The sequence below is a fragment of the Acyrthosiphon pisum genome, chromosome A1 (genome assembly GCF_005508785.2).
Source record: "Acyrthosiphon pisum isolate AL4f chromosome A1, pea_aphid_22Mar2018_4r6ur, whole genome shotgun sequence".
Taxonomy (NCBI): domain Eukaryota; kingdom Metazoa; phylum Arthropoda; class Insecta; order Hemiptera; family Aphididae; genus Acyrthosiphon; species Acyrthosiphon pisum.
Window position 1 is genome coordinate 64336815 of NC_042494.1, and position 69920 is coordinate 64406734.

Consider the following 69920-nt stretch of genomic DNA (forward strand, 5'->3'; position numbering starts at 1 on the left):
ATTTTGATCCAATGCGAACATTTCTAATCGTTTTATTTCATGGAGGGCGTTCTTATACGTTTTAATATCATTGCCGTGCAATGGTACATTATCTGTTTCGTCTTCGGAACTGGATTGTTCAACGTCTATTGAAGTGCAACGTTTCACTGTAGTATCAGTAATAATATCAGTATATTATACGTATAGTATACGTCTATACGCACCTTACGTCAGAACACTACTACGACACTAATCGATAAAATAAACTTATTGCAACGAAATAATCTATATAATTGATATAGATTATATTCATTGACTGATAATTTTAAAATAGTACATGTACATATTTCCATGATATACAGGTTCATGACAAAATATTGTTTCCATTTCCACGTTAAACAGGTTCCATATTATTCAGGGAACGATGTATTTAAAACTACATTAGGTTCGCCGGGACCGTAACATTTTTCCATAAAAGTCAGGTTTCCATGTTATTCGGGTTCCATATTACACAGGTTTTACTGTATATGTAATCAAGTAAACATTACATTTTAATGCTGTATTATACACATTAGCCATAACTCATAATTACCAACTACCAGTAGTTCATTATATTATTATATATTGTTATGAACATTAAAAAAAAAGTAATAATAGTGCTTTCCGAAGTCGTAAGGTTCGTATGTTTTCCTTCGTGCTTCTACCTCCATGCAAACCAAGTTCCAAATTAATTTTCATAATATATTAGGTATAATATCACGTTTATTGTAAAACGATCTTCGATAATGTAATAATTACATAATAACGCTGATAATGAAAAAGGACTTATTTCTTAATTTTTAAAAAATAATTTATGTGCACTTACTAAGTAATACGTTTTCTGAGAAAAAGTATAATATTTTACTTTTTGTAGTATAAAAAATGTGGTTGTAAGTATATTTTATATAATTTTTGTCGTCGTTTGACACGCACCAAGCACGTATTAATCTTTACTCGTTAATATTATTGTTTATTATCTTATATTTTTTGATATGAATTAAAACTAAACAGTCCAGATTAATTCATTTTACAATATTTCCAAAACAAATTTCGTTAATTTAATAGTGTTTTATTATTTTTCAAACTTAACATCAAATACCACGTACCATTTTTCCGCCTTGCTTGGGATTTTTAAATTAGAAAGAGTATTTTTAATATATTATTTTCATTAAATCTTTGAATTATAATTCATTTGTAAACTTATTTTCTTATTTAAAAACTTTTGATTCATATTATCTTATACTTTTTGTAGCTTATTATTTTTCATTATATTTGAAATTGTCTAGTTATTATTTAGCACTTTCTTTAATTAGCAGTTATGAACAACCGTACATGGTTGTCGGAAAAGATATTTTTGGAAAATTTCAAAAATAAATCTCACTTTTTGCTTGGTAATTTATGTTTAATCTTCAATTTACCTTACATAATATACTTTTATTAATTTTCAACAATTTCATATTCACAAATTTCAAAAATAAAACAAATATTAAACCATTACAAAAACATAAAATTTGTTGAAGTATTAGAAATACACTAATACCTATACTATGAACTCTCTATAATTATTCATACGTTTCGGCAATAGTTACTGCTGGGGAATGATAAAAATCCATATCAAACATTAGTAAACATTAAAAAATGAAAACTCACGTTATAAGATAAAATAATATTATTAGCGATTGATTAATATTTAAGATTATAAACCAGTATTCAACTGAGAATAATTACAATAAAATATTATGAATGTACAACAACATAATACCTAGTTATAAATGAGAAATAACATAAGCTTTTTGAAGTAGGTAAGTACTTAAGACTTGCAGGGGCTGGGCTTACTCAGGCAGGTTCGGAATTGGTCCGGCCCGGACGGGTTTTGGGCTTGGCCGGATTCAATACAATTCTAGCAAGACCTACCTTTTTATACTAAATTATAGGTCACTACGCTGGACCAGAAGAGTATTTCTATAAAAATTTATATTATTAAAAACAAAATTATAAACAAAAAAAACATATTATATTATTGACTATAAATCTTAGACACGTACAAGTGAGGTTTGACGAAATTTACTTACTATCTTTTCTTGAATCCGACCTTTGGAAGTTATGTAAATTAAAACAGTTAGGTACCTACATTATTTTACCATTTTTTTTAAAAGAATAAGGTCTACCATGGTCAGGAAAAAACTATTAAAAAAATGGGTCTATCCAGGCCAGGCTTACTAGCTGTCAAAAAATATTACCGAGCCGGACCAGGCTGTAAATTATCAGCCCATGCAGACCTCTAGTAGTCTAGTAAGTACTTACTTACTTTAGGTTAGCAATGGAAACTGAAAAATTATTTTAATTCCTACCTAACATTTGTTCTAGAAATTAAACGTTATTTTCGGATTTATAACTGCAATTCAATTTTCATTTTGATTTAACCTAAAAAGGTGTTGTAATAAAAATGCAGATAATTTCCGCTTCGTTTATCTGTAATCGTCACAAGTGTCCTATTATCGTGAACTTATATGACTCATGAGTCATTGTATGTGCGTGCGTGACTTGTAAAACTAGCACCTGTCTTGTTAATAAATAACAATAATAATATTATGTTTAGTATAGTCAGTATAGACACACGTACATTACTCCTGACTTCGCGTCTTATAGTGCTTCTATAGGAACATTTATATTTGGCCTACGAGAGTGCGTGCGTGCTCTCATCCGCTGTCACCGCCTGCAGTAATGTAGTAATATTTTAATAATTGGTGACAATTCGGCTGCACTCGAGTCCTTCACTCGACGACGGCGGTGCATAGGTACATGGATGTGAATATATTGTGATTGAAATATATTTCCCTGCCGTAACTTTCCGTCTTCAAAAAATATAAAAATATTTCAAAGCCATAATATTTAGACTTTGGATTTATTCTTTTTTTATAAATTTTAGTAACTTTCGAATTTCAAACCATCGTAAAAATGTAGTCTTATAGTTAAAATGTTTGAAAATTATATATTATAGTCTCTAAGATCAGTAATAATTTGTTAAGTCTACATGCTTTTCAAAATTGTTACTTTTACCATGACATTAAATAGATATAATAATCATTTAAAACTACGCATAAGATAAGAAATTAATATTTTACATTGATGTACATGATTTGAGAAAAATTATGAAATAATATTGTGCTTTATCACTATTGTTATTATAGTACCTAGTTTAGAAGCTTGCCAACGATGGATCGAGGCGAAATTAGATATGTATATAGGCTCCTGGAAAATCTACAAACCCTGGACCTGCTTGACTTGTTCAGCGTCTATCTAGGAGGGAAAAAATCTACCAACGGAAATCGTTATCGGATCACTACCAAAAGACCAGTTCTGTGAGGGTTCTAATCTATAGTCAAAGATATCACGAGTGAGGAAGCGGACTTGGAGAGGGAGCGCCAGTCGTTGCAGCACTTTCAAGGGAAGTGGATGTAATTTTCGACCACGGGCTAACAAGCCAGCCCAAGAAGAGATAAGGAGATTGCGGTGAACATGACATCGAGAGCTGTGGGTTGTAGGCCAGATCGGCAATACAGAACAGACAAAGTAAAAAGGAAGAATGATTGACATTGCTAGCCTGATTCCTTTGGATATGCCACCGACCAAGTTCTTCTTACCCTTTCTCTTTCGGCACCACAGGTGGGACGACATCACGAAAATATCCATTGTGAAGGTTGATAAGTTGGGGAATTTCTCATCTACCTCCCATTTGGTTTGTAGGTAGGTACACATAGTTTGTATTGTTTTTATTTTCAATAAAGACTTTGCATGTGAGGAAGTAATATTAAGACAATTCCCCCTCATGTTATAGGGGGACAAGATTCTTAGTTTAAAAAAATATAAACATTGTTTGTGAAATTAATCATTTTCAATTTATAATATAGGTCAGTGGTTTTCAACCTGTGCGTCGCGGCTCCCAGGAGCGTAGTCGGTTATTATCAAATGAGCCGCGTTCGAAAACTAAAAAATAATTGTAATAATTTATAGTTTTTGTTATCTACTTTTCGCTGCCGTGTAAGTTTGCACGCCCTGTACCTACATGTTGTACGCACTTGGGTATGTGAGAGATAGATCGGCCGATCGACAGATTTCGTCATTGAATAAAGTTGGATTGAATAATGTAAATTAATTGTTTGTTTTAAATTTGCGTATGGTAGCCGTATATATGATTTCAAAATCAAAAAGAGCCGTGGACCCAAAAAGGATGAAAACCACTGATATAGGTACATCTTGTATGTTATGATATTTCTATTTATCTTACATAACTAAAGGCTAAAGCTAAAGATATTCAATTTGCATTTTAGCCGAACTTTTATATTTAAACTTATTTTTTTTTATAGGTTATACTTATATTACAACATAAAAATTACTAATATAATACGAATATATTAGGTGTTATTTTTTAAGTATTTAATATTATACATACATTAAATATTATTATAAAAGGTATTTTTTTATAGGTATATTTTAGTTTTACCACGTTCAAATCGTGAATAAGAACTGAGTTTAGTACCATAGCTTGTATTTATTATTCTAAAGACATTTAGACAAAGATAGAAGTTGTCAACCAAGCCAGGGACGGACCCAACATATTTTCTTATAAATATAAATATTATATATTAAATAACAAATAAACAAAATCTAAACTTCTTTTCACATTGGCGCTTTTTATATTAAATAATCAATAATTTATTTATCACATTGATTACCTATATCTACTATTATGACATCATTTTTAAATTAAGAATAAAGTATAATATTTTATTATAATAATTGTATTTGTGTTGTAAAAAAATTGTTCCCCCCCCCAGATCTTTGCTCTGGATTCGTGCCTGAACCAAGCTCATTCATTCTTTTATTATTCATAAACTTAAAATGTAAACTATTATACTAAACATTAACATATAAAAACTTTTTTACATTCCGAAATCATAACAAATAGAAAATCATTGAACCATGTTTTCAAACATAAGATACGCCTTATCTTTATGATATTTAGGCAACACATATATCATTTAAGCTTTTGAAGTGTATTGTAATAATGTACCATTCAAATAATAAAAAAATAATTTATTGTGGTAACTTAAATTTAAATAATAATAACTTACTAATACGATAAGTATAATTCTATAGTTACAAAATAATATTTTACACATTTTCCTTGAATAAAATTAGGAAAATAAAAAAATTTAACTTTTATAGATTTAAGTAAAAGGTATTACCTATAGCTTAGAATTATTATTATTGCTTGTTGTGTGGTGTGTAGCCATTAGACACTGTTAAATAATTTCCTATGCGCCATTTTATGTATTTAGCAACTTATTAAATAGCATAGGTATTATATTATTGATTTCAAATATTATGTATTAATTAATAATTATAGTGTAGGTGCCTATTTCATAATTATTTATATTATGAAAATATTTGATATTGTAATTTTTTCGTTTTTAAAAGCTATTAAAGACTTAATCGTGGCGTAATTTAATGTAAATACCTATTTTCAAAGTTAAAACCATAAAGATATTTTATTGTAAGTTACTTTTTTTGATAATTTATATTAATATAGTACCTATCTAATTAAAAAATAGTTCATACATTATTATAATACAATTACTATACTGTATAGAGTATATGTCAGTATATAGGTAGTGGGTAAAATAGTAATGACGTTTTAGAAATTAGATGTTATGCCAAACTGAGCATTCATGGTAAACAATTCCTAAAAGTAATTTACATTAAAATGAATTCAGCCGAAAACAATAATTTACATTTAGAGTGTGTCACATTTTTTCGTGTTTATTATATTGTTTGAATTTTGTGAATTTGCCAAAAATAGAATAAAATAGGATTATTTTATTAAATAAAATATATGGTTAGTAAATAGTAATCGAAAAAGATTGAATATATTATGTAAAGCGAAATTATAATATTATACACATTATTAAGGCGTTGGCTTATATAAATATGATTTATTGAAAATAAGACTATGCTAATATATTTGTATATTAAATGAAAGCTTTTAACAATTATTAAAATATAGGGTGTTACCACTGACTACTGAGTATCCTCTCTAATCTCATGATTTATTTTTAACTTATCCTTTTATTTTTCACTTATCAAACTTACTCATTCTACAATAAATGTATAGATTGTAGATTTATTTCAATAAAAAAAAAAAAAACAATTAAATAATTAAATATCTTAAAATAATAAATTTTTTTTTAAAAAAAACATGCACTACAATCTACAATTCAAGTATAATATTATATTATAGATTATAATATAATCATTATATCTTATATTCTCATATAATATACATGCTTTATGGTGTTTTTGATTTATTACAGGACAAAAGTCTAAATTCTAATAAAATTTTAAATACAATTATTTATTTTTTTAAATTGTATTCAATAATAAGTATAGGTACATTACTTTGCAATTGACGCATAAGTACAGATTTCTAATTTAAATTTATATTTTTAAAAATATCTTTTCTGGAACTTTTTGATACCTTTGTTTTTTATTAATATTTTAGTTGTCATATATTTTAAATTTTGATTCACTATGCTAAAGTATTAAAGTAATCATGACCATGACCAAAATGTCACTACCTATAAAATAATTAAATTTACGATTTTAATTAAAATAACTGTGTTTATTCCACTTTATCAGCAGACAATTTCATTTAAAGCTATATAAATGTCTTATAATAGATTTTGTATCTTAACTTACAACTATATAATTATATTATCCTGAGCCGAAATGATGTGAAGCAAACGAGGTACTACCTACTCCACAACCGGGAGGTTAACCTACCCAACAGGCTCTAAACCCGGTCGGACTTTTCACTTTAAATTTAAGCTTGTAAACTGATGTCACTATTTATGTGTCTTTATTTATAACTTATTGTAATGTGTCTATGTCTTGGAATTTGGGGATTATTTTTTAACAGCACCTACTGATTTTTTAACTAACCTGATAAAAAAAATTATATGGTATATTGGTATATACTATATTAAAACCGACTAACTTGGTACTTGAAGTCTTTTCAATGGGCCTGCGACGTGCAGACGTTCAATCCACTTGACCGGAATTCTTGTTCTAGGCAATCTCTGACAACAGTTGTACCTACGTAAAATCCACCCGACCACCATATTATTGGGATATTGATTTTTTCTTCGTTCAGTGATGTGTGAGGTTCACGTGAATAATATTACCTACTGTTTATTTATAAGTTTTTTAAGATTTTTTTATGGTATTTTATAAGTTATGAATAATTTTTTTTGTGTAACTTGTTGAATTTCTGCTTTTAGATTTCGAATAATAATAATAATAATAATAATAATAAGAGATTTATATAAATATATAATATACTCTTAAATAGTATATAATATTTAATAGTAATAATATACTGATCAAGAGTATCATTATAATAAATTGCTACATTTTGGGAAGTTAACAGAGGAAGTTGTTGAAGTAATAAATGAATCAAGGTGTATGTTCGACCACTATATCGTTTAGTAATAGAAATATTAATATATGATTAAATCGATTTTTTTTATGGTATTTTACATAATATTTTTAAAAAGGTTAATTAATTGCACATGTTGAAAATCATACTATATATTGTTTAGTTCTATAATATAACAAATGATACGAAGAAATGAAACATAAAATTGCGTACATTTATAGGTTACATTTTGTACGTGGTAAACTGGTAGGTTTAAATACCTATTACCTATTATTTATTAGTTATTACGCAATTTTCCAAAGCATATTACTTTTTTAAAATATAAATTCAATTTAAATTTATTGTATGCTTATAGGTATATTATATTTTATTGGTTTCTTTCAAACGACTTCTTAGTATTGCTATCATTGAGCATTTTCCTTCCATACTTAGAAAATAAGTAGGTACCTACACTTATTATAGTGATTATGCATGTACTATGCCATATTATAAAATATTTGCATTAATATCATATTAACTCTATACGAAAATACTAACTATTTATCTACAACTATACACGCCTGCAATATAATTATATTTTAATTTCATTACAGAAATTATTGTATCAAGCTGTGTAAAAAAGGTTGATTTATATTCTTATACATATTATATTATATTACTATTGTAGTATTGTTGAACATACATTAAATAGAAATGATATGGAATCAAATAATATCATAATAATAATGTGTTTATTTCTAAGCACCAATATGGCGTCATACTATGCCGGAACTATTATACGGTGAAAAATATTAATATTTTCAAAACTTGTTGACACTTTCCTTAAATCAGCTATTAAGACTTGTCGACCTTGCTATAGTACACAGTACACACAATAATATTATAAACTGATCTAATAACCTCGTTTTGAACTAAAAACATTTAAATTAGGAAACAAGGACTATATAGCTATTCATAGTAAAATTTCTTTTACACCATACATTTCTAATCGTATCATATTAATGCAGTATTTAGTTGTATTGAGTATATCACAAGACTACTATAGTACTATAAATGCCCTTAATATTGTTCTTAAATCGTCATAATACCTATAATACATACCTAGCATTTGAATGTCTATTGCAACATATATGAATTATGTTGGCGCGTTATTATTTATAAAATAAATAGTTTTCAAGATTTATTTTGCTACTTGACAAAACGTTTTTATTTTCTAGGTGCTTTCAAAAATTCAAAATAAATAAAAAAATGAAAATAATATCTTCTTCTATAAAGTCATAAAATGCTAAAATGTATTATTAATCGAATTTTAGATTTCCTTATCTAGATTTTTAGTTTTTTGTTACTATATAATTATTAATTAGTGAAGAACATAAATATTGTGTTGTATATTAATTTTTCTATTTTTTTCTCATATTTTATTTTAATTCCAACCAATGTACCTATACCTATTGTCTTAGGTAAACAAAACGTTCGTTGTATTTATTTTACGCCAATATCTACCCTAATACCAATATACTTCTATAGTTTTATTTGTTTAAGAAGACAAAACTTTGAGCTGCCTACTAATTTATTTGCTAATATTATTATTTAGGTACATAGACATAAATTAGTGTAACAGAAAGCAATTCAAGTTGGTAGAAATACATATATTTCAATATTTTCTTATAGAACATTAGCATAATGTGTCTAAATAATGTTCAATTACATTCCCGTCTAATTATATGTTAAGCATTTTAGTTTTTACATATTAATTATAATAGATGCCTATACCTAGCTAGTGTGAAAAATGAAAACAGTAAACATATTATTAAAATACCTATTTATTATATTATTTAATATTATAAGAATTTAAACATTAAATTTAAATTATAAGTACCTATATTTTTATTTGATTTCAAACTAATACCTCCATGACAGGTGTTCCACATTATATACTCACGGGTGTCATAAATTTGGATAAAAAATATAATATTGCAATGTTTGTCCGTTGAAAAGGGTTCATTCGGATCAATGATATTATATTGATAATTCGTAATGAATTGTATACTTATACTTAATATTACAAAAATAAATATATTAATTACTTCTATAATAATTATTTAAATAAAATATGTATGATATATTGAGTGTAAAAATAATCAAAAATTAATTACAATATGTAATACACTAAGTATTATCGGTATAATATTACCTACCTACCTATACTAAAATACCTAAATATTATTGAAATAGAACAATAAAATATATTGTTATAGGTACTCAATATATATATATATATTAGACAGGAATATGATAACATATTATTGTACTCTATATAGGCATAGTTAATTTATATATTATGTTACGTTTAAGTCGTATCATTCCCATAGCAATAAGTAATAACACATTAAATAATATTTTTAACACATGACTTTAATAAGATATGATTTTTATGACACTTAATTTTATGACCCAGATTTCTAATATCTTCGTATACTATACTGATTATTGCAAGTTCATAGTAGGTAATTTGTAATATTGTTTTTTAATTATTATGCCAGAAATATAAATTATAATATTTAAGTTTATTATGCCCTTTAAAGTTTAATATTAATCCTCAAGTGCAATGCCTAAGTTTTTATCGTCTCGTACCAGTTGATCACATGATGACGAATGACGATGCTCGTTGTGTCTTGGTGGATATCATGCAGTGGCGTAACTAAGGAACAGGTTAGGAGTATCCGGAGTATCCCCCCTCCCACATTGTATTATAAAGCCCCTTATTTGCGTCTTTGGTATTGCCAGTTACCAGCACAATATATTTAAATGCATTATTACTTATAAAATCCCTTCCTGCTTATTGAAAATTCCTGGGCACCGTTGTAAACTTATATAATATTATGTATACGTAGGAGAGTAGCGTATGGCATACGAATATGGAATATAGTTGTACCTATAAGTACTTAAACTAATTATCTGATCTGATCAATGTATATTATAGTCTGTACTCTATAGTAAGGTACGAAGGTACCTTTATTAACAAGCGATAAATGTATTCATTGGGTTCAACCCGTGTTTTTTTTAACACTTTCAGATAGGTAACTCCGAGATTGTTATCTTTGAATTTTTTGGAAATTCAACATTCTACTATTGATAATAATATACGATTCAATAGGATTGTACTATGTAAAACGAATACCGGTCAGCTACAGATAGGTGTCAGGAACTATATAGAATTTATTCAATAATTAATTATATACGGTGAATAAAAAAAAGTCGGGTATAGGCATGTTTATTAACTTATATAATTTTATCACCTGCTGTATTATAGGTAAGTACCTAATGTTATTATTATTCTTACAGTAGTATTCGTAAATAATCGAAATTTCTAATGGAGCTATTGATGCGCGTAGTTCGTAATGTACATTGTACCTACACTTACCTATTATGATATTGTATATTGTACCTATAGTCATGGGCGTATATTGGGAGGGAGGGCAAGAGAGGGACATGTAAGTAGTAATTGTATTAATTAAATAATAGAGTGCATTATTTATGTTATATATTTTACATTTTATTAGGAATTGAACTACTTACCTATACTCTTATTTATTTTAAGAATAATTATCAAGCTATGATAAATTTATATATATTATTTTATGAATACACTCCCAGAGCTTGCGTATTTTTCATTTTACAAAAATGAATACATTTCAATACAGTATTTATTTAAAACTGATTTTTCTGTTCAAAACGATATTTTCAAAAATGAAAAAATATACCAACTTTGCAGAAGAGGTCAATATTATTAAAAAAAATACAGTCCCTCCCGCCCTGGATTTTCAAAGGCGCCCTCGCCTGTATAGTATTTCTCCTCGAGAAAAAATAGGTACTGAATACGCCACCGATCCAGCCTGGACCTATTATTATTATCATTGTATTATATTTTAAAATAATTTATTGTAAATAAAATGTATCGTACTCGTAATAAAATTATTATCATAATACCAGCCATATCAATTCCGCACGCGATACACGGTAGATGGCGCTAGCGCGTCGTCAAAACTTACAACCACCCCACCCGCCCGCCGACCATTGAGCCAGACGCGCCGGATGCACACACGCACGTCCGACGACGCGACGGTCGCCGTACACGCCTCGGCATCAGCAACAGGTCGTCGGTCTCTCGCGCGCGCTCGTACGTTCCTCTCATTAATATCAGATGCGCCCGGCAAACGATTCAGTCCCCACGTTGTGCCCGTTTACACGCGTGTGTGCGATTTTCTTTTTGTGTATGTGTGTCTGTGCATTTGTTCTATCATATTATTGATATTATTATAATATTATTTGATAATTAATTGTTATCGTTACAATCGCACAAAACGTATAATAATATTAAATTTATTTTTCCACCGGAAAATGTAAGACGAACGATTCGCGTGTTCACTTCGAGTTCAGTGCGATCCGCTTACGTGATATATTATACACGACATCGTTATAATACCCTCTCCCCCCATCCTCAAAATATACCGTAAAATCACAGTGGTTTTTCGACCGGTTGTTTGCGAATTACATTTTTTTTTTTATCGTTTTTGAGTTTTTGTGCCGTTTTTCTGACTCTCGCGCCGCCCTGTGTGAGGAAAACGACATAATTATTCGACAGACGCTGCGGGAAAACATGACCATGTCCTGTCAAGAGATGGACCCTTTGGGCATGTACATGGAGCTTAAGCTCGACCCGTTCATTAACGAAGACATGAAAGACTTCAGCTGGGACTCGGATTTGGATCAGGTGATTAATGATTACTTATTATTTGATTTTCCTCCTATATATACAATGCAAGTATATCTACTGTTTTGACTTTGTTTGATTTCTTGTACCACTATTTTTCGAAATCCGTCGATTACGTTGTTCTATAATACGCTCTGGCTATAATAACGGCCAAACGATGTCAATAGGTTTCCTAGGAAAATTCGTTTTCTTTATACGTAATATACGAGGTAAAAATATAGCGACACGTTTTCTTCCTATCGTAAATTGTAATATACAGTTCAAAAAAAACACATGGACGTATATATTGCATGCAATATAAATTATAGTATACACATACCTATATATTATTATCTATAGTTGCAAACAACAGGAAATTAAAATCCAGCTGATAGTGCACAATGTTGACCAAATAACAGAAAAAAAATCAAACAGTCATCGAGTAGGTACATTATTTTGCAAAAGTAAATCGGCCGTATCACATTCCACAATCACATAATATATTATACACCTATATACCTCCTATATTGTTTTATGTATACAGTTATAACTTGTAATATATACAGGAAGCTTGTACATAATAAAGAATACATCAAAGTACCTATAAAAAAATATATTAAAATCACCATCGAGCTCGAAATAACTAAAAATAAAATACAACCTCTCGATATCAGCGATCGAAATGTGTTCAATAAATTAATATCCTAGCAAACATTTTAATCGGTCGTGTTTTTAATGAATCATATGAATTTCTGGTTTGACACAGAAAACGCCCACGGAAGAAAAAGTCCGTTTAGCGCGTACCAATATATAATAAATATAGGTACCTACCTACCTTATATATAATTTAACATGTACGTGTGTGTGTGTGTGTGTGTGTGTGTGTGCAATATATATATTTTTATGCTCATTTTTATATATATCTATATATTATATATATTACAATCGCTAATATAATATTATATTCCATTAAAAATGTTAGAAATGTCATTATTTAATATAGAATTAATATCATTATTGAGAACATACAATTTTTCTTAACATTTTATTGCAATATAATATTAAAATCATTTTAATTTTGCATAGAAATGAATTTAGCAATTAATATGCCCAATGTGTTTATATGCATATTTTAACCGGGCGTGTGCCGCGCAGAAAACCAGTTTTATAATAGTTGGATTAAAATTAAAAATGTCTCTCTATAATATGCTGGCCCGTTGCGTTTAACTACCGTTGGGGAAATTTCCGATTTTAATTCTAACCGAAAAATATTCAATTAATGAATAATGATTAATTGGAGTCGATATATTTACATAATATATAAATACATCTTATCTCGAGCACATTTATGCGATACGTGTGACCTTGAGTCGATAGAATTTTTTTATTGAATGTTAACCTAACCTACTATTGTGAACAAAATATGCTGCTGCATAGAAAACGACATTTGAAAGTTTGATTGTTCTTTCACCTACACTTTCTTCATAGATCAAATTGACTACCAGTAATACAAGGGAATGTTTAATTTCTCGTGCGCAATTGTATAGAATAAAAAGTTGTACTATATTATTTATGTGCTTATTACCAACATTTTTAACTTTTAATTTGTTTTTACGTAGTTTTCCAAAGCCTCAAAGGTGATGATATGGGTTGATACTACTATAGGCATATGGCCAGAATCTCACGTAATAAATTTTAAGGAGTTGTTACTATTGTCTATTATAATATTATATTTTATATTGTGCTCTTAGGAATATTTAGGGTCATGTTATAATAATATATTAGGTATTATTATACACGTATTATCGAAACGTATTTATCCGTTGGCCTTTGAAACTGATATAAATACAATTCATACTCTCGTATTGTGCACCTTCAGCAAATACAATATATAACGTTACATGCCTATTATAATATTTACCAGTGAACTTTTTAGTATTAACGCAATAACATATTGTAATAATATAATATAATTTAGGCTGTAAAAATGGAAAATAATGTGCGATAATTAGATTATAACACCCATTATAATATACGGGTATTTCCGAATCGGAATATAATATGGTCCGACACAGCGCAGGGGTCATGCACTCGTGCGCGCCTTTATCTATTAAATGGTTTTAATCATAATTTATATAAAAAAATTAGTCATGGGGGAGCCCTTATCATATAGAAATTGAGTTCTTTATATGTTTTATTCCTCAATGAGGCTAATGAGGGCTACTTTCTATCCGGGTCGTTTTATTGCATTTACTACCCGCGATGTTGTCCTGGTTTTTTCCGTAGCTACGAGTGGCGTAAAACTCGCCAACCGCCGATTTAAACGTTGTATGAATTACATAGTCATTACCTAATGTTTTCTGCAAACCAAATCGCTGCGAATTGTGTTGCCTTTCGCAAAAGTCGTTAATATAATAGGTACCAACAGCGGTAACGATAGCGGTCATGGCCGGCGCGTGTATAATAATGTTAGTTTATAGTCACTGTACCGTAATGCAATGAGGAGACCCTCTTGACAAAAATATATATTCTGGTTGATAAATCGGCTTCAAGTAGTTCTTCGAAATCTCGACATCATAATATTATAGTATCCATTATCTGTGTAAAAATACTATTGCTAATGGTATGGATATTACTCATAGTGTGTGCGGCTTCCAAAGAAGTACATATATTACCTTTTTTAAAAAAAAAACTGATATCCGACAAACGGATGGTATCTGCATTCTTTATACGAGTTTACTTAAGTGCGCGTGTACAGTCAGTGTACACGGTTCCAAGTATAATTTATACATATATATATATAAATTATATGTACCTATATACTCCTTTTGTTCCGATTGTTTCATTTTTTGTTTTTTTTTGTTTTTTGCGAAATCACATTTATATTACAATACCTATACACTTTACAATGCATAATGCGGGTCGACATAATAATATTACGTTATGCGCATTGGAAAAACTACAAACATTTTTGCATTTAAATCATGGCCGCCACAACCACCCACCGCACGTTTGCGCCGCCATAGTCGTTCTGTATAATCGCGTGCACTTTCCCTTTTTTTCCAGCCGTTTCACATTACAAACGATGACTGGTCGAAATGATCGAATTACCGATTTCCGGCAAACGTCGTGTAGGTGGGCAAGGCGACACAGTTTTTACCGACAAATAAAAAATGCATTTTCATTATTATATTCTGATGCTGAGTGAAATGCATATTTATTTTTTAAAAATACGGTATTATTATTATAAGTTTATCTGCGAACGCTATTCCGGGTCGAAGGAGTGCCCAAATAATTCACGCAGCACTATATTATATACCTAAATCGAGTATAGAGTCTATATGGATCAGCTGCAGAATAAGTATTTTTTTATTTCCTCCTTACTGTGCCAAGGGTATTTTTATCAGAAAACAACCGACAACCGTGGAAACTTTTTTAAAAAATGTCAGCAAGCATTTTAATCTTCACCAAAATCGGCTTAGAATCTTTGGTTAAATTCGATAATTTATTGTTTCTTTTACAGGAAGATACCTACACCGCTACCCAGCAGTGGGAAGGTGAACGAAACGAGACCAGTGTTTAACATACATGGGATTTTTATTATTTTACCTATTATTCATTTTACCTATATATATATATATTTTGACTTCCCTTTTATATTACATTCCAGTGTACATATTTTCAGTCACAAATACGACGTGCCTATCATTGATATACATTTGCCTCTTTCCGTCCACCATAATATGCGCACATATAATACATAGACAGCCCGCCGTTATGGACGGTAACAATTTCTAGGTTGGTATTGCGCTCGTCACAATAAGCCGGAAAATTCGTTTTCAGTCATCTGACCGCGAAATCATTAGTAAATGTTTTGGTTTCCCGCTGATTGACTGCAGTAACGGAGACAGTCTTTATAATGATGTAGTTGTAACTCGTAATGGCCGTTAAATCTGTCTTAAGAAACATAAGATTTGTCTCCTCTACAGTAGTGGCCCACTTTCTGCGTGAGTTCGTCTAGACGATTGCATTAACTCTCCCCCTCTGTAGAAAATTCAAAATATTATGATAAAGTATATAATATTATGAATTATGATTAAGCTTCTTATATTATGTATGTATTATTTATATTATATGTATAATATGTACAACGATGATAGTGAATAGTAATGATTGATGAATGATGGAGGAATATCAGCGTTTATATTTAGTTTTCTAAGCAGTGTTAGTGTATAGCGTGATTATAATTACTTTTAAAATATTATTTATCTTTTTACGGGTAATCATAATCTGTGAACCATATTGCACTAAAATGCACATTAATCAAATGCAATATCCATATTATACAAATGAATATTGAAATATTATGCATTATACGTATGTTTTCGTTTTTTTTTTTTAATTTTCAGTTAAATTATTAACTAGGTAAATATAGATAGTTTTATTTGACATTTTAAAATTGTATTAATAATTTATTGTTTCGGCGGATCCTCGGTTCATATTATTTATTTGTTATACACTATTGTTCTATACTGTGTAGGTACTAGGAAGATATTTTCTGTAGTTTATCATATAAAATTAAACATACTAAAGCTAGGTACCTAATAATTAGTTGTTTAATGAATTGATAATAAATAATAATATTCATGATGTAGGTAGAAATGTAAAATAATCTTTAAAAAATTAATGAATCAGGTTAGGTACATACTTAGATTGCAGTAGTTATTACTTAAATCGAATATTAACTGAAAAAAATGGCATTTATGTATAAAAGAGTTTCACTTATAAGTTATAACTTGATAATAATTGATGTATAATATATTCGTTGAACACTAGTTTTTTTTTATTTATTAAGCTTTTACCGAGTCTCGTTCATTCTCGGAATAACAAATAAAAAATTGTCCGTCCTTTCAATATGCTTATTTTTCAACTCTGTAACCGGTTCGGAAGAATCAGTTATAATAACGAGTTAACATTTATTTTGGGATTTTACTGTATATTTAAAGAAAAAAATAATTCTTATTTAGTGATATGTTCCAAATATGAGTTTTATAAATGTTTGTTTGAATAATACGCTCGACACGTTACGGAATTTGAATATAAATAATTCAAAAACAATATAATATATAGATTAGGTATACCTAATATAATAAGAATATTAAATGACAATATAGCGACTGTATTATTTTCGTTAGGAATTTCGGTTGAAAAGCTGTGATATCGCGGTCTACATAAAACGCGTCTTCGCGCGAAACGTTATCTAAGTGTCATAATATATTATTACAAGAAAAACATCTGAGGAAACGGCCGCATGGGCACGGGCATACTAGTATAGACGAATAGACGTATAATTATGTATAGCATAACAATTATTATTATTATTATATTGTCCACGGGTAGTTAGGCGTAGGCACTAGGCACCATAATATACGTATAGGGTCTTCCAAATGTCGTGCGACAACAACACGACGCTGGGATTATATTATTTTTATGTTGGTTCTTACGCGATCCTCGCCGGTTTTGTCAGACAACGTTTTGAAGACCCTGCATGACTCCATACGCATATCATAATACGATGTGCCTAAGCTCGGTCACGAGTGTACCTACTTAATATTTTATAATATATACGTTATATTGTTAGTGATGATGGTCCTGTTTTGGGCGCTGTAGACGCACATCAGTTGGTTATGTAACAGCACAAGCTTGATGTTATGTATATTTAATATTATATGGTGCCTATTATGGACAGCGATAATATTCAATTGATTGCGTTTTAAGTGCGTTAATATTCCAATTAGAGTTTACGTAACAATATATCATCGCGAAATCCTGCGCGAATGTCACGGGCTTCGAAGGTATAATATAGGTACACCCGCTGTATGTCATATTATAATATTACACAAGCTTACGACTGTACGAGTACCTATATTATTATATTATTAAATATATATAATATATAGGTATATAAAATGGTCGAAGATAGGATTTCCGCACGAATTCTCGTACACCGCCGTGGCGGGACAGTTCTCACGACGATTACACACGCACCTGATGCGAAACGACCGCGATATAATAGCGTATATACCTTTGTAGGTAATATATAATATACTGCAGTCCACGTATCGTACATGGGTATGCAGTGTTGTACAGAGTATTTTACGCGATAGGTATATTCTACTATAATACATTTTGATAACGGCTATCGGCGATTAAACACCCCTCGTATATATTGGTACCAGTTGATACGCGTACAACAGGTCGTCATCGTTTCGTCGGCGGGGTGAATATTCATTATAAAGTCCCGTGTCCACGACTGATAATTGATATAGAGGTGTACGATAGAAACGCTGCTCTGGAATACAATAAGTGTATGTGTATATTGTATAAAATGGTATATTATGTAATATATAATACGGTTTACGACGACGCCGACTGCTTCACCGGAAGGCGTGTGCGCGCGCGAGACCCGTAAGGAAACGTTAATGGATTTCCAGTCTCTCGCTGCGAGCCCATATTATATACACGCATACGCATGCGCGGCTATTCTTTTAAGGTATATAGACGCGATCAAACGCACGTGTATGTGTGTGTGTGGTTCATAATATATATTTATAATATTGTATATAATGTTGCCATCGCGGGCCGTCCCGCAAGGTCGATGACTCCTGAAACCCGTGAAGCGTACAACATTTTCCCCCCTGGGCCTCATCGAACTTCTCACGTGCGGCCGCGCGTCCGCGGGATTAGAAGTATATTATATAGTCGGTTGGGTATAAGTATTTAATATATATCATACAGTAATAGCAGTACCTGGTTGTAGTAGTAGTAGTAGTAGTAGTAGTAGTAGTAGTAGTAGTAATAGTAGTAGATGAAATCTGTATGGAATCGTAAGAAATGAGAAGGAAAAGAAATCCGGTTTTTTTTCGGCTGCTGGAAACCGGTCAGGGATAGATTTTGATTATTCTTTTCAAAGGGTGGAGAAGTCGATACGCACACACACATATAATGATTTTCGTATGTTTGTGTGTGTATGTGTGTTTTTCTTGAAAATCTTCGAGTGACGTCACACCGGTCATTGACGCCGGTGAAGTTACATTTCCAAGGTCTGGCGCGTGTGTGTGAAGAACGTTTGGTCGTCCATCTCTCTCGAAGGTCGACTGGATTCGACACTCCTTAGCTTGTAACGGAATTGTCATCACGTACGTAACGCTTATATTATATTATATACGTCTTACCTGTGCGCGCGAGTTCATGTGTGTGTGTGTGTGTGTGTGTGTGTGTGTGTGTGTGTGTGTGTGACGGCAATGGCTGTGGCCGCGGTCATCGCCGCCGCCGCAGACGGATCCCATAAGGTGTCTCGGAAAACAATACATTATTGTAGTAGGTAGTACACATAATATAACCTAACCTAGGTTCATACCGCAGCTGTATATAATATATCATTATTGTATTAATATTGGTATTCGACGGTCGAGGCCTGAGCGGCAGTCGCCGCCGTCTCGTATATAATATATATATATAGGTATACGTGTCCGACAAATATTCGGAAAATGTCTACACTGCGTCGAGATCATCGCTATAATATATATTTATATAGAAACGGTGATGGCGAATCGTGACAAGAATCGCGTGGGCTTATTATATGCACTTGTATTATTTTTTACTATAGTCTCGAAACTTACGACCGAGGTCGCTCGAAAATCTGTTCAAAACTGTAGTCTCGAAGTAACAGGGATATTTTTGTGACGCGTTGTAGTTGTCGTTTACCACAAAGTATAATCGAATGATCTCGGTGCAAAGATCGAAATGATACTTATTTTCTACACCTATATATATCACACTATTATACATTAGAAGAGTTTTTTTTTTATAAGACACGTACCTACTCGTCGTTTAGTAATAATTATATGTAGTTTATGCGTTCTTATAACATTATATAGGTAGGTACTATTTAAACATTGAATGCGTTTACTTATCGGGACGTGTTAATTAGTAGCATTTAAAAAAATAAATAATTTTAATGCATTCACATGAGAACCTTAGTTCATAAAAATGGAATGATGTTAATGCAAGTCTTCATACTATAATCATGGTTGAAGTCTATAATATACATAATAGTATAATACCAGTTACCTATTATAATTATTAAATGCATTAATTGCAATTTAAAATAATATAACTACCTATTATAAATTTAAAATACCTATTAATGTATATATTTCTATACCTTTTATGCATTTAATATGATAACAATAAAAAAATTACGCTCGCGGTCTATCGGTGAAGGCCGAGGTGAAGGTATCGTTCCATTTGATGTCGAAAATAAATATAAACCAACATAGTTAAAAATAAAACACTTAATATTCATTATTACGGTTCAAAACTGAACTATTTAAAGTTTAAAACCTAAACTGTAATATCTAAGTAAAAAATAATGAATGTATATTTTATAATATTTATATCAAATTATATAAAATATTGGTACATTTTTTTTCGTATTTCGATAACGTTTGACAAAAATTTTTAGAAAATACTAAAATATAATATATATAGTCTATAGTCTATACCATAATATCATATTTATTTCTAACAATATAAAAAAAAATACATACCTATCTAATCATTGTTTTTAAAATGTTTTATTCAACACAATTGGGAATATATCTGCACTTCTATTTTTTTTTTTTATAAATTCGTAGATTTTAAATTCTATACGATCTCATCGCGCCAACGATTTAATAGTTGTTTTATTCAAATTTGTCTGTGCGACTCAACATCGTAGGTAGGTATGCTATTATGCGCGTTACTGGCATGTTTTATTATATTTTATTATTATAATATATTATTTTTCACGCAGTGTCTATAATACAGCGGACGCTCTGTTATTTGTAGGTGCGAATCCGTATCGCGGAAAAAAAAGAAACTATATGATATTATTATACTATACAGTGAGTAATAAAACAATCTGAACATTCTAAACACGTTCGCTCGACTATTCAAAGGTTGGGCACCTCGCCGAGCACACCATAATGTCATATTATACATAATATTATGTCGACTGGATTCCGGGTTTATTTTTCGTCATTATTATAATATATTATTATTATTATTATTATTATTATTATTATTATTATTTGCTATCTGTGCGCAGCTTATGTTATTCCGTTTGAATGTTTGATTCGAGTATCGCAGATATGACATTATACGAAGTCCGAGCAGGTCGAACACTCGGTCGAACAGTATCGGGTGACGCTTTTATAAACTGTGTACATAATACGCAGGACAGCAAATCAAAAAACATATGTTAGCTTTCGTACATAGCAAAATAATATGTAATAGTGATGTATGTATATGTAATAGTCTCATATTATAATATGTTATACAGGCATATAATAACATATGTAATGATCTCAATAAGGGAGAGGAACGGCAATTGCGGGATTTGAACCTAACCTATTTCATATATATATATATATATATATTATTATATATGTGGGGAGGGGGGGGGGGGTGAAACGATCGAGTACGGACGTATGGTACCGACTATAACACGTGGGTGTAGAAAACTCGGTCAGAAAATCGTCCAAACTATATATTATATTATGTATATAATAATATACTATTATTAAATCGGCGTTGGACTACGTTGACGATTCGAGGGCGGTGTCGCCCCACACACACACACACACACATATACCAACAATATACACAAGTATATATACATTCCACCTCCCCAGTGGACCCTCCACCACCGCACCACCATATCACCGCCTCCACGCGTCCGACTTAATCCTCCTTTAATATACAATATCGTCGTGATGGTGTATATACAGGATTGCACAGAAATAAAGCTCGCAAAGTGATCCGAAACCCACGCTCTGCTGACGTCATGCAGCGATCTCGGGGGACGATGACGGTGGCGAATGACGATCACAACCCCCACGAGCGTAACAGTTTTCCGTCGTCGCCGTCGCCACCGCCGCCGCCACTATAACCCCTGCTGAGCAGCGACGCGCCTTTGCGAAACGTTTCGTCTATATATTATTATGTAACGAAATATCGGAAAATCAATTTGTCAGCCACGGCGCCCCCAGATGGTTACGATATATTATTATTAATATAATATTATGTTCAAATGTCTTATTATTAATATAATTTAATTGTTATTGCGTAACGCCTATAATATCTATATACGTATAATGTAATATTATTAGATCTATACAGTTAACGCAGTGAAATGTGTGAGCCGTTTTCTTATAAGCTTGTCCGGTATATCAACAATAAAGAACAGTAAAACATTTTAGGGTATAAAATACTAACACACTTACATATTGCATATATTTTGAATTTTTCTAAGGGATGAACAATGTAGAGATATAAAAATATTAACAACATTTTTAAATTTATTGAGTTTTATTTAAAATTATATGAGAAATGTAATTATATTATTTTAAATTTGATGTATTGGTGACATATTGACATAGCTCTAACCAAAAATGAAAATAAAAATTTTTTAAAACTGTTTTTAACCCAAACGATTTATTCTGATTAAACTAAGACTTTTTGTTTTGTTTATATCCAAACCTGATCTAAATGCATTATTGTTAATTCGAAACAGGGACCAATTTTCAATTGACCGGGCATTTACTTCAAATTACCATGAGTTTCGAGCTATTGAGAATCGCCCCTATAATAAGTCCTAATATTTGTTATTTTCAACACCCCTAAAAAAGTAATGAGTGCAGTATTTGTTACAAATTTACAATAAGGTTATACCGTATAGAATTAAAATCCAAAAAGGATACAATAAGAAATTACAGCTTAATCAGTATTCATAACTAATTTTTTTAGTCTAATATGTGAACAAAACATTTGCTCACACAAACCATATTTTAGATTCTGAACTTTGATTTTACAATGATGTGTTTTTTTTTTTGTGTGTCTGTTATAACGGTTTGGGCAGTAAAACTGCTTCGATTTTCTTCAACAGTATCTTGTTTGATGGGAAAGTGAATCTAGTTGGTGTATTCAGAAGGTCAAATTTTAAAATTTTCAATTGTTTTCAAAATTGCTGGGAAAAACAACATGAAAATTAAGGAAAAACGGGAATTTTTACGCAAAATCAGTTTTTGACAAAATCGATTTTGGTATTTGATGTAACTTTAAAACAAATGAACGTATATACATGCAATTTTCACTGGTTGTTTATACTTGCATTTTCTATACACGATAAAATTTTCAAAATATTTTGATTTGTTTTGAACTGTTTAGGAACATTTTAAGTTTCCAATTTTATTAGTATTTTTTTTTATGAATATAAATGAAACTTTTTTTGTTGGGTAAAAAAACTTGAAAATTTAATACAAGGCTCCTACTATATTGTTACAATGACATTTGAAAAATATTAAAAATCCTTAGTCACAGTTTTTATTTATAAGCAATTAAAGTTCAAATATTGACAAAACACGGAAAAAATCAGGAAAATTAGCAAATATTTTTGAGTTGAGATTTCATTAAAATTTTTCTTTTTAAATCTAAGATTTGAAAATGTAATACAAGATTACTCATAATATTGTCTACCTTTATCAAAAAAAAAAATGTCTACAAGCAAATCAAATTAAATTTTATGAGATTTTGAAATTCATATTTTTACAATATTGGATATTCACTCGATTTCTCATGTGACGATTTTCTTATTTTATTGTAATTGCAAAACGAATGACTGTAGATATTTGAAAATTTCACTGAATGTTAATATTTTCATTTTCTATACACCATAAAATTTTGAAAATATTTTGACTCTTTTTGAGCTGTTTACGGACATTGTCAGTTTTCCATTTTAATTTTTTTTTCTATAAAAATCAATAGAATTTTGTTTGTTGGGTAAAACAGTGTGAAAATTTAATGTAAGGCTCTTGATATATTGTTACAATAGAGACTGAAAAATATTAAAAATACATAGGCACAATTTTTTTTTATAAGCATTTAAAGTTCGAATTTTGACAATATTTATCAAATTTTAATTTTAATAAATATTTTTTAGTTAAAAATTTATAAAATTTTCAACTTTTATAGCTAAGGATTAACAATTTAAAATAATGTTCCATGTAAATGGGTAAATATATAAATTACTTTATTCACAATAATATCATCAAATATATTTAGCAATATCATAGGCTGACTGACCATTTTCGCTCAGAATCGTTTTTCTTATACAATGGTATACTATATCATTGAATTCAAATTTAACACGATCATCCATTACAGTGACCCACTTGTAACCTACTGTACAGCAGAGCGACATCCACTTACCCACTTTTTTATTTATGGAATGAAAAAAATATTAAGATTTGACACAAGCTACAAAAAAAGAAAATATTCATTTTGCAATCGAGAACCACCGTAATAATCATATTAAATAGGTACCTATATATAAGTACGTATTAAATATTAATACTGACTTCGAGGTAATAATATGTACCTATATATGAACCTGATATAATTACCATCGCACGAAGACGCGATGATACATAAAAATGACCAGTGCAGATTGTCGCACCCAAGGCCGCCGTAACTATAGGAGTTTTTCATAAATATATATTTTTTTTTGTTTAGCCCACATAATATTTTTACAATATGAATAAATACAATAAATTATACTAACTGCTGTATTATTCGGCGGCAACGTGAAAAAAATCTACTGTACACGAGTGCCGAGCACACATCGCTTACCCTACACCTCTATATTATAGAAGGTATCTATATAATAGTTGGACGTGGCGGTAGACACCTAATATAGGTACTATAATGACCGATGAAACATTTGAATGTATACTATCGCGTATTCGTAAAAATATGAATTAATATTTTAAAACATGCTTAACTCGCGTGAGCCTATATTATAATATTATTATTTATTATATGTATGTATCTAACTGCATCAAATGATGTGTGCGCGCCGCGCCGAACGGATACGAAACCGGTATAATATTATTATATGATGTTTAAATGCATTTTTTCGGGGATCCTGGGAATGAAAACCGGTCGACGGTGCCGGTTGCCCGGCGATTTCCAGCGCGAGCCCGAAACGCGTATATAATATTGTATTAATATTGTACATTATATTATTATTATTCCACGGCGGCGGCGGTGTACTTTCGTAAATGTAATTCCGTACGAAAAATTCACTCCGGAAAAATGTGCGCGCGTCGTCGGAAAAAAAAATTCGCCAACGGTCCGCCGCCGCGATTCGGCGGAACCGGTTTCCGACACGATGATTTGACAAACCGCAGTCACCGGCCGCGTGGGGCCGTATTCGGGGATATCAGAAAAAAAATAAATTCTGACCTGCCCTTTTCGCGTGCTCGCCGCGTATACCTTCGGTCTCGACGTCGTCGTTATAATAATATCATCGTGCACAAATTTTGTTTTCCTATTCTTTATCGCTCGATTAAATTGCATTACCGTTAGGTGTACACCGTGATTATTAGGTATGCACCGTAAACCTGGCCAAATCGCGGTGCCGGTCATCGGAATGACACAAAATAAGTGGTACTCACACTACCTACTTACCTATAGCTATATAGTGCATTTAAATATCGGAAATATCATTCCACGCGTAGTTTTAACGTTATGCGTGTCGCAGCTCGTATTATCGTATTGTATATACCTACTACCGCTACCGCATTACAACGATGTTGTCTTACGATTTCCCGCTATTAATTAATATCTTGAATTAAAAATTCTCAGACAATTTTTTTCCCTTGAAGTAGGTAAATATATGAGAGCGTTCTAGATATGATGTATAGATTTCAATTAACCGCCGTGGGATGTGCCATTCAATATGAGTAAACAATCAACTAAGAAGTATAAGGAATTAATGGCTTTATACCTATATATACACTAGGTACATAATATATTTTATACGTCATAAATTTAAATCGTTGCTGAATCACCAGTGAAAATTAGTAAGTATTCCTCCTTACTATTACACTCGTGTATAATTTTTGGTGAAAACTCGAGTCTATACTTGTGGGGGTGTACCTACCTACTTAAAAGTCGTTGAACTGCCAAATAGATTATATTTGCTTATTACTTCAAAATTCTCAGAAATATGTCCTCTATAAAGAATAAGTACATTATAAAGTGTTAAATAAATATTAAAATATTATGCTGGTTTAAAATTTACTAAATTATCATTCACCATGAAGTGCATATGACGAAAATAATGATAATTCAATCTCCGTTAGGTTTGAAGTTCAGTTTTGCAATGTGTCATAAAAATACCACTTCAACTAATCATAATAATAATACAGGTTTCAAGATTTGGTTATATTATATAATATATAAATAGGTACTCAGACTAATAAAAAGTTCTGTGAATTGAATTAGTTGTTTTTTAATGAGAATAAAGTAATTATTCGTTGTATGAAAAGGATAACGTGTAATTGTTATATTTTATCAACTATCTGTACAACAACTATAGGTTTATTATAAAATGTTTTATTTTGAATGTTTTTTTTTTACTTAATTCAAAACGTTACTCAACTATTAAATTATTAGCGAACAGTAAACTAATACAATTTGTGAATTGTTAATCTACTGTGACTTAAAGAGGTTAGTTAGTAGTTACAAACAAAAATTGTGTAATATTATAAATCATTTTTGACTGTCGCAAATAGTGCATGAAATTAAAACAATACTTTTCAGCGCTGAAATATGTGTCAACGGCGAGGAACAACATTGTTTTAGAATATTGTTGTTGTATTATACTGACGTAAATGATTTTCCCTGTCGCTTACCGTTTGTGTATACCTACATAATAATAATATAATATAATGCATAAAATGTTCAATATAATTTTGTTTACGTATCATTCAATGTTAACCAATATTAACTTTAAAAAAAGTGAATACATGATCAAGTAACAATAATTTATGTATATATAATACCTATGAGTTTATATTAAATTATTTTTTTACGTTAATATTACAGTTATTATGTTATTGTTTGCTTATGATAATATTGTTCGAATATGTAATTATGTCAACGTGTGCTTCGCTTTCAGTGTTAATAAATACAAATAAGCAATATGTCTCGCGACAACTCGGAAGCATAATAATATGGAACTATAGGTTGAATTTATTATTAGTATTTTACTACTTTATCATTTAATGATGTACGTGGACACGCATAATTACGTTATAGGATGTAAAATTATGTTTTAATATTTTTTTTCCTGAGGTTAAAAATTAATTTTTTGACCTTTGAAATTTCTAAAAATCGACATTCAACGCACTCCATTGATAATACATAAATGAGCGTCTAATTATTATGATATTTTACAATTAACAATATTTGTATGCATTACATTTTATTAACATTGTAATTTATTTAACTTGTATTCGTTTATTTATCTTGTGAACTAATTTTCAATGTTCCGTAATTATATGTTTGACAATTATTAATTAATTATCCTTCGTTTGGTTATAAAACCATTTAAAATGATATGCCTACCATGATTATTTGTTCCTATATTATATTATTATTTAAAACCAAAAGTATTATTCGATTTAATGGTAAAAATTGGTTTCCAATTTAATTTGTAAAAGATTAATTTACCAGTCATATAAATATTGTATTAGGTATTCCACAACTAAAATATTATCTTTGTGCAAGGCGCAAGTAAACAGAGACAGACATGCATTATAGAAATAAAACTAAAACACTTGTATAAGTCAAAATTCTATTTTGATTTTTGACCGCTATTATTTTTATAGTTGTTATTAATAAACATAATAATATATTGATATGCACCTCATTTTTAGAACTTATAAAAATATAATAATTCATAATATGTTTAATCATAGTATAGTATTAATTTAATGTTTGAAGGTTCATCAAATAAATGCGTATTTCGCAATAATGGAATTACCTCATTATATCTATTTAGATTTTTAATAGACGTTTAAGTGGAATTTTTTTAGTACAGTAATTCTATAAGCCACGTGCACATACGTTTTTTTAAATTATTTTTATGATCGCGTTTGCACGTTTTTTTAGTCCTTTATAATAAAACACTTGCTCCAATTTTTCAAACAATCGCACACCTGTTGAGTTAGTATATACACAATATATATATAGTATATTCTATACTCGTAGGTATATACATATAAAATGCTTAGGCAAATCAGCTAATTATTATTGAAACGTAAAATTAATTATGAAAAATGATCATTGTTTCGTACACTAGGTACAGTATGTTATGATATGAATTCATAGTTTTCTTTTTTCGTATACACTTACACCCTCAACTCGCAAGAAAGTATGTGATGTATGGAATGAGAATAATTTCTGCAGTATGTACCTATTTTTGGTAGAATTTTAATTGAATACTGTTTTAGTAAAAAAATACATTATGTTTTCTTTTTTAAATTTTCAATCTAGTTATGTTCAATGAAAAAACACTGAATTGTAGGGACTAAAAAATTCGGTAATTTATTTTTAATAATACATTTAAATAAACTGGTACATAAATTATGATTTAATAAACATAGGTGGTATATTATTTAAATTTAATTTTATAAATGTCTTTAAACTTAGAATTCAGAAAAAAAATGTAATAAAATAAAATATTAATAAACCCTAAAATTGGACAACAAGACCTACGTCATATAGTCATTGGTTTTGTGTTATATTACATCAAACTTTAGTTTTAATATTCCATATTTAGTGTTAAATGTTTATAATTTTATATTCAAATGCTATTTATATTTAATACTATATCTATTTCGTAATATATTATATTATCATATTATGATAGGTACTTACAATGTATATGTTAAATCTGAATACTAAAAAGAATCACCGATGTCCTATATCAATGAATAATAAATTTGTATCGTTGATTTATACCTCCTGTACTGTAATTTTATAATACCTATATATAGTACATATTCAACGCCAAGATTTAAATATGTTTTAATATATTTTAATAACTCATGCAATACCGTTTAAGAAAATATAGGTATTAGATAAATAGATAAGTAACGGTAACATATTTTACAGCAATAATTTATAAATTTGGAGGAGTATAATATATGTTAGCAGAAGAATTTTGAGCAGGGTGAGTTTAAGTTCACACTTTCGTCTTTCCGAATCGTGAAGACTTGCGGTGTAATATCAAACCTATTTGTAGACGTCGACATATTCCATTATTCGTTCTGTCTCTATTCTCTTTGATTGTCCATTAGTTTTATAAGGGGAAGGGTGAATATGGTATATATCAAACACATAACAGTATTATAATAATAAATAATAAAAACCCATTCCCACGAGACTTCAGTGGCCTAGACTTCAATCGTGACCGTGTCTGCATTATAATGGCATGTGAGAAAGGGTGTCTTTAGATGTATGAAAAAGCTTGCCAATTCCAAGCCGGTGAAAGGCAGCCAAAGTGAAAGGTACACTGGTGAAAGACCAGTAGAGTGAGACAGACAGGCATTGCAATCGGACCGGCAACTGTATATATGTGTATAAAAATGTGAAAGGACCTCTCTGTTGGTCGTGAAGGGTGAATGTGTCTCGTGTTATATTAAAACGTACCTGTAAACGAGAGTGGGTGACTGTGTTTCCGGGTGAATATGACCTTGGCCCGGGCCACCGCGAATCTCCAATCAGTTTGAAACCCCAATATCCTTTTGTTCAATTACCTATTATTTTCATCATTATAGCTATATAATGACACATTATCTAGATGACTATAGGTACCTACTAGACTATTTAGTAGTTTCAGAATATGTTTTTTTTAATTACTAACGATTATCTTATCTTATATTATATTATCATTTTGACCAAGGGCAAGACTCATTTTGTTTAAAAAAAACTTTTTTATACCATATCCTTAACTGCTGCGGGTCTTGAAAAGAATTGTTCTATTAATGTGTACACGTGTAGTCATTCTATTAAGTACTTAAATGTATTCCTCGTTTGATATAAAAAAAAAACCCAATAAAAACTGAAATGGCTTAATCATTTTAATAATGAATATAGCCTGCAGTAAGCAAAACAGGTGGTATGAATTATGAATTATAAAATAACTCTAGACGCACATTAAAATGCCTACTTATACAATATAATACCTTAATTTAATTGAGACAATTCAAAATAAATTGACCTTATTGATCTTGTTAGAAATGATTACTTCGACAGAATTATTACTTTTCTGTATAAAAAAAACGAATAAGAAGTTTTTATGATTAATGTGCCTACTATGTAAAATAAAAAAATCCATGTTTCACAAAATATTTTAAAAAATGTTGGCTTCTATTCAAATTTACTGGTTTAAGTGGTTATAGATACTGAACATGCAAAAAAGAAGTAATGATTCTTTCTGAATTTGACCCAAAACCGGTATCAATACAAAAAAAAAAAAAACCTTCAAATTGTTGTTTTCTTAACAACACGTTTTCTTTTAAATCAAAAAAAAATATTTCATCAAACCATTATAAAGTCAGTCTATAATTGAAAATATAGATAATAGTGAAAACCTTTACAGCATCACATTGTATAACCCTATAAATACCGTTACTATTCGGTATATACTCAAGATGCGCCTGACGCTCAAGTCGATATCGTTGACGTACCTATAATAATATGCACTTATATTATATGTATATAATATTATATATAGGTATTATGTTTAAATGGAGTAAACTGCAGTACTCGCCGCACTAGAAGTCATCCAGTGGTTCAAATGTCCAATTACTCTAATTACGGATATTTCTCCTGTACGAGTACAACCACTTGCGGCTGTCCATCATATTTCAGTTGTATACTTCCATATTATCGAGATTCAGTCGCGTATACCCATGCGGTTTATTACCCATATGATATTATATACAGACAACATAATAACAATATTCGTAATTGTCTCATATTTTTACACAAATCCGTTATTAGTTATTACCAGGCAGTCGCAGTCGTGGTCAACGCGATACGAACTTTCTTCGTAAAGAAAAATCTACGCCGAAAAAAAACGTTTTCCGCCTGCGTTTAGACGTCTCTTACGTAAATTATATTTTAAAGAAAATGAAAACTCAGACTCAATGGCGTGTAAAAACGGGTCACAGATGAGAACCTCCATCCGCGCCATATCTAAAAACCGTATAGCCCGCCATCAATGACGCAACTTGCCACCGACGCCGTTGCATCGACACCATTTGTTTATATATATATATAGTCTTTCAACACGCGTGCAAATTTTACACACGCCAATAAAGTCATGTTTTTGTGTTGATTAGTTATTTTTTTTTTGGTTTTTGACAAACAAAATTGTATATCCGCTGACCTTATTTAGGATCAAGATTATAATAAAATATGAACAAAAATGTTTTGAATTAATGGGAAATAATAACAACACAATATTGTGTCGTCAACGCTGCAGTATAACATCAGTAAGCGCAAATTGCATAATCATGTCATATTGTTTAATACAATTTTTGGTTTCGAAATAAAATTATAATAACAATTTTAGTTTAATGACAGATTAAAATAATTTAGAAATATTCATTTAAAAACTTTTCTTTTCTTTTTCCGTTATATCATTAATTGTATTCTACAATAAAATTTGATCCTTATTGTATAACATATTATAGTTTAATACAAAATATATTAAATGCATGCGTTTAATAAATTAATATCATTACACATTTGAGTTTAATAATACACCTACAATGTATTGTATTTACAATTGTACATCAGATTATTTATAGAAAAAAAATACTTTCTAATGTCAAGTTGAAGGATATAATAACCTCAAAGACGTGGGAGTTTAATGAATTTAAGGTACCTATATGCATATATAATATCATAAAAATGATTAGTTATTGCTTATTGATTTCATAGTGATACCACGTGCCAACATTTCATTAGCCTATACCAACAAGCTATTTTGTAGTTATTTAGGCACAGTCGATTTTATTTATTGAATAAAAACCGAGGGAAAAACTATATGAAGGTTCTTACCTAGTTGAAAATGTAGAAAACTGTGTTACCACTTTGTTATAAAAATACTCGGAAATCATGTAAATGGGAAAGATAAGGATTAAGGAAATCTACTTAAAATTTCTTAGAAGAAAATTAACTTAAAATATGTGTTTTCACATATCGCGGTAGTTATCAATAACATATAGCAAATATCAATTGTTTAATTGTTAAATATACTTTTCACTTACGAATCGTTACGTAATATATATAATATATACCTACATGTAATCCGAACACGGATCTCTTGAACCAGTATGTATATATTATATATTATATATGGTGATATAACTCGTTCCTTGGATGAATAAACATTAACCGAACAGCTTAAGGATATTGTACAGTGTACAATATACTATGATGCATATACGCTTGTAGTACCTACAGGTAAGGGTCTCTATATTACTCTGTTGGTATATTATATACGTATTTTACAAAAGATAACAATAATACAATATTATTTGTTGAAACAAATATTCGGTATAGTCACCAACTATAGGTATAGTGTCTAATTTCCAATTGTTTGCATATATGTCTTCGTTTTTGAAAATATGTCGTTAGTGCGTAGTATACTGCGCAGTGTTCAAACTACGTAAATGACAACAAAAAAAAGTTTTGTGTATATTATAGGCCTACATAACCCAGTGCACGGGCAGAAAAATACTCTTAAAAAACACTCTTAAAAATCGTACAATAAACAATATCACAGGACGCACGTCATAACAGTCTTGTCATCATTCCTGAATAGTATATTATACAATCCTATGTATAGGTTCCCATACCGGCTGGCTGCTATACCGCCTAACTCGACGGTTAAGTAGGTAAATAATTCAAGAATTAAAAATATGTATACGACGTTTCTCGAGTGTATAATAATAAATATTACGTATAAGAATCGCGTATGAATACCAACTTTATACATACCTATTACCTATATGGTATATCTATAAACACAATAATAATAATATGTCACAGCTGGTACAATCCGACAGTTTTCGAACAGACACGAACGAATCACCCGACGTTTGGCGGCTGCACCACTAAAATATAGGTACACGCGCGCTGCGGACGCCAGCGCCGGCGGCAGCGGACGCTAACGATATAATATAAGTAATATTATTGCCGCTCCTACCCCCATGAATTCGTGCGATACAATTTATCTATAAGAATCTACACGGACGTGATAGATGGGTCGTTGGATAATGATTTCCCATACATTTATACGCGTACCTATTAGGTACACATGTTTTATAGGTGTATATATATATATACGTGAGATCCATTAAAAGCGGACCGGACTTGCGTTCAATTTCGCGGATCCCGTCGTCGGCGTTAATGGAACGATTTAATAATATTATGTCTAGTGTGAGTGGTGCCGGGTCGATATATATTTTTGTCTCTTTCGTTTTCGCGCGGCGTTGGAGGGCGTTATATAGGCGAGGAGGTTATATAGACCCCGAGAACCGACAGGGGGCCTCGGGCAAACGAGATAAGAATAAACCGCCGGTTGTTCAGGGAGCGGGGTAAAAATACCGCCGCCGTCGCCTCCGGGGGCTCGGCGGTAGACGACCGGACCGGCGGCGGCGGACATGCCACGCGAGCGGCACTCCTGGAATGTGGACGGGAATGCGGCCGCCCCGTTGACCCGCGGCCGGTATGCGCCGCGTGCACGGTGCAGAACGCGCGTGCGTGAAAACACCAGTTCTGAATGAACACCGCTCTGCGCGCACAGACACGCACGCGCACTTAAATAAATATATATATATATATATTATTACGTATGTATATACGTATAAGTAAGTACCTGTATATATGTGGTACCTATATAACTAGGTACAGTAATATCGAAATACGTAATATTATATTCGACAGGTGTGAATGACCTAGAGTGACTTCCTTCCGTTCCTTGTTGTTCGTTCACCCCGCTCTCTAGTGCGTGTATTATATATTATTATCATTATTATCATTATTATTATTATTATTATTATTATTGTATATCCCACCACGTTATGATAATAATAATAATGTATTATGATCTCGTCTGACGATCACTCGCTTTGCTAAATAAAAAAAACTTGTCCTTGAACGTGTACGCGCGCGCGGATCACACGATCGCATATCGTTTTACTATGATCGTGGTGTGTGATGTTGTGTATATAATACACGTTATAAACGTCGTAGGTATATGACGAGCACACATATTATGTATAGGTCGTATATATATACGCGAAACCGCACACCGAGCAATGAGCATTTTAGTATTATTGTCTATAACGCTCAATATGATACATAATATGATAATATGTAAACAATAACTACGTTTAGGCGCGAGTGATAATAATAATAATATATTCGTGACATTGTTCGACAAACACATATTTTTGTATTTTTCTGTTCGCGTAAACACCGCGCGCGGCGGCGACCTGAGCCGTCCGTGATGCGTGTTGTTCACATCGCATAATACTACAATACGCGCGTGGTATGTATACTATATTATGCATAATATTTAGGTTCTTCCCGCGTTAACATATGCGGAAATGAACGTATTATTTTGATTGTTGTTGTTGTTGTTGTAAATCGTGAAAATTATCGGAACAGAAAAATGTAGACCACGGCCCACGCCATGAATCATGATATTGTAATAATATCTCCATATAGGTAATAGATATATGATTATAATATGTGGTATGGACGTTTTCGGTTATATCACACAGTTTTTCTTAGAGGCACGAACATGTTATTATGAAAATATTATATATTAATATATTCGATTAAAGTTGCTGTTATCTGGCCGCATGTAGAACACGATATTACTATAATACTATGTTATATTAATCGTTGAATATCGTCAACCGTCACTTGGTCTGGACGGTGTGTGCGAGAAGATTTCGTCGGAGGATTTAAAAGTAAGAAATTTTCTAAGAATTTTCGCGGTGACATTTTCCAATCAAACGTCCACTTCGAGTAGTTTAATTATTTTAAAGGTCGCTAAAATAAATTACCGCCTCGGATTCGAACAATTGAGAAAGCAAAACCTGTTTTGAACAAATAGGTTCAATTGCTGATCACCAGACGGGAAAATTGTCGGATACCGGTCAGAATTTGTTCTGTTCTGAATTTTATAACGTCGTATTCTATAGCCTCCGTAGACGATGTCTAGACACAGTGACTTTCGTCTTGCCATCATAACGTGACGTTTTCGTGGAATTCCGTAATTTTTAAATCAATTGAAAATATATATTTATTTATTCTTTATCTATTAACTCGTTACACTCTAATGTTCTCAATATATAAATTGTAACATTTCTTATTTAATTTAAGACAATTACAAAACACTGTTCAATAGTGTTAACCCGATAGAATCCTATTTGATGTACCTATCAGTTTGTTTACTGAGTAGTTATGTTTAATAAACGTATAGGCATCACACATATTATATGTTGGTGTGTGTCCTAGTTCATATGATATTTATTACCTATTCATAAAATATTGCAATTATATGTACATTACTCGTCGATCGTAATAATATTATTACGATTGTATTATTATTATAAATTAAAATGCATACTATACACATTACCTGTATAAGACATCTCTAATCAACACACTAATATTGTAATTATAAAATCTTATGGCTTCGTATAACAAGTAGTAATAATTACCTATTCCTGCGTCAGAAAGCTTATAACACGAAACAGCGAGAAGGCATAATAATAACAGTTAACATTTAATACTGATGCAGCTAATATCTTAAAAACGACTATTGAACACAGGATTATTACTTACCTGTAGTAATTACATCGTTAGAAGTTAATGAATTACAGTTATAAGTTACAACTATGAGTGTATAGTGTGGACCGATATTTTTAATATTCTTTTTTCCCTCATTTGTTGACTAATTATAGAAATTGTATTTCTTGTTTACTGTGTGAAACGCATCTTATACTATTATGGATGTCTAAGTATAATATTGCTAATTGCATAATTAAATCATTTTACCGGTAATGTACTTACTTCATGCACTGTTAAAGCTGTTATCAGAAAAAAAACAATTTATTTCCTATTTAATTCAAGATAATCACAATTAACAGTCTGCAAAAAATGGTATGCAACACTTCGTTAGAATATGACATATAAACTATTACTAACATTAAAATTATATTGTACCTTCGACGCATAACTGCATAAGCCAATTTCAACGAGTATATTACGTAAAATACAATATTTTATTTTAAGTCGAAATGGATAAAACATATTATTATGTAAATTTAATAACGTTAATGTCGTCTGACAAAGATTCCTACATTGTATTTCAAAATTATTATAAAAAATTTACCATTACCATTTACCGTCCTTTAAATTTAAAAATAAAATGCAAATTTAAAAATGTACCGAAGACTGAGGGATACTAATCACACACGAAAAAAATTAATATATTATAAGTATATTAAATTATGACTGGAACCGGTAATGGTAATGTACAAAATATAAATGATACTTGAATAATCCGGTTTATATGAACAAATTCTGGCACATTCTCCTTGAAACTTATTAGTAGGTATATTATTAGCTAAATTAGCTTATTGGTTAAAATGCCACAAATTATACATGAGAAGTCGATATAATTTTATTTCCAATACTATATTAATACCTATGAGTAGTACTGTAATCAAACCACTTGTTTCAAACGTTTTTATATTCATTTATTTGATTCCATACATTTGTTGCACATAATAATAATTTTTATTTTATATAATTTAAAATTAAGTGGTACCCATATATTCTTATTGATTTTTTTTATCATTAGTAAACTGTATTTAAAATTTCATAAAGACCAACTTATTATCAAAGATAACTTTCCATTTTAATTATTTGCTCATAATATATATGTTTTAGATATCAACTTGATTATTATTTATTACGATTACAAGTATAATTTTCCTCACGGTGTGGATTATATGCAATATAAAATAAACCAATTGTAATAATATTATTTTACAACTAACAAATTTAATAAATAACGATTATAATCTATATATATATATAAATGGAGCGTGAACAATTGTTTTTACCTCATTAATCGAGAATGGCTGGTCCGATTTGGATCAAATTTATTCAAGATATTCGTTATTGCAAGGAGAAGGTTTTTACGAAAAAAAAATTAAGGAAATCCATCGGAAAAGTAGGAAATTTGGATGTAACAAATACAACAGTGGCACAACAGTGTATTATAATAAACTTGGTATAACTTTGATACTTCAGAGCTAAATCATAAACTTACGTACAAACACAGTATGGGGTCCGTGAACTACCGTAGGTAGATTGCCTACCTGATAATATACTGCTGCGAATCAGAATTTTTATTCCCGGCAACGGAAAAGTTAGGATAAATTTTGAACACCATACACCGAATATTAAATAACGAATTGAACAAAGTTTGAGTCATATAGCGTTGGTACATTTAACGAGCAACGTAGTGTACGGGATCAGTTAGTTTATAATATAAAGTACTTAGGTATTTACCTAGGTATATTATAATAATATTGCACTTAAGTATATAAAAACAACTTTAATTTAACTTTAATAATTCCTATAAACATTCTGAAATCAAATGTTATACTAATAAACATTTCAAAAAATTAATTTTTAATATTTTTATTAGATATTCTCCAATGTTTAATTGAGTGGAGAATTAAATTTATTTTTATTTTCATAGTGGCAATGTTTTAATTTGAATTAATGTATTCGTAAAGTTATTCAATTTTAACATTAATTTTCTGGATATGTATAACTAATATGTATTGAAACGCCTTAAACTAAAAAACAGATCATTTCCGTTCAACTCATCAAGTGGAATATAAAAAAAAATCAATTTTATATAATTCGTGTACCAACTATTATTAATGTAAATTTTTTAGACTACGTTGAGATGTAAATTATAATACCTATATATATTTTATTCGAAAGAAAAAATATTTTGTTTTTGCTGATTAAGAACATAACACAAACAACCCGAAAGATTTTCGTGTGCATGTACCTACCTACTTATAATAAATATTCAGCGGCGGTTGGTTTGCAACCTATCATTAAACGTCCGCCCGCATATTATATTTAACTCATCGAAAATTGTGGCCACCGAGGTAGGTAACGGACAACGGTAAACCCGCTTGGTTTCCGGCAGCAGACAAAATTGGATTTTTTCGAAACAAAACTTTTTTTTTTAGATGTCTTTAATTAGCGCGTTTGGAGTGCTGTTACAACGTTTGATAAAAATCCGTACAGTACAATTGTGATTAATTCAAACATTAAAACTATAGTTGTAACACCCGTTCATAAAATAATATATAGCATATTGCACATAATTAATATATTTTGTGTTTATATGCGCGGTGATAAACCTTCAGCACGAGATGTCTATTTGCTTATGATAATTGATAATTAAAAAAAAAAACACATTGGTTAGGTACATATAAGAATAAAAACGAATATTTTTCTATGCAATGTAGTACTACACGTACTACACGTTATTATAGTAATAACTCTAACAACTATGTTTGTAGAAGGTTGATTGTTATTTTTTTTGTCCTCCGAAAACAATTAAGTATCGATATGATACCGACGAAATCGACTGTGCGCTACCAAACAAATAGTATTAAATAAAACGCATTATTTAAAATTGAGTACCTATATACAAACACAAAATGATAATAATTGTAACTCATCTAATGTGAATTAATTTATATCAGGAAGCATAGATTTGTCAATTATTAATGATTATAGTTGATTTTAATATAATAATATATAGATAACGATAAGTGCATTATTATTATTGTTATTGTTGTTCAAGTGAATATACAGACAGGTTGTAGCTGCTATAGGTGGGTTATAGGACTACTGATAATTATTGGTTCAGTTTACAGACATACACGCGGTGTACTTCAATTGTATGCTGCATGTGCAATATACATAATACATATATAATTTATATAACAGCACTCTAATATTCCGCGAGAATTTAATGGCCTGGCACAGCTTACCATAAAGTTGACTACGCTTATTATTTCGAAGTCTTTTTTTCACTTTTAAAAAAATATTTTTTACATAATTTAAAGCAAAAAACATTTTTGAGTAGCAGTGTATAGTGAGCTAACAAAGTAACCTACTCCAATAAGACACTTTACTCCGATCATTAAATCATTATACTTAACTATAATATGTACTTAACTTATTAACTATGCTTGTTCGAAATTAGATTTTTATTTATCAAAATACTACGAAAAATATTCTGAATACCTATAAGATTCAATATGTTGTCTTAAAAAAAAATTAAATTACTTCAAAAATTATAACGATACATTTGTTTTTAAAAACGTTGTTTTGCAATGACATCAATAATTATGTAAAAAAAAAAATAATTTTCAAAATAATCAATGTATAGACACTTATATGGACCATCTAGTATATTATTATATCACAGTTTCTTGCATAATTTAACGATATTAATTTATATATATTATAGATACGTAACTATATAACTTCTAAATTCTATAATCAAAGGTATAGTTACTTTTTGTAATTATTTTAGTTTGTATATATAATAATATGTATTCAAGTGTAAGAATAGACTAATTAATAATTAAACATTTGAACCTGTTTATTCGAAGAAAATTGACTACAATAGTATAGGTACTTAACTGTTTAGTGGCCTATCTTTTTATTAAGTATGTATCTACGTACATATAATATTCCTGCTGTATTGGTTTTATATGATCTAAGAACACATCAATTATATTATCAGCTGTGGGTATATAATTTGGTGAGTTATTTTCATAAAATATATTTACTTATATACAAAGTAAAAAACCTAGGCGATTATAATAAGAGAAAGATTCAGATATTATAATTTCAATATATAATAATGCCTATATGAATTGGATTTATATATATATATATTATGTACCTACAATTCTACATATAACTGAATTGAAGGCAAGACGCCTTTTAATTCTTGCCGTCATCATTATACATCTATGTTTGCCATTTGTTATCTTTCTTAATTTGAAACAATTTAAATCAAAGTTTTAATGATTTAATATTTTTTTGTATGAAAATCCTGTTGTAGAAATATTATACATAGCGATTATTGCTCTTATACTTATAGTCATATATTATTATATAGTTTATGCCAAATCAAATGTTAATTTTGTATATTATACTCAATCGTTATACAATACACATTATTCAATGATTGCATTGTTCATTGTGATGCACACACGTCACACATAATACCTACAGGTATAGGTGCATCATAACTATTGCATATACGATACACCTAAGCGTAAAAGTATAAGCGCGTACGACATGTTATAATATTCGATATTAATAATATCTGTTTGCGATTAAAAAGTAAAAACCATAGCACGACCAATGAATAAATGTGTACTCGTTTATTATATTTTATATGACACGTTGATATCGGTGTACGCATACCATATTATTACGCATGTAGGCATGCCTGTAACCAACGGCGTGTATAGTATAATATGAAACATTATGTCGACAAATCTCCGTCGACGTCGCGCGACGGTCGTATTTCAAAAAAAAAATCCCGCATATTGTTTTTCACTATCGGTACCACCGTATACCGTGTAATAACCATAAGTATAAATACCATTATATTATATTCTTTTTCGCCTGATCGTTTCCTGGACAGCGCGCTTACACGCGGATCATGTTTTTGCCGTTTTTTCCTTTATGTATACATATTTTTATGTTATACCTATGTATGACGCGTGCGTGTTTTATACAATTTGATCCTCTTCTGGAACGAATTCCCGTTACGCGGGATATCAAAACCTTTATATATGTATAGAGCAGCACGCGGTGATAACAACACACTACTACCGGTTCTGCTTCCGTTACGGATAAGGCGACCGACTGAAAAAAAAATGATTAAAAAAATAATAAACGAATGAAAAATAAGAAACGCCATCGTCGTGTGCATAAAACAATACCGGATATGATACTTAAATAATATACAATTTTATAAACGCTCCTCAACCCCCGTGCCGGTGCTGTGCAGCCAACGCGCTAGGAACTCTTTACAAATTCAATTACGTCTTATTATTATTATTTATTATTACCAACAGTATGTGATGTATATATATATATATATGGTATATAGAATAGACATCGCCGTCATTCACATAGGTAATATTTATCGTTACCGAATGATAAATGGTGTCATGGTGAGTATCGACGACTTTACGAATGGGGTATAATATTCACTATTTTATCTCCCACCCTTATACATGACATTTTTAAAATTAACATATTAACTATCGTGTGTTGTGTTGCATCAATAACGAAATCAGTCAGTTTCAACTGACAATATGATAATGAATACGTTTCGTACCATACGTACTGTCCCATATTTTATCACTAACCTTATATTTGAAAACGTATCTATATAGACATTAGACATCACGTTCAATGACATTATACATTATTAAGTTTAAAAAATATAAGACTATAAAGTCAATATTAAAAACATAAGCTGATCGGTATTAATAATATACGTAAGTATACCTATTTACGGATGTACGTAATTTAGCCCGTGTATTTCGTCATCATCGAACAATATCTATAATATTATGTACAAAGCTTAAAGTTCCGATTTTTAAACGGACGCAATGTAGCATGATATTATAATGTTTAAACCTACGCCGCAAGCGCGCACGCACACAAACATACGCGTTAAACATAATATAATATATGATATAAATTCGCCGCAACCGTGCCTGCCCGCACCACCCACGTCACAGGTACTCGTTGACAATATTTGCATAGGTGCCAAAAATATGTTTTCCGTTTTTTATACTCTGTTCGCGAAAATGTTATACCTACATGAGCCACATAATAATATTTTAATGTGCAGGTATATATTTGCGTATTTCAATGATATTATACTCGTGTGATCCGATATTCCGATCAATTGAATTCGGAATTACATTCATCTTCTAAAATCGTGGATTATAAAAGTGCTTTACTAATTACCATAATATGTACCTATTAATATATTTTAATGTATTAAATTATAACGCGTATAATATTAAGACTTTTTATTATGTTATTATCACTCGCTTTCGACGTAACAAGGCTTGATCGATCCCATATACCCCCCATATTTTGCCATAACCACCATAAAGTAATTTTAGTACTCTTAAGTAAAAATTGTTACACAAGTTTGAAATTTTAAAAACTATCTTAGTATAAATTATTTTAGAAACCCGTAATGATCGGTCCTTTTTGTGCACTTATGACAAGATCCACAATGATGCAGGATAGATTTATTGATTCTTTTATATTTTGAATAGATATCAAAAGAGATTTATCAAACAAAATTGAAAGCAACTATATATTTTTAAAAACTATTTCATCAAAGATGGACATTCATTGATTTGTAATTAATTATATAGTTACCTAATTTCCCACTATTAATTTAATTAATTAAAAAGTATCGTGCTTAAAAATTGTATTATTTATTTTTGTTTAAATAATTTTGTTAATCATTTGAGTCAAATAATTGAGAATAATAGTCGTGACTCATAAGAGTGTATGGTGGTAACTGGTGAAGATTTATAAGACTTTGTTACGGTGCAGCCGTGCGGGGCTCTAGCAGTCTAGCTACTGCATTTAGTAGTATAACTTAAACTTTGGTGTTTTTAAACAGTGGTTAGGGGGTGTTGAATTAGAGATTGGGGGTGCCGGGTGCCAAAGCCTATGTACCAATTTATCATATACGTATTTAAATATTTTTTTGAACCAGCGTGAACGCATCCGCAGTTCTGTCCTGAAGGGAAATGTCCTAGATTCTCGCATTCCATTTTACGTATACAGTTTTATGTGACGCGTGTAGACTCTACACTCTATAGACTATATAGAGTGTTGAATATAATATATTATACATTTATATGGATATACAGAGAATCGTAGAATATCGACATTTTGATAAATACCATATCGCCGTATAATTTACGACGATAATGCGTGCGCGGTTAACTAGGTGTATGGGATTTTTGCATTTCTAATAAACGCCGCTGCCGCTGCACCGCTATTTGAAGGTAACTGTAATAGCGGACGCCGCGCCGCCGACATCGCGGTCGCTATAGGAAACGGTTTGTGCCGGCCGACCCGGAGAAAGGCAAAGAACCGGTTAATCGAGTGAGTGAATATTTGGCAAGGGCGTGGCTTAGAGTCATGTACATATTGTACATATTATATACAATACAGCTAATATTATATTGTATATAAACTTTAGTATAATGTACATAATATATTATATTTATATTTATATGATTATATTATATATAAATATTAATATAATATATAGGTATACAATATAGTAATAATGTAATATATATATATAATATGTAAAATACAAAAAATATATATCCAACAATAGTGGGCGTGCACTGATACATATTTCTCTTCGAATATAATATAGAATAGGTACAGTGGTGGTTACTGGCGGTACACGGTGAAAGTATATAATATACACAAACACATATAATAATATTATACCCATACCTAACAACAATAATGTAATAAATGTATTGTACCTGTGTGAGCGCACGATCAAACGTCGCGACCATGGTGTAGGTGTACCGCGAGAAGAGAGTGGAGAAAGGCCAGACGAGTGCAGGCGGATGCATTTTACCTGAACGTATTTATTATATTTTTTTAAATATTCATGGCACATTTCTCGCCACCACTGCCGCCGCAAATATCATTATGAACTGAAATCGTGTATCCCAAAAGTAATCGCTGTTTAAATGCATATATATTTTATGCCCATATACATATACTTATAACAGTACACTGTACGCCAATATTTTCACAGTAGAGTGCTAATTAATCGTGTTGATTACCTATATACGTAGTATTCTTGTATATAATGTAAATGATATATTATTAATTATACTTACTATCATTATTATTTTATTTTTGACACAGCTTATAATGTATAGATATTCGCATTTTTTCAATAATACAATATTATTTAGCTTATGCTTCGAGCATTCGAGCTCAGGATTTGGTCTTAAAACTTTAAAGGGTCTTTGTACAATATGATTGAATATGTAAAACCTCGAGATGACACCGCCTGTCCGCTCTATATATATGTATAATGTATGTATAATAATATAATATATACAATGAACTTGGTGTGCAAACCGTTTTTCACATCACTTCAGTCTTCCCATGACTATTAAACAGGAAAAATGTCATGAATATAATGTATTAATATGTACGTAGTACGAGCGTGGTTAGTATATGCATAGGCCCCATAATACAGGAAAGCCAGTAAAATCCAAGAAGGTAATGAAGTTTCGAGTATAGTAAAATATGTATTCGTTTGATATTCATCGACATGGACATGGAAGAATTCCAAACTCAGTTGGGTGCCAATTAATGCGAAGCTCAGTAGAGATTATTTCATACCAAATATTATCACATTATCTTTTTCTTTTTTTTTATATAACGCTATTTAAAACTTACTCGTAAAATATCGAGGACATCGCTAAAAAAAAAATGCTTAATGTATTTCAATGGTTACAATAAAAAAAAAATAATCAGAATTATACATTTGTTGCGTTGTATATATTAATTATATTATAATATATAACATAATACATAAACTTATATTTTATTTAGTTGTTGAAAACTGGCGAGATAATATTGTATAAGAGCCTATAATAAATTCAAAAAACTAGTTTTTCACTTTGTTCAGTTAAACAAAATATTTTATATAGGGGGTATATACCTATATACACATAATTTCAACTGCAAACGAGTTAAACGAAAATCAAATAGCATTAAATTTGGAAACTCACGACTTCTTGTCCTTTGGAGTCTGCAGGGTCGTTTAAATCATTCGTTATGACAAGAGTAGGTAGGTAACTGATGAATGCGTAAAAGTGCCAGTAAATATATTTTACCTACATATTAATATATTATACTATGCGTTTTATTCTTTGAAGTAATATCTTAACTGTTTACAGACTAAACGCATTTTCAATTATCATAATAATATATAATAATATGTTGGCCATTGAAGATTATTTGACTATTTAGATTTGTATTTGTACTTTATTGTCACATTATGACACATTTTTCCTCATCATAGATAAGTGAGTAATATTATTATTTATTAATTAAATAAATTATAATATTATAACGGTTTAAGTATTTAATAATTGTAGGTAGTAATTAAAGAGGCCAGGCAACAATATATATACAAAAAATATAATATTATGTTTAAAAACATGCATAATGAAATTAGAAGCAATTATTATTATTATATGATCCACCGTAATGTTTATGCTTATGAGTTATGACTTATGGATTTATGATATAGGTAGGGGCACACTTCCGAATGATTATAAATTATAATACATAGGTACCAATGGAAAGCTAAAATAATATATTGCTCTCATTGTGCTCTTAGATGTTGATTTAACTTCCTGGCTGTAAAATATTATCGTGTTGTTTTCAAAATACGCACATGGCCAATTTGTAAATATGACGCGATAATATTTTCAAAACACCATAGTAAAGTTATCATACGGATTTTTAACACTTTTAATTTTAGCTATGTAATATATATATATTGACTTATTTAAAATGCGTTGTTTACTTTTCATCGACAAAATGTATGATATTATTTTTTCTAAGCGGTCGACTCTGATCTGTTTGCGTCAAAATATATGTACTAAAGTTGTGACATGTTCACGTCCAAACATCACGTACGGTTTTCTGTAAGGGGTATTATTGATTATTAAACCTTAAACGACGTCAATAGTATAATATAAACGAATTATTATTATATTATATCGACAAAATATGCATGTAAGTGTTTCTGTATAACTATTGACGGCATGACATACATTCGAGTGGGCGTCACGTCATATGTATTGGATGTCAAATTAAATATACCGACAAATTATTTGAAGTTGTCCAATCATGGTTATTCGATTATGGTGGTCGTAAAATGTCGCCGGAGGTGCAGCAGCATTTGTTCGCGCGTGTCTATCGAAAATTTCTCCACTTTCTTGGGTGATAAAGAATAACAATATCGAACGTAACTTTATAACATGCGTCGGTATATTATATTATATGATTGACCTTATTTAGGAATTCCAAAAAGAAAAAAAAAACTTAACGCGATCGAGAATGTCACATCAACCATGTAATATAATATATTATAATATACACGTGTCTCACATATTTTATTTTGTTCTGTCTCTCAGACCCAATCGTATACTTACCTAAAACGCGATTAACCCATTATGATAATAATTAATAGGTATAATATAATATTATGATACCTATTTTATGTGCTCGACAATTTTTAACATCAAAGTTTGTGTTCCGCAGGATATTACCGACGCGCTGAGAGGCACAGAAGACACGTCCGATTGGCTGATCGGTGGAAACGGCCGGTCGAATTCTCACGTGGTGCTGCACGACCGTCTGATAACCGACGCGGTGATGTTTAATGCCCCTATCAAGGCCGAACACTCGTATTGTACCACGCACGGGTCTAGCGAATCGCTGGACGCTATAGGTGAGTCACGTCGCCGCGCATCATTCGTCGCCGGATTTCGTAATTCGCCATATAAATATATAATATAATATATAAGCTCGGCGTAAATGGTGCATTCTTCGCCGCATTCCAACAATACTCTGTACCGTGGAACAATATAATAATAATAATAATAATATAATGTAATACACTCGTCGCGTATGGTGCGAGAAGAACCGTGAACCGCTTTTGGCGAAGAGGGGGCAACGGCCGTGAGTCATGGAAGACAAAACCCGTTACGTGTTCCACTAAAAGAAAATGGTCATTTGTTTAATACATATAAAAATTATATACCTATACATCGTGATGGGCCACTAGAAATATTCCTCAAGGAACGTTCCCGGAAACAAGGAATATTCCCCTATATCTGGTGAATATTCCTTAACAAAGAGTTAATTGATACGAATGGGTACTTACCTACTAGGAAAATGGTATTTTATTTCAAATCTCGATAACCTGTCATCGTCATTAGTCTTCCTATTCTCATATTATAATCTTTTTGTGCATAAGCTATTTGTCATTCGTTTAATTTGTATAACTATAAATTAAATATTTAAAAAATTTAAAATCAAATATAAATAACATGAACAATATACTTAGGTATATTATAGATAATTAGTAATTACAAATTATAAATTACCAGCCTTAGGAATATTTTAGTGAATTTTCTTATTACTATACTTATACATGGGCCATTCATACACATCGTATCATGTAATACGTAGTTATAAATTATAATATTAAAAAATTAATTATTAGATGCTTGAAGTATGACAGTATGTCAACCTTTCGTTTATTCCTGTAAAGCAAATATTAAATGCGGTGCGTAGGTATTATTATAATATGTCAATATATTATACATTCATTTGATAGTAACTTAATTAGGTAAAATACATGTGCGATGTCGCCGAAATGCATACAACCGAATTGTCGGGGTGGATGTATGTAATGTATAATAACTAATAACCCTTTCTAGTAACCTTTTGGCTTTTCAACCGATTTCTAAATTGACACAGAAAATAATAATATGCAATTATTTTATCGAATATTCATGGTGTTGACGTTTTTTTCATGGAAATGTCATAAGTTGTATGCAGACTGTCAGAAATATAAATATAAAATATCATACATGTGGTGCAGTTTAGTATAGATGTTTAACCGAATACCACAACAGCGGAAGCTGTTTTTTAAAAAAAAAAAAAAAAAGGCAACTGAGCCTGATTTTTTTTAGTTCTATGTAGGCACTTTACAGTACATACATAATACTTGTTATAAGCACATAGTATGAACGTATGATACATGCTAATATGCAATAAAATAATGTCATCAACAAATATTACTGTGACCATATTAAAAAGTTAAAATTATTATTGTTACCTAAATAATATTTTTTGACAATTATTCTCTCATATAAGTATAGATATACCCTTTTTAAGTTTAAATGTATTGGATTGAACCACAATGGACTATCACAATTTTTTTCAATTATAAAAAATACATTAAAAAAAAAAAGTACAATGTATAAGTATAACACTTCTTTTTTATTGTTAATTATGGTTATAAACATTTCTTAGATTTGGACGAAGATAGCAGTCAGGACGGAACGTGTAAGCTGACGTTTGATGAAGTTAGATGTGATCGTACCGGTAACATTGAAATGATTAGTATCAAAGAGGACACGACTTCAATAAAAGACGAACCGATGAGTGACCAGGAATATGTTGAGACTAATTCCTCTTGCCCTCCATCACCATGTTCTGCATCTGACGATACGCCCAGACATTACGGCAAGGTAATATTAATAGCTATAGCAGATTTATTGTAATAGGTTTAAATCAATTTTTTAATCGGACCTGTTATTAATGTATTCGGAAAAAAACCCATTTATTTTTATGGTTGTTATAACTTTTTCTTAGCCAAACAAAAATTTCAAAAAATAAAATTATTTATTTTTAAAGTTATAATTCGATAAAGTATAACTTAAATATTAACATTTTCAATTAGTTGAAAATATTTTTTTTTGCTATTTCATATTATAGGTATTACATTGGATACAGTGCATACTAAATGTTTATTATTGAAAAAACTATTCTATTAAATGTAATAATAAAATGTGATGTACATATTGAGTAGTTATAATAAATAAAAAGTGGCATATAAATACTAGGAACATACCTATTAACTATAGCCTATAACATCATTGGCCATGATTTCAACATAATAATCTTGCATAGGTATAAAAATAAATATAAGCGATAATATAATAAATAGCTAATAATATAATGTAAGAACAAATATTGATTGCTTGGAGGGTTTTGGAACTTAAAAATAACTTTAAAATAATGGTTAGGTACAGAAATATTTTTAAAAGTTTTTATTTAAATATCTTTAGAAGTTAGATTTCTCCCTTAATCAATTTATAACCTTTGTTAATTTAAATAACAAACAATACGTTCTGTATGCATAAATAATGATGATTATTTCGTTATCTTAAATATTAGTGTTAAATGTTAATTGATAATTTACAAATTTAATATGTTTGTATAACTGTAAATATGTTGGTCCTATATGCGTTTTTAAAAATAAAATGTGGAATACTTTTAAAGAGTAACTAAAAATATCGCGATACTATATATTGAATGTAATTAGGTATTACAAATGCCTTATAGTTCTAAGAAAAATCATTAAAAAGAGAGAATATGATGGATATATTTACGTTTTTTTTTATACACCTATTTATAAACCTATATTAGTTTTCATTTACATATTATAATGGCTCCCATTACTGTAGTTACAATAAATAATATACAATGATGACGTCATATTGTTTCCTGATGTTTCAGAGATCAGAATTTATTGAACCGTAGAAAAAATATAATGTCTTGCTTAACGCTTAATATCTTTCATATTAAGACCTATCAGTTGGGCGAGTTTACTTATATTATATGATACAATAAAAATCAATTTTTCAGCTATAATCGGCAAGACTAAACAATATTTATAACATATTGGACAAATATAATAGCAACTATAATAGGTATATAATAGTGTGTTACTAATGGAGTTTTCATTTTAAATTATTTAGTGTGCACAAATATTATTAAATGTTCAATACTTTTTGGCACTCGCTAATAGAAAAATGACACTACCGGGTAATGTAAAGGTGAATAATTATTAAAGATAAGTATAAATAAAAAAAAGTTCAAGAATACTATAGTGGCTAATTAACTAACATTAAACTTAGTATACAATATAAAATATTTTTAATTCATACCAGAGTAAATAATAATGAAATTTGCTATTGCTTAATAATGGAACGAACCTACTCCTTATAGCCTTAAGGTACTTACGACACTCACTAAAATAATGCAATAATTACAACTAAATAAAGTTTTTAAATTATAATTTAAATATTATTGTTGTGAAACATAAGGACGATTAAAGACGGAATCTAAATTATTAACTAAAGTAATTAGTGTTATTATATTTCTTGAAATTTAATAAATTATAATAATTCATTTGTATACTTCATAGTATGTTGATAAAATAAAAATTAAATAAAATCAAACTAATAATTTAATCACCAATTTATTAGTTTTTAATTTTAATTATTTATGACATTATAAATATATTTTTTTTTTTTAGAGATTTAGCCCTGCAACTATGACCATTAGTTGTTTATTTTGTTTGTAGGGGGGAGGAACGGTCGGAATGGTTAACTGAAACACGTTTGTATGTAGCTAAAAATACCGGGTGGTCACCCATCCGGTAGCTAGCACAACTGGCCGATATGTACACTCAGAGCATTTCCGCAGTTGAGTGTACTGACCGCGCTACACCAAGCCACATTATAATATATATATATTTCAATTTAATACACATAATATCATTTTTTACTTTCGCGGGTTCAATGTTTGTTAATTTAAGTAAATCACAAAATAAAAATATTTTGCTTGTGAAATATTTAGTATTTTAATAACATACTAATATCTTAACGCGTTAATAAACATTATTTTTCTACAAACTAAATTATAGACAGATATAAATTATTTTTCCTTAAGAAGAATATCCTTTTAAAATAACAAAGTTAATTATTTTCCATACTTACTTAGATTTAATAAAAATGCATTTCTAAATTTTAGATATAAAATTAACGGCTAGTTAGAGATTTCTTTGTAAAAGACTCAATATAGTAAAAATAAAGTAAAGTAAAGAAGTATACAAAAATTAAAAAGCTTAAAATATATCAAGATTGTATTTGTCATTGTAAATCTAATACTTACATTCATCGATACGTACATAATCTAAAATCATTCTGCATACACGTTTACACAATGCAAAATATATTACAATCTCCTTATTGAATGTGTACTATATAGGTATTGTTACATAATTCTTATACGAGTACTTATAATAATGGTAAAATATATTACTTTTGATATAAACATTACAATAAATGTTCTTCCTTTTACACGTTTAATCTGCACCACAGTCGTTTAATATTTTGTAGCGAATGGAGATGTTTGTAAAGAATCCACTATATACTTACCTTATATAATAAAATATATTTTAAAATATTACAGGTACAGAAAACCAGTTACAAAGAACCCACCACGGTCGTATTAACCTCCAGAGCTTTTCTCAACCAACCGCACAGATTAATCGTCCCAAACTTCGGTCTGAAAATGGATGGCACAGGTAATACCACAATGACATAAATTATATGTACAAAAAATATACCTACATTACAATAAAACATATCGAACTACACTCTACATTTGTATGGTGGCCCTGATATAATGGTAACGCGTTATAATACGCAGGAGATAAAACATATACTCCCGCGGGGGTGAGGACCATGTTCCCATAACCATCCTGTATACACTACACACACAAGGACAAGAGCGACATAATATTTTATATCGTATACGAACTGGTATACATATTACACATATTTACCTGGTACTCTCGTTTGTGGCCCCTCTGTAGGTTTTTCACTGCCACCCACGCCACCTTCGTCCATGTCCAGCGATAGCGAGGGCGGTAACGTATCACCGCACCACCGATCATCGCCCACACGGCGGTTGTTCCTGTCGACGATGTCGTCGTCGTCTTCGTCGTCCTCGTCGTTAGCCGCTGCCTCCTCCACCATCACCAGCAGTCGGCAGCCTATACAAACGCCTTTGATCAGCTGTCAGCCGAAAGGTTCTACCGGCGCACTGACGCTCACGGAAGAGGAGAAACGCACCCTGCTGGCTGAAGGCTACCCGATACCTACCAGGTTGCCATTGACCAAGGCCGAGGAGAAGTCGTTAAAAAAAATCCGAAGGAAAATTAAAAACAAGGTAACTCATAACTTCAAATGCTATACCACCGCACCAGAGTATTATAATATTTCTGCAGTGTCGCAGTTTTCGCGTCCGATTCGTTTCAGCAATCTATTTTTGACTATAATACTTTAATTTATTTGCTCAGATATCGGCGCAAGAGAGCCGACGCAAGAAGAAGGAATACATGGATACTTTGGAGAGGAAGGTGGATATTCTCGTTTCCGAAAATTGCGAGTACAAAAAGAAAATTGTCAATCTTGAAGAGAGTAATGGGTCCTTAGTCCAGCAACTGCAAAAGTTGCAGAAATTACTCGGGCTACAAGCAACCCACATCGTAAGTTTAAAACTTATTTTGTAGTCATATATTTATTGTTGTATCTATAAATTGACTGCCCGTTAAACGAAGAGTGTCCTTGGTACCATTTGCTGCTCGTGTGGTCACTGTCTACGTAATTTCGTCAGGCGTATTGTATAGGCAATATAGGTGCACGTATGCGTTGATTCATCTTTATTTGTTGACGACGAGTAAAATACTCCTAATGATCATATTTCAATTTTCAAATATAATTTCGTTACAAAACTAGCCTTAAAATATCGTTTTTAATGAATACTGTAAACATAATATCTTAACCGATATTGTATTGTATTCATTACGAACATTTTAATTTGGGCCTTGTTACTATGCCACAACAATCAATATTCATAACATAGTAGTATGATACGTACATATATGTGTATGTATAAACAATGCTACTACTTAGAATACTACTTAGAATACTATTAAAATATTAAAATAATTTATGCTATTTGTATTTCAGAGTCAGCAACTGAAGACCAAATAATTACAAACTTACTAGTGGGGTAAAAACTGTACATAACGACCAATGGTGAGTAATTGAATTATTCGATAGATAATAACTCATAATATATAATTATTATTATTATATTATTTAAATGGTAATCTGAACTAAAGTCAAAGTTATATTCCACTAACGCCATCTACTATTCTGGCAACGTTCTAAGCTATTGGTATATTTTTTTACCCAGAGAGGTCAATTTTCTAATATCCTATATGATCAGTTTTTGTATGCCTTGTACTGTGCTGTCGCACAATAATCACATCCATAATATTATATTGCGTCCTTGGGCGAGCATACGTTTCACTCCACTGACTATCATAATTTTTTAGCATACAGATGCAGCGTTAAAATAATAGCAATTACGAGTAAAAACTGTTATTTTATGTTAATTTATTTATTTTTTTACTTTCAGGTGCAAATACAATATGTTTAAGAGTTTTAGTTCAATGTCGACAGCTAGTCCATGATGTTACTAAAAGCGCTTCTGCGAGTATTCATATTTAACTATAACACTGCATGAATATGATGAGAGCATTGATTTAAATACGCAGACAAGATACTCGCAACGATACAAAATACAATTATTTATTTTTGACGTTCAGCCAATATTTTTAATACAGAATTTTTATTCACGGCTGATAGAATTTATGAAATGATATGCAATGCAAACCACATTTATGTCAATACATGATAAACATATTATTATATTCTGTAAGAAAAAAACGACTGATGAAATAAACACCAATATTATCGGATAAAAGTGATGTTTTTGATGCGCATAAGTGCATCATAATAAATCAAAAATAATTACCTTTTAATCTCATTATTACTCGTTGTAAGTGCCAAAATTATAATTATATACAATTGTGTGTACATATTTTTAAAAACCGCTTGTATCTGTGCCTGCCACATATATATGCTATAAATACGTTATATTTTGTCTATGTTATATATTTATAAATCGATAAACAAACAATAATGTTAAGGATCGTTTTCCTAGAGTATTAATAAAATAAATTTATTATACAATTTTTTTTGGTTGTACCTAAGTTTATTAATTAAATCAATTATATTATATCGAATTGTACATAATATATTTTATACATTTGATTCAATTGTGTTGTTAACTTAAAATATATATTTTCTAGTTAAATTAGTTAAATTTTAAATATTATTACATTACAAATAAATAATGAATTATTTTGTTTTAGAAAAATATTTTTGTATAAAAGACATATTATATATTAAATTATGTGCAATTTTTTAGCAGATTTCCATTAGCACGTAAAATTATTATTTTATGTTATAGTGTATAACACTTGTTTTTTATTATTATTATTATTATTATTATTATTATTATTATTATTATTATTGGGGTAGCACGTACGTTATATGTTTATGTATTCTCAGTTGTCCCAAATTACGTTTGGTCCTTTGTTTTACTTGTGAATATTGAAGGGAAATTATAATTGACCAAACATTGTGCTCATCAATAATTGTTTTTCAATATTGTTTTATTGGAGTTCACTCTATATTATGAACTTCGTTGTATAGTTACTACTTAATCCATGATTTTAACCCAAACAGTTGGATATTAAGATCGTATGAATAATAAAAGAAGGAAATATACTTTTGTTTTTCTTGAAAAAAGTCTTAAAAATGTTTTATTTCTTACCAAAAATGTCATTTTGGTATTTCACCAAGTTGATTCAGTGTGATATGTTGAATAACATACGATACCTATGAGTCGTCTATAAGAATGTCCTTTAAAGTTCATTATTATATAGTAGTCACTAGTCTGTGAGCAAGTCACGATCCTAAGATTATATTCCTTCAAAAATTAAAAAAAAAATCACAGGTGGATTTGTGAACCTAAAGTTATGTCTTTTGATATTCTAAATAGATTTTTAGGCTTTTAATAATCAACGGTATGAACCCTTCGTAAGAAGAAAATGCACACGGTTTCTCACTGCGTACAGTTCAAGTACTCCTCGTTAATTTTACAGTCAGCACTGTACCGGCACAAAATCCCACATCCGATACTGCTCGTTTACCATCCGTTCTAAAGTATGAATAGTTTATAATTTTATTCATATTTTAATACATGCAATTATTATCTTACATCAACTTGCGCTGGTTTTCGTGTTCATGTTTGGATGCCACTTAAATAAATGAATGCACTAGGTATTTACGGTCCTGATGCTATTGTGTTTAAAAATAATATTATGTAGTTTTTATGATATTATTACTATTATTTACTCCAAAAATATCAAAATTACAATAAAATTCCTGGTACCGTCATCGTCATTTGTGCTGTGGGTGTGTGTGACGATGCCGATGCCGTACAAAGGACGCTCCGGAAAATCTATACGACGTGACCGCTCCAAGGTCGACGCAGCTGCATTATGTATTTTTGAGTTTGCGTGCACATTGTCGTTGATAAAAATAATACGTCGGCAACGATATTATTACTTTACAGTAATATACTTACATTTTGTTTAAATTTTTCGTTGTAAATTACAAAAACGTGCAATTTAGGTTAAATTGTGCTATATTTTACTGTGTAGTAAAATCCTACGTGAATAAGCTTATACCTACTATAATATATATATTATTATCTATGTATGTGTGTACTGCAGTGTACTGTAAAGCGTTGGCGCCTGAATTCTGGCGACGACTGCCGAGTTGCAGTTGACCATGTCAGTTTCGTCTCTGCACACAGCATTACAAAAATTATCGATGTGTAGGTAAAGGGGTACCTCGTACCCACATATAATTGCAATCATACATACTGCAATATAAATACTGTAATATGTTCTAGTACTTACGAGAATCTTAAATATAATATATATTTTGTATTTATACGGTATATAGCGAGGCTGGGCAAGTTAATGAATTTTTTTTTAACTCAGTTAAGTTAATATGCACCAATATCAAAAGGTTAAAAGTTAAAAGTTAATACACACTCTTTGTTAACATTTTATTAGGTAAAAAAAAGTTAATTTTTTATACAACGCTAGCGTACTTAATTTTTTCCAACCCAAAACTAAATCATAGACCAAACGTTTGTACAGTATTTCTATATAAGTCAGATTGGAAAAATATAATTTTTTTAACTTTAACATGGTTATTCATGGTAAAAATTGTTTGATATGAAAATTTAACAGACTGAAATAGTAGAACATAATAAAATTAAAAACAAAATAAATTCGTTAATTTCATGTTGATTAAAAAAGAAATTCAGTAAGTTAATAGTTAATTTAATGATAATCCAAAAGTTATTAGTTAAGTAAAATAAAATAAAATTACCTATTTAACTCGTTAATGCCCAGCCTTGGTATGGTTTATGACTATTAATATTATTGACTATGTAACTTATGAGGTGTTACAGGGCTATTTAAAAAATAGCCATTACAAACGTTGCTATATTTGTCAAATAGCTCTGTTATAAGTTTTTGAGGGCTAAGCCCCCAGCCCCCAGCCACCAGCCCCCCTAGTTGTGCTTATACTTTAAGTATTTAATTATACTGCTCATTCTTTTATATAAAAACGGTATTTATAAATAATAAAATATTTGGCTGGAAATAAATACCTAACAACATCAACCATCAGTGTAGTGAAGGCACAAAAAATATTTATTTGAGGCACCAGACTACAATGATCAGTGATGTATCATATTATTTCATTTTTTCATATTTGTATCCGGTAATAGGTACTTATAATACTATTTATATATACTTATATATTAACATATACGTATAATATTAATATATATAGTTAAAAATATATATCCAAAAATACGAGTGGTTAGTAAATATGCAACTCGATAAGTTTGTGAATGTATGGCGTATGCGTATATTATGTATTTATATATATCGATGTCATATGACACAAGGATAACACAATATATGATATTTATTACTTGCGAGGGATTTCGTTCGGTGAGTTATTGTATGTTTTATTTCTGAGATAAATTGCAAACGGTCAAGGTTTACTCTAAAGTCTGTATCACCCGTATACGTGGCAGTGTTTTATTATATGTAATATAATTTTTGTCGTACACAATTTTACGTAGTGACGTAAATAAACCACCGTGAAACGGTAAACATTACGAAAACAACCAACGAAAAAGAAAAATCAACCGGGCATTTCACACAATATTTGTGAATAAAGAATACATGTTGGAAAATCCGAGACTCTTGATAGAAGTAAACTAATAACACTCTGATGAATTGTATGAATATTAAATAAGTTTTTTACAAATAATAATTTTTTTTGTATAAAAACCTGAGATACATGTTGAGAACGAGTTAACGTTACATGGGTCATGTGGCTATATGTAGGTACGGCAGAAGTAGTGACGTATTATAACTTACATATTATTATATTGGTTATAATAATAATATTATCGTATTGTACAGGATGTTTCAATTTTTACATGATATAGTCATTATGCAAACTTGATGTAATCCTTCTACTTTCGTCAATCGTCACGCAAAAATTGAACCACCTATATGGCTAGATACCCTGGATACACATTACACACACAACTTCACCCTACCTATTTTAACGATGAAACGGGCTGCACGTCACTAACGCGCCAACTCAGCTTAGTGTTGTACACCATGTCACAATTTATTATAAAATAAGAAATTCAACAAATCATGGTGGATATTTCATAATATGATTTTTTTTTCTCTATACACCCGTACTCTATTCAAACCTACGTTGTTTGGTTATGTTAATACTGCACGGTACTTGTATAGTTGTATACTTGTATAGTTGTATCTACTTCTATAATGCGGGACTAATTATCATTTATAATAACACCTGCTAAAAATTACTATTTATAAGTAAGACGGTGGTACTTTCGCTGTGCTCCCCCTCCCCACCAAACCACATTCGATTTTCAACTAAATCACATTTTCTGTCAACTCGTAAATAATAATTAAAAAAAATATGGGTTGAAACTGTGATTGTTATTCTTAATATATTTCAATTATTTACATTACTCATTATTCATTGTTATATGTAATAAAACATTTCCTTGGGGGACGGAGTGGCCGAGCGGACTAAGGCGTCGGTTGCGACCCACACCGACGCCGGTTCGATACCATGGCCATGGGCGGCGTTTTTCTTCGGGTAAGTCACGGTGTCCGGAGAACAAGGTCCGCCATCCCCCACCCGGACATGGCAGATACCAACGGGTGCCCAAATCAAAAACAAACGCACACATGTTCCTCCCCTTACCAACAAAAAACCTATACAAATAAAACAAAAATAGCTAATGGTCTAAGTTGCTGGGCTTAAGCTCATTAAAAATAAAAAAAAACATTTCCGCGTCTTCTTTGTTCCTAATTTCATTTCGACTGGGCGTCCTCGAAATGTTTACACTTATTATACTATACACATAACACATAATATAATATAGTTCTACATAAATCATAACATATATATATAATTACAGTTGCATAATATAGTTTTGATTGTTTAAGACATAATTTAAATTTTAAAATGTATTATCAAAATCTCCCAAGATTCAGTAGAAATATTACCTGTATTTAGTATCCACTATTACAGTATTATAACCTATATTTAGTTTTCAGCACATTCTACGGTTTAACATTTTTGAAAACATGATAATGTTGAGTATCAAAGTGAAAGTGGACCTATTTGAATTAGGTATTCAAAAATATTCATTTACTTGCATATTTCCTGATTGAATAAAATTTTCAGTTGCAGCAACAAGTAAAAATAAAACTAAAATAAAACTGATTCGATCATAAGGGGATAGCCTTTGGTGGTAGCCACTAATAGTTAGGTATAGAAAGTTTCCGGGCCTCGCAAAAAAAAAATGTTTCACGTGCAACTATAATAACTAGTTACTATATTATAATAAGTTAATAACTAATACATTATACAATATAAGTAACTAAAATATTATATTATATTAATATTAATAATATATTGTGTAGAATTTATTGCAATATAGCTTATAGTTTATACCTTATTGTTTGTATTATATAGTTTTGAATAGTTTTGATTTTCCCCTTCACTTTAAATACATTTAAACTGTAAAACATATTTATAATTATATTATCTTATCTAACTGTTAATATATATATTTAATAAAATTAAATATGCTATAAATATCCTTTTTAGGCGCATTTACACGTTTCCAACTTACAAATTTATAAAGTCCTTTTTAACACAACCTGCAGCTATATTATTATCTCAACATAGTCAAATATTACTATTTAAATCCTTTCATTTTTAAATAACGAGCCACAAGGTTAACTTTCTTATTTATTGATTAACGTAATGATTCTATATAGGTGTATAATTATATTTTTAAAAAGCAAAAATAAACTGAATAGCAGTAAGCTTTCTTTCTACAGCTTATAAATCGAGCTGTGCTGTTATACTATGTTTGTTTGTTCGAAATTTTATAATATTTTAATTTTCAAGTTGTAAAAATGTTTACAAATTATTGTACGACATTAAGCTTTTTTTAATCAAAAAAAAAAAAAAATTGAAAAAATTATAAACTGATAAATAAAACATTCGAGCATTTAAAATACATACAAACAGCACAAAACAAGCAAAATATTTTGAAAATTATTTTATATTTAGTAAATAATAGTATGAATATTTGATAAATCTCTGTACTGTTATTTATTTTTGAGGTAAAACAAAAAAACACTATCGAGTTTGTCAAAAACTGGGTTTGCATAAAAATTCTAGTTTTTCTCGGTTATAAGTACGGGTTATAAATACTTACTGGTTGTAAATACTTACTAGGAATTTTTCATTTTAGACCCCCAAAAGTGCTTAAGTCCAATTTACTATTCAAAAATAACTTAAAAGTTGAAAATTAAAACATTTTAACTTCCCTTCAAAACGACTTGACAACCAGAAAATAAAAATAAGCATACAGCATTGTAAAATCATCGTTCCGCTTTGAATCTAAAAGGACTTTTTTATTTTTAAGAAAAAGTGATAAGTTAATAAATACTTTAGGTACACTAATTTTGTTTTTTATAAATTATAAATTATACTTAATATATTAACCAAAAAAAATACAAATATATACCAAAACAATTCTAATTGTTAAGCAGCTAACGTTTTAACGTTCTATTTTAGTGATTGATGTATCTACATAGTATAATGTTTACCTAACATTAAAATATATATAATTTTCAAACAAACTTGAATTATAGAAAATTATATTATTTGTTTTTTATCATAATATTATAAGATTTCGTAAAATATTCATCTAGTTGTATAAAAATAAAAATAATAAATAATTTAGTAATATAGTTCACTTTTTAACTTGGTATTTCGGTAATCGAGTTAAATTAATAATACAAATAATGCAATCAATAAACTTAGTTATATCTATAATATGTAAAAGTACCTATATAACACGTATAAACTATTATAAAAAATATTACACACGTTGTAATAGGGCGATTACGATAGGCAATTATTAATGCTTTAATGTAACTATTGTACCTATTTAACATCAGGATTAAAAAAAAAATTATCATTCAACTCGTATCATACAACACAATCTAGGATTTATTATTATATTTGTTCTGAATAATGTATATAAAAAAGGAATAAATAAATTGTGATGATATTTGTTGAATATTTTACAATAATTTATTTTTACCCGTATTTATGTTTAAGTCTCAGTCCGGAATTCACAGAATACAAATGAATATGTTGAAGGTTTCTTCCATATGAATATAAATATGGATATAATTAGGTGAATTATTAAACATACAAAGTTTTCGATTTCGTTATAAATTGAAAATTATTTAATAAAACTAATTAAGTGGTATTAAATACATTTTTATCTAAACAATTACTTATACTATCCTAGGAGGATCTTAAAATATATGGATTATTAAAGTTACAAAAAATAATTAATCTACGGGCTTGTAGATTTTTCGACTGTTTAATTAATTATTGAATAATTGAAAAACAGATTTAAAATAATATATACAATTTCGAATATTGAAATTGAATAATTGAATATCTAAAAATTTGTTTTTGATATTAATTATTTTTGTTTTTAATATTACTTGTATTGTTTGTATTTAATGTTTTATATTAGTATACAGGCAATAAGCATTAGCATTTTATTTTTTGTATAATATAGTAAGCTTCCGAATGCTGTATTTATATATATATATATTATACCAAAATGAAATAACCACTAGGTTAGAATTTCTTTCTATTTATGTATGAATTTGGTTTCATGTAAAATGTTGGTTTTTAATAAAAAAAAATATCTAGTAGTATAGATACAAAATAAAGATTCTGGTATTTTGAAATAAGCTACTGTGTAGTCGCGTCCATATTGGTGTTGCCTCATTCGTGTAAACCACACCTAACTTGAAATTGCCTATAGGTAATAAGAAATACTAATTTAATATAATATTGAATCATTTATACAATTTTTAATAAATTATGAAATATAATATATTAATATAACTTAATGACCTGATTCTGTCAATGGTTGCACCAATAATTTATAGCGGCGATGATATTTATGTTAGTAGATAATGTCAAAGAAATTATTAGTGTACCTATACCATTGTCAATGTATTGACTAGTCGTATACAGTGAATTTTTCAAAAGGGGAAGTGGTTTTTTAACGGCAGATTTAGATATTTATATATAATATAATAATAATAATAAATTTATTCCTATAACAAATAAATAATTAAGATGAATTTATGAATTCAGTGTAATAGAAAATTTAAAATTTCACCTCCATATACATTATACATTTACCACTGATAATCAATCCTATTACGAAGAAATTGTTAAAATTATTATTATATTAAAGTTCTATATATCGGTCTATGTAGCTTTATAACCAGTTAAATTGTTTTATTTTCCATTGCATAATAAATGTATTTCTATATAATATTAAACATGTTATAATATGCACGATAGGCAATAGCTGATAATTGTTTATGAGATCTGGTAGTCAGACTGGTACAACTCAAACCAACAGACTATCAACATACATTTTTAAAAACATGCAACATACATACTATGCGAGTTGTATTCGATAATGTGTTACGAATATACACAAAGATACCAAGTCATTAAATGCATACAAGGCAACTGATAAACATCGTCCATTGAATTATATTCTTTAAATTAAAAAAAAAAACCGATTATTACCTCTCTATCGGTGCATTACAAATTACAATAATAATTATAAAATTATAACAAAGTATATAGTGATATAAAATTATTTATTTTACTCATCAGTCATCAGTTATTTATTTTTTAATTGATCGAATCTACCACACAGTAAATAATATAATTACTCACACAGTCACATTGCGCCAAGTTTAGAGCATAAGTGTATAACGTATGCATTAAAATGTTGATTAGAAAAATACGTCATTACATACTTATAAAGTCATATTTTTTCCACTGAGACATGGTATGATAGTCTACAAAGAAAAATACATAAGGAAGGTCTTTCGTGTGAAAATACAACAAAATGTTCAAAGAAGTTCTCTAAACCATATAGAATATCATCTCTGTTATTTGTATCACTGTGACACTGTCTCTCTCTCTCTCTATCTATCTCTCTCTCTCTCTCTCTCTCTCTCTCTCTCTCTCTCTCTCTCTCTCACTCACTCTATCTATAACACTACCCTTTACCTCAGTTTTCGCAGGGACTTTATAAGAACACACCACGGCTTACAAATCAGCTGTTTAGACGATCTTGTTTTTCCTTTGTCGACGCGACGCAGCGTGCAGTCTAATGCGATTCGCAGTCTATACACTCAGTACCTATGTATCTAGTATCTACCAAGCTTTCCAGAAAGTGTCCTAATAAAAAATAATAACAATAATATTGTGCCTAATAGATACTGTTACTTGGCGTCTTATTCACACCCTAACAAAGTTTGTGTAAATTTGTTATCTAATCGGTTATTTCATATTTTTTTTCAAGGTGAATTCGGAAACCCAAGGTAAGCACTAAGCTCTCATTATAATAATAAAATAGACACTATTTTTTTTCATATATATATATTTGGTAAAAGGCGTCAACTGCAAAGTTTTTAACTTTTAGCCACCACTAACTTATATACCGTTATATAGGTACCTACACTTTATTATAATAACTAAATAACAAAATGGATATAGGTAGATAATGTACCAATGTACCATGCCTATAATATACTGTCTATAAAACATTAATACATGTGGTCATGTGGACAAGTATTTTGTAGGTGCACAAAACTTCAAAAGGATACAACTACAAATATAATATTTTATTATATATTATTATATATATACCTATACGTTACGTTTTTCTTTAAATCGTTAAAAACATCTGTACCTACCCGTGCATTTTAAAAATCTAATACATTTGGTTGTATTTGTAACGTGTTATTGAATGGAGCAAAATACTTTTGTCTGTTACAATCTTAGACGTCACTAAACTATAACATTAATTGAACATCGTAATTCCCAATAATAAACTAGGTATTTAAAATTGTATATATTATTTAGAAAATAATAGATGCATTTAATAAATAATAATTATAAATTTTATTTTACTAACATCATAAGATTGCTTATATGAATTAAATCATACAAACGTTTAAAATATATATGAAACTAGCTGAACCCGTGCACTTCGTTGCCCATTAAGTGTACCAACTATATGTGACTCAAACTTAGTTCAATTCGTTATTTAATATTCGGTGTATGGTTTCAAAATTAATCTTAACTTTTCCGTTGCCCGGAATAAAAATTCTGATTCGCAGCAGTACATTATCAGGTAGGCAATCTACCTGCGGTAGATCGCGGACCCCTTGCTGTATGTACGTTAGTGTATGATTTAACTCTAAAGTATCACAGTTATACCAAGTATGTCGTATTCTACCTATGGTGGATTGATATAATCAATTAATACAAAATCCTAACCTAACCTAACCGTACTAAAATCAGATGAATAAACGCAAACGCATACAAAAAAATTCATTCAAATCGGTCTAACCATTATTGCAATTATTGCGCTTAGCAACACATTCTGCGATTCATTTTTATATTATATGAAATCAACAAACATGCCCGATTAACCAATAGCAACCAATATAATATAATGCACTGTTGGGCCACTGTTGTATTTCTGGCATACAGATTTGAGATTTCCTACCTTTCCGGTGGATTTTCCTAAAATTTTATTTCCTAAAAACTTTCTCCTGGTAGTTATGAACATCTTAAAAAAAATTTGAGCAAAATCGAACAAGCCGTTCTCGATTGATGAATTGTTATACATTTTGTCTCCATTTTTATATATATAGATAATATACACATCTTTGTTTTTGGTTTGTATAATAGATAATTTAGATACAATTTAACTAATACATTTATATACAAATACAATTCTTGTTGGTGTTTTTTAAAATATAAACAATAATTTTCTTAGAAACCAATATGATGTAAGAATAACAATTATTTATTTTAATGACACGGATGTAAACAATAATTATCATAAAATACAACAAGCATTTGAATAAGCATCATAAATAATCGAAAGTGTATACATTACAAATTTATATATTGATACTGAAGAGTAATAAGTGAAAGCTATTAGCCGATGATAAACAGGGATCAACGGAAATGACTTTTCTTGGGTACTTTTATCAAAATGTGCAAATGGGATTAAGACATGTTTAGTAATGCCCCATGTGTTTTATATTACTTTTATCAAGTGGAAAAAGAAGAAAATATAGGTAGTTAATCTGTCAAATAGCAATCTAAGAATTAATTTAAAGAGAAAACGCAAATATCCGTCTCGATTTTTGGAGGCACAGAAAAGGAGAAAGCCATTTATTTAGCACAATAATAGCTTAATACTTAATTTTAGATTCGTGTAAATTTGTAATGAAAATTAAATTATAAGTAGGAAATTATGTTGGTTTATTTTTAAGTATAAGTATAAACAGACTATAGTTAGTAAGTAAAAGCACTGAACGTTAATTTTAGTTATGTTTTTTGAACTTAAGTTAAATATAAATGAAGTGAGTGTAAAAATGATAAAATATTATTGATACAGTGAAACTGTGACTGAATAAACTACTAACCACTCACCATTTCACTATTACGCCAATATATAGTAGAAATAAAAAGTATAAACTTCGCATGTCAGATAAGCAGCTTAGTGGGCCTATATTTTTTAAATCAAAAATGTACTGCCGTTAAGCTTCTATAATATTTATGATAATTATTTCAAACAGTTTCTGAGTAAAGCTGTTCTTACATTTACCTAATATATAACATATATAATATAAAATAATATATCATTAAATAAAATATCGTATAGATAATCTATGTATATATTTTTGATGTATAAGTACAAGGTGATGTATTTAAGTATCTACACTCATAATTCCAAAAATTTGTAACTTTTTTGAAAATATTAGATATTTATACATAATTTTATGTTATTGCAAGACAAAATTTTAATAAAAAATGTCATCATCATTTTTAAAATTTTACTTTTTTGAAAGAAAACATACATTTTTAGTTTCATGTTCCGAAGCAAAATAATTTTCTGAGTACCTCTTCGATAGGTATTTAAAAACTGAATTTAATCTAGTATAGTGGACCAACATTTTGCGAAGTATCCTTGCGTCATCGTCACTGTCTCAGTGTCTCAGTCAGATACTCAGGTTTCCTTCAATAAAATATGCTGTGCAATTCCTAACTCCACACGAATAGTTAACCTAAGATAATCTAATATTGGCAATTTACACTTTACTCTATCCTTTCCTTAACTATAAAACGGAGACCCGTGTGGCGCTCTTATTCCGACTAGGTATAATATTTTGAACTAGCGCAAGGAAACGGCCAATGAAAAAATTCGATGGGTGGTCTCCCGGATCTCTACTTTATAAATTATACACAATAGAAAATATCATCGGAAAAAAAAAAGGTATATTTACCGAGAATTTTGTATTTTTTTTATATTTATAAATAGAAAAATAGGAAACCGGGGAAAAATGGTATATTTACAAAGAAATTAAAAAAAAAATTAAAAACTAATATTATTTTATTTTGTTTATTTATTAATTATCTATTAATGTATTATATTAAGAGTCATAGATTTTCGTTATTTACCTTTCATATTATCACGTCCGCCTTATCATATTTAATGAAAATTTTCCGATTTTTTCAAAATTCGAGTTTTACTGCCTTTACGGAATTTGTACGACTCTGTTTGGATTTTATTCGGGTTCCCGACTACATTTATAGGCCGCACGCGGCCGTATTTCGTTCCCGACGGGCCAGCCGCGCGGCCGAGTTTATCAATAGTTTTGTCGAAATGTCGAGTTTTACCCCTTTTTAAAACGTCTGATCTCCCCGTTGGACAGTTATTCGCGTTTCCCGCTAAATGTATAGGCAGCCCGCGGCCGTTCTTCGTTAGCGACGAGTCCAGACTCCCGAGGTGTATTGACATATCGCGGAGAGTATAGAGCGAAGTGTTTTGAATTTTTTTCACGTAATTTATTACATCATTTTGCTTTTTTGGTAACAGTAATGAACACTGTCCGTAACCCGGCCGTCGCGCATTGTCCGCTATCCGACCAAGTCGGATAGCCTACCCCTATTGCTACGGCGAACGTCATTCGAGGTGACTGACCTGCTAGACAACCAAAATAATACGTTGGCTAAATGATTTGCATCGATGCTCGAAATTTTTTAAATTTTTTTTCACATAATGTTGCGTTTCGGCGGCAGTAAAGAACGTTGTCGGCGAACGTTATATTGCTTACCCGGGCTACCACGTCAAATCGCGATGGTCCTTACCTTATCATCAGACCTCCTTATCACACACCGACCGGCTTCAGACCGACGACCAGACCAAAAGACCACTCCAGTTTCCGACCGTTCCTGCTAGACACCAAAAAGAAGACGGCGGCTATATGATTTGCATAGACGTCTGAAATGTTTGTACATTTTTTTCACGTAATTTTTTTTTTTTAATTTGCGTTATCGGTGACAGTAATGGACGTTGTCCACAATTCGACGAAGTCGGATAGCCTACCTGGACAACTGAGATGACTGACCTGGTAGACACCAAAAATATAGTAGCGGCTATATGATTTTTTACGGGATTTCGAATTTTCGGCGGCGTTTTCGAAAATACTCTGTCAGAGACTTTGTCCACTACGCCGCGACCCGGGCCGCTCGCAATGTTTTGAATTTTTTTTACACATAACTTATGATTTAATTTTTACTTTTCGGTGACAGTAAAGAACGCTGTCCGCGATTCGGCGCAGTCGGGTCGCATACCTACCTGATGACGTGACCGGCCTTCGTCATACATTGTCCGCTATCCGACGAAGCCGGATTGCCTACTCGGATAACTGAGGTGACTGACCTACTAGACACCCAAAATATAGGGTGACTATATGACACATGGATGCCCATGGACGCCCGAAATGTTTTGAATTTTTTTCACGTCATTTACCACTTAATTTTGCGTTTTCGGCATATGTGCGAATTGAGGGGGGCTTGGGGGGCTAAGCCCTCCCAAACTCAGCCATGGCCCCCACAAAAAACATAGGACATACAATTTTAAAATGCTATATTGCAATGGTCTTCTTGCTTTTAATGTATTCAGCCCCCCCCCCCCCCCCAAGTAAAAAGTTGAAATTGCGCCTATGGTTTCCGGTGGCAGTACTGAACGCTGTCCGCGATTCTACGCAGTACAGTGTCCGCTATCAGACGAAGTCGGGTAGCCTACTTGGATAACCAAGGTGACTGGCCTGCTAGACCACGAAAAAATTGCGGTGGCTAAATGATTAGTTTCGACGGCAGTAAAAAACTTTGACAGCCATCCGGTTAACTAATCCACCGGTTAGCTAATCCACTATTCTTATCACTAATCTACCATCCTTATCACAAATCCACTATCCTTATCACTTATCCACTGTTCTTATCAAAAATTCTTACCACTAATTCAACATTGAAAGCCTCATCACCAAATCTCCGTATTACCCATACACCGTCTACCTCGAGACGACGACCGGACCACAAGACCACTGCTGCTTCCGAAATCGACAACACTCCTCGCCAACTTGGGGGTCTGGGGGTCTCCCCCAGCCACGCTCGGAGAGCTAGTTATAGTATAAAATATAAATGTATATTTATTGACTATAGTAAACCGAACTCCATTCGTAATCGTTTTTCGGATACGATAAACTATTACTTATTTATATTCTGATTAAAAGTCCAATATCTGACGTACTAATATAGGTAGGTAAGCTATACTAGAGGGAGATCGACGCACTGAAGTAGAGGGATCGTTGAAACACTTTTTTATATCCACATACCTGCAGCATGTTTATAACTATTTTAATAGTTTATTATAATTAATATAATATAATAAATTATTATTTAACTATTTTAATTTTTAACAATACCAACTTATTTTCTAGTAACTGTAGGATCAGTCGTAATAAATTGTACAAATAATTGTCTATCACTACTATAGGAACCTATGAATAGTATGGGTGAATATGTGACATGATAATATGTATCCTGCCTTACGCCGACTTGGCTTCACAAAATATTCAATAAACGGGTATGAGGCGTTTCGTCGGACCAGAAAATATGACGTGTTCTTAAATAAATACACAATACTTGTTTCGCTGGAAATGACGTGAATTTCAACGTGAAAACGGTGTTATCGTGAATACGAGTATAAAGCGGTGTGAAAAACTCGGTGACAAAGGCCGATGACGGACGCGTTTTCCTAAAATTGAATGACCAACGACGGCATGATGGAAAATATCATGACTGTCAACTCGCCAATATACTAGATACCACGTTTTCGAATTTATACCACAGTCCATAATATGGGTTAAAGCCGGATTCACAGTTACGTCGTGTGTCGTGTATTGGCGATTGAAAGCTTATCATTATCAGGCCGGCGGGGGGTAGATCTGTAACGGGGAACATGTAAAATAACATATAAATGATACGCACAGCGTCCCCGTTACATCTTATCTATTTCAATCGCCAATCTCGTGTCATTCGAGGGCTTGGCAACTAAATGGTTACAACTGGTAACCATATATTGGTTTAAAAGTTGAGCTGTAGTCAATTCTTGGTATACTCGGTTGCAACTTTGTTATCATATGATACCAAATAAGTAAAGTCCAATCAAAATGCGATTTTATCGACATAACACACCAAACGCCCATAGGCGCAACTAGGGTTAAAATTCTGGGGGGGCTACCGCCCTCCTAACAAAACTATGAACTTAAAATATCCCATAGGGTGCCATCCCCCTCCCCTAGTCCCTACATACAATCAAAACAAATTTTAGATTCTGAACCATGAGAAGAACATAATATTGGCTTTACAATAATTTGTTTTTTTTGTGTATGTGACACTATCGTGAGAAATGTAAGCCTATCATAAAAATGGTATACTCTACTCAACATTTTATAGAAACCACTATAGTAATAATTAGTATCTTACTAGTTTCTTAAAAATGTAATATTAATTATTATTATAACTAAATTTGTTTACCTCTAATATGAGAATATGAAAAAAGAAATAAGTCAACTTTATAGTAGGTAACATTTTAATATATTAACGGTATTTTTCTATTGTTAGCACTTGAAAAATCGTTTAAAATGTCTTCACTGTTAATATTGTTTGATATGTCTCTCCCAATATGAATGATAGATAAATTTGAAAACCGTTCTTG

The 69920-nt window shown here is 30.3% G+C and overlaps 1 protein-coding gene across 1 annotated transcript; it reads left to right on the top strand.

The window, feature by feature from the left end:
• Positions 1–11649: 11649 nt before the first annotated feature.
• Positions 11650–54796, top strand: LOC100164023 (cyclic AMP response element-binding protein A). Its single transcript, XM_001948277.5, has 8 exons — positions 11650–12290; positions 46749–46938; positions 48531–48748; positions 51540–51654; positions 51946–52301; positions 52432–52620; positions 53105–53173; positions 53559–54796. The coding sequence occupies exons 1-7, from the start codon at positions 12177–12179 to the stop codon at positions 53126–53128; spliced, it is 1206 nt and encodes a 401-aa protein (XP_001948312.1). The 5' UTR covers positions 11650–12176; the 3' UTR covers positions 53129–53173; positions 53559–54796.
• Positions 54797–69920: the final 15124 nt, after the last annotated feature.

Bases quoted from the DNA above. Each gene is read 5' to 3' on its own strand.
- LOC100164023 (XM_001948277.5), top strand. From the start codon at position 12,177: ATGACCATGTCCTGTCAAGAGATGGACCCTTTGGGCATGTACATGGAG. The intron at 46,939-48,530 runs GTGAGTCACGTC...AACATTTCTTAG, and splicing joins CGAATCGCTGGACGCTATAG to ATTTGGACGAAGATAGCAGT. The intron at 48,749-51,539 runs GTAATATTAATA...AAAATATTACAG, and splicing joins CGCCCAGACATTACGGCAAG to GTACAGAAAACCAGTTACAA.